The sequence below is a fragment of the Bufo gargarizans genome, chromosome 2 (genome assembly GCF_014858855.1).
Source record: "Bufo gargarizans isolate SCDJY-AF-19 chromosome 2, ASM1485885v1, whole genome shotgun sequence".
NCBI lineage: Eukaryota > Metazoa > Chordata > Amphibia > Anura > Bufonidae > Bufo > Bufo gargarizans.
In genome coordinates, this window is record NC_058081.1 from 621577859 (window position 1) to 621649947 (window position 72089).

At 44.8% G+C, this 72089-nt stretch overlaps 1 protein-coding gene and 1 non-coding gene across 2 annotated transcripts; both read right to left on the reverse strand.

Annotated features, from left to right (window-relative positions):
• Window positions 1–12643: 12643 nt before the first annotated feature.
• TRIM28 (tripartite motif containing 28) lies at window positions 12644–43278 on the reverse strand. The gene is made up of 17 exons (XM_044282112.1): window positions 42874–43278; window positions 27639–27748; window positions 26899–27031; window positions 23330–23462; window positions 23126–23242; window positions 22667–22781; window positions 22405–22551; window positions 20521–20635; window positions 20096–20268; window positions 19993–20017; window positions 19854–19896; window positions 19527–19722; window positions 18906–19195; window positions 18366–18465; window positions 18199–18273; window positions 17361–17495; window positions 12644–14457 (listed from the first exon to the last, which is right to left on the reverse strand). The coding sequence occupies exons 1-17, from the start codon at window positions 43121–43123 to the stop codon at window positions 14245–14247; spliced, it is 2370 nt and encodes a 789-aa protein (XP_044138047.1). The 5' UTR covers window positions 43124–43278; the 3' UTR covers window positions 12644–14244.
• Window positions 32396–32536, reverse strand: LOC122929876. Its single transcript, XR_006388090.1, has one exon. It is a non-coding gene; the product is annotated as a small nucleolar RNA SNORD94 (small nucleolar RNA).
• Window positions 43279–72089: the final 28811 nt, after the last annotated feature.

Here is a 72089-nt window from a genome sequence, read left to right on the forward strand (position 1 = left end):
AACTTTTCAGCGACTCACTAATTTTGATTAAAAAAACAAAACAAACATACAGGGCTAATAAATTCCCTGCTTAGTTTTTGAAATGAGATTTCCCAAACTAACATGTCAATGGCTTACGTCCAAGCCATCTAGGGAGGTGATAGAAGATTAGCGTAAACTCCCATTCATATGTATACAGTCAGGGGGCATCTTACCATGTGCCGCTAAGACCACAACTTACATGTTTTAGTCCCAATTTGGTGACTCCATTATTTAGCCACAGCTTATAGCAGTTACAAGTGGCTGCAGCGGACTCAGTCCATCTGTATGTTGAGTGTCAAGTTGGGTGATATTTTACTACATTTTTAAGAAAGAAACGCCAAGTCCAGATGTTGCATGTAAGTCAAAGTATGAGAAATATTGAACGCAGGACAAACAGACTTTTTTTTACCCATAAGATGTGCCTTTTGAGTCAGTGGAATTTTCTCTGCATCTGGCGTTAGTCATCCATTGACCTCGTATTGCCAATTTTACCAATGTTTTTCCCCCCATACAGCTCTACAGAGGAAGTGACATTTATTCACCTTAAGGACCAGGCCATTTTTAGCAAATCTGACATGTGTTACTTTATGTGGTAATAACTTTAAAGCACTTTTACTTATCCAGGCAATTCTGAGACTGTTTTCTCATCACATATTGTACTTCACGACAGTGGTAAAAAATACCTAATTTACCCAAATTTTTTATAATTGGCATGTTTCCAAATTTCAATTTCCCTACTTTTATAATAGATAGTAAATACCTTCACGAATAGTAATTACTTTACATTCCCCATATGTCTACTTCATGTTTGAATCATTTTGAAAATAACATTTTATTTTTTGTGGAAGTTAGAATGCTTAGAAGTTTAGAAGCAAATCTTAACATTTTTAAGAACAATTCCAAACCTCAATTTTTTCATGACCAGTTCAGTTATGAAGTCACTTTCTGGGGCTTGCATATTATAAACCACCCATAAATCACCCCATTTTAGAAACTACACCCCCCTCAAGCTATTCAAAACTGATTTTACAAACTTTTTTAACCCTTTAGGTGCCCCATGAGAATTAAATGAAAATGGGAATGAAATTTAAAAATTTTAAACAGCACCCTCGTATGAAAATTTTAAGTGGTGGAAAGGGTACTTTTTATCAAACAGGTGTCTCACAGAAGGCAGAAATACTAGAGAGAGCGTTTCAAAGCACACTTTAGTCAAAATGAAAAATTACTACCAGACCTCAATTTTTCACTTTCACAAGGCGTTAAAGGAGAAAATGCACCCCAGTATATGTTCCCCATTTTGCGAACACCCCATATGTGCTCGTAAGCCTGCTGTTTTGGCGCACAGCAGACCTCTACAGGCAAAGTGAAAAATATGTTTTTTGCCATATTCAGACCTTTTGAGAGCTTTTTTTTATTGGGGAATAGAATCCCGTTCCTTCTTCCCCCACTGGGACAGGAGCAATAGCTTCTTTTTGAAGTATAGTCAGTTAAATAGGGCTAACTGAACCTCTCCTTTCACCTCCCTGTTTATACAAAAACACTTGGTGGAGGGGAAGAGAATTCTAACTTTAGTCCCGACTATAACATCTATCACCCACGGGGCTCTAGAGATTTTCTCCTAGGAGGGAAGGAAATTTTTCAATCCATCTCCCACCAAACTTCTGGCATCATTATTTGTTTTTTGAGAGAAATTTCCCGGGTTAAAAAGGAACCTTTGCTCCTTCTGTCTGCAATCTTCCCGAAAACCTCTTTTTCTGATCCTGCCTTCCTCTTTTTTTGAGGAGCCAAAACTTTGTTTCTGATGAAAAAGATTTGATTCTGATGGAAATCCTTTTTTTATCAGAAGCCTTCTCCAAAATATTGTCAAGAACTGACCCAAAAAAAAGCCTATCCCCCCTCTCAGGGGATGCCGCACAACTTATTCTTTTAAGCTGTCACCCGACCGTGACCTTTACCATACCGCACTCCTAGTGGCAGTAGAGAGGGCTGCAGATCTTGCAGCTAATTTTACCGTGTCTGCCAGGAAGTTTGCTGCCTGTTTTAACATAGACAAGGATGCAATTATATCCTCTGAGTTCCTGCCCCTAGATGTTCTTCTGACTAATCCAGATGGACATAGATCCCACAGTATAAGTTGCCGATACACTTGGTCTACATATGGCGATTCTATCATAAGGAGGTGTGAAGTTTGAGGAAAATGGTTTTGTTAAATGTCTCCCTGGTGCTACCGCTAACAGGGATAGACGACATATCCTTAATATTGTTAGGCAAGAAAAGCAGGAAAGGGAGGTGGATGTCAAATGATGTCAAATGATCTGGCTTGCAAGGAAGCTTTTCACACACTTGGAAATGATATATGGGAGGTTGCATCAACTGTTTCATTCTCTGCCGTTTTGCCTGTGCATAACCTTTAGCATGACAGGAAGATGCGCATTAAGGAATTCAATATATGGCTTGGTGAATGGTGTCTGAACCAAGGGATTGGCTTTGTGTCTCAAGTTAGCTCTTGTTGGAATAAAAAAGAACTGTACAAGAAAGATGGTTTGTATCTTTCTCTAAAGGAAACAAATGTCCTCAGTGAACAGTTCAAAGTATTTGCTAAGGAGCATTTAAACTAGGAAAGGGAGGCAAAAGAGTGATAATCCAGCAGTTTGACTGCCCCCCGGAACAATGCCAGTAGCACATAGGTTAAGAAATGACAAGCTCAGAGTCTTGTCTACAAATGCTCGCAGTTTAGGGAATAAGAACAAAAGAACTTGAGGCTATAATGGCATCTGAGAATATAGATTAGTAGCTGTTACTGAGACATAGTTTAATGGGAGTAATGACTGGGATAGAACAATACCAGGGTTCTCTCTATATAGGAAAGACAGAGGAGGCAAGAAAGGGGGAGGGGTGGCCCTGTATGTGAAAGATAGCATAAAATCTAATTGAATACAAGTTAGCGAGACCAATTTAGAGTCAGTTTGCGTTACCTTGTAGCTTAATAATCAAAAGGTAACTCGTGTAGGTGTCATATATAGACCACCTAGCCAAATCAAAGAATTAGATGATCTACTAGTTGAGGAAATAGCTAAAATGACATTGAAAGGGGATGTTATCATTATGAGAGACTTTAATCTTCCTGATGTAAACTCGAAAACAAAAATAGCTAGTTCTGCCAAGAGTACAGATATTCTAAATTCCCTACTGGGATTATCTCTACAGCAAGTAGTTGAGAAGCCAACCCGGAAGGAGGCCATTTTAGATTTAGTATTCACAAAGGGGATTTTTGTATCTGATATTACTGTAGGGGAAAGCTTGGGATCTAGTGATCACCAGTCAGTGTGGTTTACTATAAGTACAGTGACTGAGTCACACCACACAAAAACAAAAGTTTTAGATTTTAGAAAAATTGACTTTTCTAAAATTAGAATAGTGGTATACGAGTCCCTATCAGACTGGAACAGTTTCAATGGAGTCCAGGAGAAACGGGACTACTTAAAAGTGGCACTATTGAAGGCAACAGATAATTGCATTATGCTTGTCAGTAAAAGCAAACAAAAGGAAGAGACCACTGTGGTAAAAAAAAAAAAAAGAGGATGACAGGCAAATTTATAAGATTAGGCAGAGAGAGGCCAAACAAGTTAGAGGAGCTTCTAAAGCACAGGCAGAAGAGAAATTAGCTCAGTCAGTGAAAAAAGGCGATAAGACATTCTTCAGATACATAAATGAAAAAAGGAAACTAAAACAAAGAATTACCAAATTAAAAACAAAAGAAGGAAGGTATATGGAAGAAGATAAAGAACTAGCTGACTGCCTCACTGTGAATACTTCTGTTCAGTTTTTACAAAGGAAAATGAAGGAAAAGGACCTTAGTTAGGAAGACTAATGAATCTTTTGATGCATGCATATTTACAGAGGAAGAGGTTCTAAGTCAGCTGTCTAAAATTAATTCAAATAAGTCACAGGAGCCTGATGGGATACACCTAAAGCTATTAAAAGAGCTTAGCGGTGAACAAGCAAAACCATTAACAGATTTATTTAACCAATCACGGGTAACAGGAATCGTCCCAGAAGATTAAAAATGAGCAAATGTGCCCATTCACAAGAGAGGTAGTAGGGAGAAATCGGGCAACTATAGGCCAGTAAGCCTGACATCAATAGTGGGCAAATTAATGGAAACCATACTTAAGGAGAGGATTGTGGAACATCTAAAATCCCATGGATTGAAAGATGAAAAACCGCATGGGTTTACTTCAGGGAGATCATGTCAAACTAATCTTATTGATTTTTTTTTGATTGGGTGACTAAAATAATAGATGGCGGAGGTGCAGTAGAAATCGCTTATCTAGACTTTAGTAAGGCTTTTGATACTGTCCCACATAGAAGGCTTATCAATAAATTGCAGTCTTTGTGCTTGGACTCCCATATTGTTGAATGGATTAGGCAGTGGCTGAGGGACAGACAACAGAGGGTTGTAGTCCATGGAGTATATTCAGACCATGGTCTTGTTACCCGTGGGGTACCTCAGAGATCTGTTCTGGGACCCATATTGTTAAATATCTTTATCAGCGAAATTGCTAATGACACAAAGATTTGTAACAGGGTTAATGTTCCTGGAGGGATACATAAAATGGAAAAGGATTTAGCAAAAATAGAGGAATGGTCAAAAATCTGGCAACTAAAATTTAATGTTGATAAGTGCAAGATAATGCACCTGTGGCGTAAAAACCCAAGAGCAGAATATAAAATCTGTGATACAGTCCTATCTTCAGTATCTGAGGAAAGGGATTTAGGGTTCATTATTTCAGAAGACTTAAAGGTAGGCAGACAATGTCATAGAGCAGCAGGAAATGCTAGCAGAATGCTTGGGTGTATAGGGAGAGGCATTACCAGTAGAAAGAGGGAGCTCATGCCACTCTACAGAGCACTAGTGAGACCTAATTTGGAGTATTGTGCGCAGTACTGGAGACCATATCTCTAGAAGGATATCGATACTTTGGAGAGAGTTCAGAGAAGAGCTACTAAACTAGTACATGGGTTGCAGCAGGCATGCTCAACCTGCGGCCTTCCAGCTGTTGTAAAACTACAACTCCCACAATGCCCTGCTGTAGGCTGTTCGGGCATGCTGGTAGTTATAGTTTTGCAACAGCTGGAGGGCCGTAGGTTGAGCATGCCTGGATGCAGGATAAAACTTACCAGGAAAGATTAAAAGGACCTTAACATGTATAGCTTGGAAGAAAGACGAGAGAGGGGATATGATAGAAACTTATATATAAATACATAAAGGTAATCAACAAGGTAAAAGAGGAGAGAATATTTAAAAGAAGAATAACTGCTACAAGAGGACATAGTATTAAATTAGAGGGGCAAAGTTTTAAAAGTAATATCAGGAAGTATTACTTTACTGAGAGAGTAGTGGATGCATGGAATAGCCTTCCTGCAGAAGTGGTAGCTGCAAATACAGTGAAGAAGTTTAAGCATGCATGGGATAGGGAAGGCCATCCTTCATACAAGATAGGGCCAAGGACTATTCATAGTATTCAGTATATTAGGCAGAATAGATGGGCCAAATGGTTTTATCTGCCGACACATTCTTTTTCTACATTTGTAAAAATGAAAAATTACTAGCAGACCCCAATTTTTCACTTTCACAAGGGGTTAAAGGAGAAAATGCACCCCAGTATATGTTCCCCATTTTGCGAACACCCCATATGTGCTTGTAGCCTGCTGTTTTGGCGCACAGCAGGCCTCTACAGACAAAGTGAAAAATATGTTTTTTGCAGGCTTGAATTGGCAAACATGGATTTTAGCTGCCAAGTCGCATAATTTTTTTTTCTGAGGTCCCCAGAAATGTAAAACTCCAAGAAGTAACCCCATTTCGGAAACAGTACCCCCGTACGAATATTTTAAATGGTGGAAAGGGTACTTTTTTACAAAACAGGTGTCTCACAGAAAAGAATATGTAGTGGTTGTTGGACAGTGGATATACAAGTGAGGTGGACTAAATCAGTGGAAATATTTCAGGGAGCATAAAAATAAATATTCCATGGAAGAATGGTAGATTCTGAAGCAGTCCTGCATGCACAGGCCAGGTTTCGCATTGGTAAATGGTGTCTTTCCTTATCCCTCTTTTGTGACACACCCTGCATCTTTTTTGGGTCCTTCCCTTCCTTGCTGTCTGGGGGACTTGACCTGGAAAATGTTGCTTTGGCACAACTTAGGCACCATGACTTCCTGAAGTACTGGGACCGTCCCCGGTCTGGGGTTTGAAAAATTAGGGCCTTGATTACCACATCTTGGAACTAAAGGCAAGTTCCTCTGTGGCTGAAGATTGAAATAAGATGTACGCATTGCACTTTGCCATCTGTATGGCCAGCTTTTTGTACCACACTTTTGTTTTTCGTGTGGCACTGTAGGGCTTCATAAGTTGATCTTCAAGATCCACTCCTCCCATTTGCTTGTTGTAATAAAGGATGCAGTCTGGTTTGGGGACAGTGGTAGTGGTGCCTCGTACAGCGGCAGGGGAGCTGGCATTAGTGTGAATGGTGGTCAGTACAAGGACGTCCCTCTTGTCCTTAACCAGCAGCATATTCTCATTGTGGAGAGCCCTACTTTCGCCCATTCTCAGTGGTTGCCCTCCCAGAGGCCTCTGATTTTTGCGTACTGTGCCGCAAGCCACAGGACCCCTGGCAGTTAGGGACCTGAATAGGGGGATACTGGTATAATAGTTATCCACATAGAGATGGTAACCCTTATCCAGCAGTGGGTGCAGTAATTCCCACACAATCTTCCCACTAACTCCTAGGACATAGGCATTCTGGGGGTTCTATTCTGGAATCTTTCCCTTCTTAAACGTAGAATTTGTGGGTGTACCCAGAACTACTCTTACAGTGTTTGTATATTTTTATGCCATACCTTGCCTGTTTGTTAGGCAAGTATTGGCGGAATCTAATCCTCCTTTTGAACAATAATAGAGACTCATCTACACTGGAATTTTTCTCTGGGTTGTACACCTCAGCAAACTTAACCTTCACACAGTTGGTAAAATGTTGGGTCGTTTTGAGGTGGGCACTGTGTATTGTCATTGTAGTGTAGGAATATTCGGATAGATTCAAATCGCTTCCGGGTCATGGAATGACTGTAAATTGGAGTCTGGTAGAACTCCAATATTGCCTAACGTTTGGCTTCTTTACTACGCCCATATGCAGCACGAGTACCCAAAACTTCTCTGCTGCATCTACAGGGGTCCAGCGTATGGCAAACTAGGGTTCTGAGCAATAAATTGTTGGGCGTACAAATTGGTTTGGGCCACCAAATCTTGCTCAGTGAAGTCCGCACAATGTATCAGAATTCCTGAGTTGCACAAAAACTCTGGAATTTGGGGCTGATAATCATTAGGGGGTGGGGTCCATGTGGGCTCACTCTGGGGGGGGGGGCTGCCTCCACTGCTACCCTGGGGCACCTTCTAGAGGGTCCCTCATCAGCGGATGATGATGAGGGGGTAGAGAAATAGAGTAAAGTGGCATCCTCTTCTCCCTCACTGGCTGACTCAGTATCAGAGGCAAGATTGGCATATGTCTCTTCAGCAGAGTACACTTGTTGGGATGGATGGGCCATTTTTATTTTATTGGGGTGTGATGTGTGAAACATGTAAACCTTTATTTTGTGTGGGATGTGTATGTAGTGCTTCTTACACGTGAAGGGGCTTGTAATAAATGTAAATTAACATTTAGAAGAAAAGTTGTAAAAAAAAAATCTGCAGAAAAAAAAAAGAAAAAAAACACTTTCAGCGCAAACTGAGCAGACACGATCAGTAATTGGACACTACTGATGCTGGTGCTCAGTGGTTGCAAAATGCACGTACGCTGATTGTACGTTTGTGCAAAAATCTAAACTGACACTAACTGAAATTATGTATATAGATCTATATATCTATCCATCTCTCTACCACTAACTGCAGTTATTTTTTCACACAAAAAAAACTCAAAAATTTGCAGATGCTACTGAGCACACTACTGATTGGTGATCTGCAGCATGCATGCACGCACGCACACACACAGATTGTGTGTGCGTGCAAAAACTCTAGCATAAAACTTACATACACATAGTGTGCCATTTATATGGCTACACCTTAATGGGAATGGTTGGTGATATTAACTTCCTGTTTGTGAGGGGGGGAAACTTTTCAAGATGGGTGCTGACCAATTTGAATCCAACTTTTGTTTTTCAATAGGAAGAGGGTCATGTGACACAACTCATTGGGAATTTCACAAGAAAAACAATGGTGTGCTTGGTTTTAACGTAACTTTATTCTTTTATGAGTTATTTACAAGTTTCTGACCACTTATAAAATGTGTTCAATGTGCTGCCCATTGTGTTGGATTGTCAATGCAACCCTCTTCTCCCACTGATAGCAACACTGCAGGAGAAATGCTAGCACAGGCTTCCAGTATTCGTAGTTTCAGGTGCTGCACATCTCGTATCTTCACAGCAGAAATATTTGATATACTAAGCCACAAACAGGAAGTTAATATCACCAACCATTCCCATTTTATTAAGGTGTATCCATATAAATGGCCCTATATATACATACATATACATATATACACACATCCCCAACTACCAGTTCTTTTTTTTAACCAAAAAAGAAATAAAAAAATTGGCAAAAAAAATAAAATCCGGCAAAATTATCCTGATCAGGCAGGTACGCACTGAAAAGCACTTGGCGGTCACAGCCTGCACACAAAAGGGATGCAAAGCTGGACAATGGTAAAAATAAAAATACTACCAAAAAAAGTGCACGGACCAAATGGCATCCGTTAAAAAAAAAGTATGGGGGGGTGGAAAGGGACAGAGGGATGTAGAACAGTGGCAAATGGAAAAAAATAAAATAATCTGTGCAGCTATTCAAATGTTGTTTTCTTCCAGTAGCAAAGGGGTTAAATTAGCAGTGTTGGTACACCACAAGTCCCAGCAAGCCACAGCAGCACAGAACCTCTCTGCAAGCAGTCACCAGCTAGAGCAGCCATGGTGCAGCGATTCCACCCCGATCTTCCCGCAGACCTCATGAAGTACATGTATGTCATGGGTCCTCAAGGGGTTAAGGTGTCAGTTTCCCCTAAAAGATGCTAGTTCATGGGAAGAAAATGACAAGAAAGATGACAATTACTTTTGATTTTCCTCTAGTCTCCACAGCAGCACGGTACTACCAGGAGGATTACCCCACCTCCATAGGAGCAGGAAACAATGCCCAGTGAAAGATTTTTCTTGAGACTTTCGCCAAGGATATGCTTCTTGTACCTCGTTTGTTTCAGTAGGTGACGTTAACAAGATCTTTACATCTTTTAGTTTTATTTCTGACTGTAGAGCATTCAATACTGCCGACAGCTCTTTTAGATTGGGAGGAGGCTTGACTTAATTCCTGACACCATCTTCCTTGTACAACTGAAAATCTGAATGAGCCCCCCAAAACCGTTTTATGGGGTTCTCTTGACGCCAAGAAACCTCTTTGGAAAGGTGTCTTGTACAGCCACCATATTAGTGGAAGTCTTACCTTCTCTAAAGAGAACTTGCTCTTGTCCCAAGCTCTGCAACATGAAGGCTTGTAGGACTCTGGAGTGTGCTTGGGCCCAATTTACTGCTAGGATTGCCAAGGACATGAGGCCCAGCACCCTCATTAGGACTCGAATAGACGCTCTTATTTTCCAAAGTACAGATACTTACTGGATAATTCTTACCCGTTTTCCTTCTGGAAGACAAGCTTTCATTATAAAGCATGTCTAGTAATACTCCTAGAAAGACTTTGCTTTTTTTGGGGGTCTTAAAATTAGAAATCATTTGGATCTTGAAAAAATTTGGATAGTTAATCTAGAAAAATCTAAGTGATCTTTCAATTTCCTCTGAGTCTGCAGCTATGAGAAAATTGTCCAGATAAGGGATAACCAATATCTCTTTTCGATGTAAATTTGCCATCACCTCTTTTCGTAAAAACTCTGGGCGTGGATGTTAGACCGAAAGGAAGGACCTGGAAGGAAGTTTTTTTTTTTAATCTTCCTCCCACTGAACTTCTGGCATCATTGATTTGGTTTTTGAGAGAAATTTCCCAGGTCAAAAAGGAAACCTTTCTGTCTGCCATCTCCCCGGAAACCTCTTTTTCTGATCCTGCCTTCCTCTTTAAGAGCCAAAACTTCATCTCTAATGGAAGAAAAAATAAATAAAAAATTGGGATTCTGATGGAAAAATCCTTTTTCCATCAGAAGCCTTCTCCATAATATTGTCAAGAACTGACCCAAAAAGCCTATCCCTCTCTCAGGGGATGCCGCACACTCTTTTTTTAACCTGTCACTTGACCTTAAAGGGAGTCTGTCACCTCCATATGGCCATATACAGTGCTTACATGGCTCTGTAGCACACCTATACAGGATTATAACGGTAACTTTGTTCTTTTCTTTAGACTTGCACAAGCAGGAAAAACGAAGTATAATTCATATGCAAATGAGCACTCGCAAGTGCCCAGGGGCGGCGTTCAGTATGTAAGTGCCCAGGCTGCTCTGCCTTCTTTTCACTTTACTCCTCCTCAGCCAGGTGTGCTACAGAGCCATGTAAGCACTGTATATGGCCATATGGAGGCGACAGACTCCCTTTAACCATACCGCTCTCCTAGTGGCATTAGAGTGGCTGCAGACTTTGCAGCTAATTTTACCGTGTCTGCCAGGAAGTTTGCTGCCTGTTTTAACATAGGCAAGGATGCAATTATATCCTCGGAGTTCCTGGCCCTAGATGTTCTTCCATCTGACTACTCTAGATGGACATAGATCCCACAGTATAAGTGGCCGCTACACTTGGTCTACATATGGCCGTAGAAGCTTCCCAGGATCTTTTTAGTAGGGCTTCAAGTTTTTTGTCCATTGGATCCTTGAAGGCCTACATCCTCAATAGGTGAGGGCAGATTTTTTTTTTTTTTGCCACAGGTGCATCCACCTTAGAGCATTTACTCCAGAGGATGGTATCCTCTTCAGAAAAAAAAGATATTTCCTCTTGAAAATTCTGGAGACCTTTTTTCCTCTGGGTCCACCTATTATTTTTTTATAAGTATTGTAATATTAGAATGGAGAATGAACACTTTCTTTTCAATCCTTTAAACATTAAATTTGAGTCAGAACCAGAGACTAATTCCCCTTCATCAAAATCCTGCTCCTGATCTATTTGTAGACATCACAGTAGTAGAGGTGGAAGGTTTCTGACACATGGACGCCATTTTACCATCCACTGCGCTGCTCACTTCTTCCTTGATTATAGTTCTGATATTGTCCAATAAAGTTTGACTCTTCAGATATTACTTTACCCAGACATTTAGTGCAAAAAGGTTTTTATGACCAGGAGGCAGGCCTTTCTTGCAAAAGGAACATTTCCTGATGTGCTGGCTGAGATCCTTCAGCTGTTTGAGCATCCCTGACCTAAAAGCATACCAAAAACAATCAGGAGGAAGCAAATACTAAGAGGAATCCCACTACCTCATGGTGTATTAAAATCTTTTTCACCTCCAGTAAGCTAGTACAAAGTCACAAAATACAGGGGAGAACTTACCAGGCTGAGGGCTTTTGCTGGGTCTGCAGACTTGTGCATGGTGTCTGAATCACTGGGTCCAGACATCCTGCTGCCTGAGGAGATGCTGCCAGGATTTCCCTATTTTAAACAGCTTGTTGCCTAGGGGAAATTAACTGATCTGGAAGCAGCCTCCCTGAGACCTCAAGCCCACCGAGAATCTCATCTGCCTCTGATCAAACCAGGGAGAAGAAGCCAGATAGGTACCTTGTACCTACAAGAGAACCTCCACGATATCCTAGAGTGACAGAAAACTGGAGCAGGTAAAGGGCTATTTAAAGATCTCCAAGTTGTTTCCTGTCCCTAGGGAGGCAGTACCATGCTGCTGTGGAGGAGTCTGTAAAATACGGATCAAGTCAGGCATTTTGATGTACAATTCTGTGGTCAAAAACTCACCACTAGCAGCTTAATGGGACATGTCCTTTTTGCTGCAGCTCTCTTCCTGAAACGGACAGCTCCTAACAGTAGATATGGCTGGTGACAGCTGATGGAACAGAATATGGGTGACCACCTCAATTATTTCAGTAGGAGAACATTACTATAAAGATTCAACACCACTGGGCACCCAAAAACTGGAGCATGTGTGTAATAGAAAATAAATTACAAAAGTCAAATGCATACTGCACTACCTAAACATTTAGGGTTACATTACCCCCTTGAGTAGCTGGAGCTTAGAGCCGTAGTTAAAAGGTCACTGTAGGACCAGGCCCATCTATAAATTACACATATGGGCCATTTCAATAAGAACTGTACAATACTTAATTTCTTCTGTTGCCAGGTTGATTTGGATATTACGATTGTGGGGGGTTCCAGCAGACGACATCATGAAAATGTGCCACCCGTCTGAATAGCAAGCCTATAAGAAATGAACAGATTTATAAAAGCTTACAGTTCACTTTATTCTTGTATTCTATTGCAATTGCTTTTTCCTCCAAGAAAGACCCGTTTCCTAGGACCACGGTAACCATTATGAACCAGGGTTGTCTTGTGTCGATTTACTTGAGGACAGAAGTAACAGAACAAGCATTTCCTTCAGGAAACCAATGCACCAAATGTTTATTTCACATGAAGCATTCTAAAATATACAGCCATATTTAGCTAGGTATTAGTAATAAATCAGAACTAGAATAAATGCCAAGTCTGTAGTACGAATACAAGCGTGTAAGTGTTTAAGCTTTATTTCATAAAAAATAAAACAAAAAGTCTTCTTAAAGGTTTACTGCTCTTACAAAATGTTCTCACCAGCATCTCCATTAATATCAAGGCAAACAGGACATCAGCTAATGAGTAGACAGGTGTTAAAAGGCTACAACAGTAATACTGGGGGAGGGGCAGATGTCAAACAGGGAATAACAGTATAATAGATCAGCTCAGATCTGTCCAACATGTCCTCAGTGGATTCTAATCCTGAAGTGTCCTGCGTTCATTGGAGAACTTGTTACGGGCATCAGGGCCATTCAGAATGGCCACAAAGAATCGACGGGTCAAATCGCTCTTCTAAAGACATTCAACATCACTAAGAGCAGTGTACAGCATCAAACTACATAATTAGTGAGTATTTTGTAAAATAAAAACTTTTGATTTTACATTCTGAAAGCAGTTTCTGAAAAGTTTAAAGAAAAAAAAAAAGAAAATATAACTCAAGAACCCAAGTATCCAGGTTTTCTTTCAGGAGTTAATGAAAAAAAAAAAAAGCATAAAACCATACGACTTCAATGCAGACTTTATTCTATTTAATCCAAGTGATTAAGGAAATATAGAAGGGGGACGGGGTTGGGATTCTATGACAATATAGATGGCACCAAGCTCTACACAGTACAACTTCCAAACTTGACACCTAGAGGGCAAGTAGACGTGGGAGTTTCCTTGTAATGAGTCCTACCAATACTTGGTAGCATTTTGTATTTGCATTCTGGTCGTGAGCCTGCAATACAGGATTCCATACTGGTTGTGTAACAGGTAACGTTCTGTAAACCCAAATAAAAACAGTGCCAGCAATATGATTGTATTGGTAAAAGGAGGCCTATCAGTGCTGTATTAACACAGGCAAACCTAAAGCCACTCTGCTTGGGGGAGCACAATATAGGGTTAAAGGCAGCAGAGAAACATTTGGTCCTGGACTAGGCTGCCATGTAAGGATGAAAATTCAGGTACTGGAAGAGCAGAGAACACAAACTAGTAGGACGTAGCAAGGCTCATCCTGGCCAACCCCACAGAATCTATACACTACACGGGAGGAAGAGTGTTACATGCCACTCCTGTTTACCAGCTAGGCATAGACCAATATCTTGGGGCCTCACCAACATTGACGTGATTTGTGACCTTTTCATGTGAGAACAATTGTTTGACAACTGGAAATGCATTAGGAGCAGTTATAGAAACAAAGACTCAGATTTGATACACGCTGTGTGAATGAGACAGATAAGAGCTTACTAACTCTACATTACAGGCCTGTCAGGGTCATCCACCGTTCCTTGCATCTAGGGTTCATCTATGGAAGAGAGGGGAAGGGCTATAGAATTTTCCAGTCATTTGCGCAGTTGTCACTTTCTTTGAAACTAGACATGCGCATGTCACATTGAAAAAAAAAAAAAAAAAAAAAGGGGCCAGAAGTGGATGTATCCAGACAGATTGTTAAATCTGTTCAGCACCATTTTTAACAGAAGATACGCTGTCGCTGGTTGTGCTCACAGGGGAACTTCTTTGAGTCGCACTTTCACTATGCGGTTCGTCATCTCGTCCGGCTTCTCCCAGGAGGCATGAAAATTTGCGATCACCAAACAGAAGACTGAGCCTTGCTTCAAAGAAAGCCTGAAGCTCAATGATCGACTGGACCACCGCTTTATCCTACAAGTATAAAAACAAAGTGTCATGCAGACGTCGCCCTTAGTCAGATTCAAAACTATGTTCTCCAGTTTCCTCCTACACTTCAGGTTAACTGGATTTGTGTAAAGCCTACCAATGTGTATATAAAAGTGGGTATTAGACAGCCCTACTGAGGGCAGATGTGAATGGTGACTTAAAGCACTACAGAAAACATCTGCACTATGTAAGCACCCCAAAGCTAGACACCAACAGTCATTTTAAAGGGAGCCTGATGGCAGTTTTGGACACTCTGCTGACTGCTAGGATATTGGAAATTTACAGCAATTAAAACATACCCAAGGGAATGTCCTAGCACAGTGATTGTGAACCTTTTAAAGACTGAGTGCCCAAACTGCAACTCAAAACCCACTTATTTATCGCAAAGTGCCAACACAGTAATTTACCCTGAACACTACAGTCCAATATAGTATATCTTCCATGTACTTTATCATTTGGCTACAATAGCCTGCCTACATTCAGTGTGCTGCCTGTGCTGGTGAATGGCAGGAACAGTCTAAGGCAGATTGGTACGCCATAGACTTTTTCCAGGGTGTGGGTGCCCACAGAGAGGGCTCTGAGTGCCACCTCTGGCACCCATGCCATAGGTTCGCCACCACTGTCCTAGCAGATGCACCGGCCACTAGAGGATGGCACCTTTTCCTATAGTGTGCAAGCATGTCCACTGCTGCTGGACTGCAGGGTGGTCATAACCCCTGGGTGTGAGTGGTGTATAATGTGATGGAAAAGTGAATCAAGCCAGCAAAGGAGGCCACATGGACAATCACAATACATTCTTAAAGAGGACCTTTCACCGATTATGACAATGTGAACTAACTATACAGACATGGAGAGCGGAACCCGGGGATCTCACTGCACTTATTATCCCTGGGCACCACTCAGTTCTCCCGCTATGCCCTCAGGTATCTCCGGCCACTAAGTTATAGTAGGCAGAGATTTCAGTTACTAAGTTATGGTAGGCGGAGTCTGCCCTGGTTCTGCTGTAGTGCTGGACAATCGCATTGCAGAGCTCACAGCCTGGGAGAAAATAACCTCCCAGGCTGTGAGCTCTGCGATTGGCCAGCACTACAGCAGAACCAGGGCAGACTCCACCTACCATAACTTAGTGATTGAAATCTCCGCCTACTATAACTTAGTGAGCGGAGATACCAGAGCGGCGCCCAGGGATGATAGTAAGTGCAGTGAGATCCCCGGGCGCCGCTCTCCATGTCTGTATTCTTAGTTCAGTGTCATAATCGGTGAAAGGTCCTCTTTAAGTGCCTTGTATTAACTTTGTCTACATGATAAAAGGTCATTAGTTGAAGTAAAACAACCCATTTAATTGAGAAATACTCTGGGCCTTCTGCAACCAAGGTTCTCCAACACATCCCACTCTGCCCTTGAGTGACTGCTCTACCGTTTTCCTGGATGGACATTATAGCAGTCACTTAAACAAAACAATGGGTTAGCTGCAAAAGGTCACAGAATACTTCAGGGGTGAGAACTGCCAGCCTTTTAACAACTTGTAGAAAACCATTTTCTATGTATGTCCAGGTGGCTCACACTCCCACTCTGCAAGGACATTCACCATAAAAAGACTTCAATCATTGTATCACTCTGCATCCTGAAAACAGATCAGAAAGCTTCAATGCCACTTCCTGCTCTGCTGCTAGTGATCATGGAAAATCTGCACGAGATGCTGGGTCTTAGAACAAAGATCTGCTTTAGGGCTCGTTCACACAAACGTGTGATGCCCATTACCGTATTGCGGACCGCATTTGCAGATCTGCAATACACGGGCACCGTTACGTGGCCATTCCGCATCACAGATGAGGACCCAATAATTTCAATGGGTCTTGCAAAACGGAAGGATCGGAGCCCATGCATTGCGGACCACGGCATGGGCTTCAGTGAGGCTCATAGCCTTGCTAAATATTTAGGGGTAGTTACAGTAAAAATCAGCAATGAAAAAGTGTAAATACCCCCCAAGATACCTTGTATGACCTTACAGTGGGCTGTATGTATACCACAGTTTTTCTGATGTACACTACTATATGCTTATAGAAAGCAGCCTGAAGTTTACATTGGAGACCATCCTGAAATGTCCATGGTCAAAACATGACCAGACTGCAGTGCATCAACTATTTGATAACCACCTGATGGTTTATTGGCTCCTGTCTGTAACTGGGCAATGTGATGGGAGGAATGTGTGATTTATAGTCTTCATATTGCCTGTCTTGACAGAGCCACATCTAACGCCAGTCACTAAATGAATTGGCTGGATGGTCGAAGAGATTGAAAAACACTATTGTAGTTGGTTAAAGGGGACACGGGAGTTTGAGTTTGTCCAGGGAAAAGGCTTTAGAGCCATGAGCAAGGGTATGCTTACTATATAAAGTCAGTTCAATTGATAAACAAAAAATACCAAGATTCACTAGCAGAAAAAGCCACTTAGGATTGGGAGTTTAGTTTTGCTTACATAATCTTTAAGTTCACCTTTTATCGCATTTTCCTTTTTAAACGCATTTACATGCACTGTTACGACATTTAATAGTTACTGTGCTGTCCTGTAGATGGATGCCAGTTATGGTCATTTCATTCTACTCTGTACATAGTAGGGTTGCATCTGGTATCAAATAGATAATCAATACTTTTGTACCGGTATCGATTTGATACCAGGATTTTCAGGTTACTGATACTAGGCGCAGCCTATATCACAGAACATGGTACAATCTGTTCTCAGCACGCACCATGTTCCCTCAGCAGCACTCCATTCTAACTTCTCCTCACCAAGCAGTTGGTGGAGGTCCCAGCAGTCAGACCATCACTAGTAACCATTACATTCGGGATATTTAACTGTTTGAAAACTTACAAAGAGCACATCTCACCTCTGCAAACTTGCTGACGTTCCTAAACATCATCCAGACGTCACACACAAAGTCATCAGGGGAGGCATAAAAAGGTGATAACTTCTGTTGTAGCTTGGCTCGGATGAGTGTCAAGTCGATCATTGGGTCTCCATCCTAAAGCAAAAGATTTAGCCTATAAAATCACAATTCCCATCTCCCTCTTAACCCCTGAAGAACTGTGCCAATTTTACTTTGTGTCTTTTTCTCTGCTCCCTTCCAAGACAACAATTTTCTGTTCACACAGCCTTACGGGGCCTTTATTTTGAAGGGCAAGTTGTATGTTTTAGTGCAGCTCACTACAGCAGGCCTGGAAGCCTTTACAAGAATGTCACAGCAGCTGATCAGAGCCCAGTGAAGTTGATACATATTCATCTTGTCTGGCCCCGTCAATCAAGGTGATGGGCTGGCAACGGAAGTAGGAAAAGTAATGATACAGAGTGGCTGTTGCCCCCCATATGCAGTGGAGTTGTATAGCCCATGTATCAGTCCTGTGTAACGTATCCATGTGATGCTCATCATAAAACCCCTGACATTCAGTTAGCTGAAAGCCAGGTCACATGACTGACACCATGTTTAGTCCCATCCAGCTCTCCTATGGATGCAATTTACAGGACTAAAATGGGCAGTACCATTTTTTCTTCTTTAGGGAGCGTATACAGTATGGACATAATCGCATGCTAGCAAAATTTTAAAAGTAGATGTATATTAGAAAGTTGTTCAACCTCTAAAGCTAAAGGAGCAGACCATTAACATAGCATGGTTTTTCTATTATACAAACTAGACACCTTCCTTCAAATAATTTAAGAACGACACTTACCCCACTAGCAGATAGTCTGTGGAAGGGCCGACAAGGTTCATGGCAAAGCAGTTCTAGCAACACACGCTCACATTTCTAGAAAAAACAGACAGATGTAATCTATAGTAATGAAGGCTCAGGCATGTGAAGCAGAGGTCACACAGTGAAAGCTAAATCATCTTCCAAACCTTCTGATCGATGGGGGAGAGGCTGGTGGCATCATCTGAAGCCGCTTCACCTTGCTCATCCTTGGATATTTCCAGGCATAGCATACACTTCCAATCTCCACTTAAAAATTAAAAGGGGTGTTAATATAGACAAACAGCTTGCACTTCATTTATTGCAGATAATCAACCATCTCTGACCAAGATATTAAAAACTATTAATGAACAGCTAGGTAACAAGGAAGATCACGGCACAAGTAGACGTCCACACTTTACGTTTAAGTGGCATTTGTGAACCAGCAAGTTTTACTGAAAAAATGCCAGCTTCAGATATTTGCTGGACGTTTATGGAAACTATGAAATGCAGAACAAGTATTTTTGGCTAGTGGCATTTATTTCTAATTAGCGATTTTCTTTTAATAAACTGGCATTTAAAAAAAAAATTATTTTGTTTTATCCCTTTCCCTATATGGGTGGGGGAGAATATCTGGGCAAATTTGTGTCTAGGAGCCCCTAGTCCGTCCTGAAAAATAATCTCCATAAGCATGTTCTGTATTTAAGTACCTTATATTTTCAATGATCGCTGGCAGATGGCAGTCACGGTGGAAAGTGCTCTTACACTGGTTGCATGAAAGCAGCGCTCCTTCCTTTTGGCACACCTTACAAGCACCAGTTACAGCATCTGAAACTGCAGCCGTACTGGAGCCTTGGAATTCAGCAGCAGCATCACTGGTGGTGCTTGGTGGGCGAACTGCAGGAGTCACATTTTCTGGCAAACCGTCAGGCCGCACGTAAGGTTTTTCCTCACCAGATTCAACTGTGGGAATACTGATGCCCGTTTCCATGGCTTCCTCCTGGAGTTAAGCCAACAATAAGATTTTTAGTGGTAATGAAAATGGCTAGAAAGCAAGACTCTGCACAAAACAGTGGATCCCAAGGAGTTAGCCATTTTGGGCAGCCACACTTTTGTTCACTTTAGTTAACCCCTTAGTGACCACTAACATGCCTTTTTACTGAACATGCCTATCTCTATCACCTCATACAAGTACATTGATAAAAAAAAAAAAAAAAATAGGGCCCGAATGTAAGGCAATACAATTTTTGACTTTTGAACCAAAGAACACAATGTACGTTCAGTTTATAAAATGTTACAGTGGAAGCGTTGTACTCAAAACAGGGACTTACTTTTACAACAGGCTCTCCACCATTATTTCCTCGCTCGATCACAATTAAATTATAGTCTTCATTGGTGTTTCCGGGGAAAACTTTAAAGACTGGCGGCTGAGTATCAGGGTTAAGATCCACATCCAAACGTTCTAAACTCACACGAGGAACCTTCTTCAATAATTCATTTACATCACCACCCTCTGAACTACGTCCCCTTCAAGGAAAGAAATATAAATTATATATGATAAACGAGAATAAAAAAAATGAATAGCAAATTATAATATATATATATATATATATATATATATACACACACACACACACACTTCACAACCGCATCCATACCTTTTCTGTCCGCCTAAGGCATCTAAACCAGATGATTCACCCTCTGAATGGGGAAAAAACAAACAAAACAGAAACAGTTATAAACATCCTCCCAAAGCAGATGTTTAAAACCTTACTGATGTATTTCAGAGATACATACCTGTTCCATCATAGTCATCCATAGACTGTAAAGAACACAGATGAGTTAGATTCTACAATAATTAACGTATGAACAGTCATTACAAGGTGAACCACAAACAGACCTGCATGAAGCTCCCAGGGCCACCTGCAGCAGCTCTGCCTTGAGAACCCCCAGGTCTTGCTCTATTCTGCACCATTGGATTAAAGTTGGTGAGTGGCGTCAGTACTTGAGACGAGTTCAATGACTGAGTTGCAGTTGATGAAACAACCCCAGTTTTATCAGAGACAATTTTACCTGATAGAGGAAAATGCTTTTACTAGAAATCACCATTTTACTACAATGAATGCACCAAAACAGGTTATGGCTGTGAGCACCCAGACAGAGGAGCTTCTATTACTAAAGTTTTTATCCAGTTAGACAAACAGTAGAGTTATGGTAGTGGAAACCTACTCAGTGTACAAAAAGTTTGGCACCTTTCTAACATACTTCTACTCCTTTACATCTGGAGGTAAACAAGAATGCTCCCATTAGCAGGAGGCAACTCACCAAAAAACTCTGCATGCTTTGTCCAGGTATCAGCATCCCACTGGAATCTTAAGTCTCCCAGTGGCTCTACAGCATCCACAACCACTTTCAAAGCACGGTGCAGCTGGAAATAAATCTAAGTGGGGAAAAAAGTAAAATTTTTGTATTTGTCTCCACACATTCCATCAGGTAGACTTTATTTTTGAGGCTATGTAGACACTGAAGGCATTTAGCTATCATTCTGTGTGATCCTGTCAAAAAACATCTAGAAATCTTGCATAGAATTAGGGATCGACGATTATCGGATTTACCGATATTATTGGCCGATAGAGGATTTTGAACGCTATCGGCATCTATTTTGCCGATATTCCGATAGCGTATGGGGAACACAGATCGCGCTGCTCTCCGTGTTCCCCTTAGCAGCACAGGGGAGAAGGAAGCAGTGTCTCCTCCCCCTGTGCTGCTGCTGCCAATGAGAGGAGGGAGGAGAAGAGAAGGGGCTGTGGCCACTGCGCCACCAATGCTTAATCTCTAATTTATTCATATACAGGAGGCGGGAGCTGCAGGATCACATAGCCGGCTCCCGACCTATGAGCAATAGCTGCGATCCGCGGTAGTTAACCCCTCAGGTGCCGCGGATCGCAGCTATTGCTCATAGAGGTCGGGAGCCGGCTATGTGATTCTGCAGCCAGCTCCCGCCTCCTGTATATGAATAAACGAGAGATTAAGCTTCATTGGTGGCGCAGTGTGCCCCCCCCTAGCCCAGTTTCAGACATTGGTGGTGCAGTCTCCCCCCCCCCCCCCAACCCCAGTATTAGACATTGGTGGCGCAGTGCGCGCCCCCTCCCCCAAGCCCCGGCAGTATTAAGCATTGGTGGCGCAGTGCTCCCCCCCCCCCCCCTAAGCCCCGCCAGTATTAAGCATTGGTGGCGCAGTGCGCCCCCCACCCCAGTATTAAAAAATTGGTGGCGCAGTGCGCGCCCCCACAGGATCCCCTCTCCCCTGCTCCTCTGATCGGAGCCCCAGCAGTGTAATGCTGGAGCTCCAATCGGTTACCATGGCAGCCAGGACGCTATTGAAGCCCTGGCTGTCATAGTAAGCTCCATGCTGCTGTGTGCACAGAGCAGCAGGGACAGTGTGAGCTCCTATTCAGGGTGAATAGGACAAGGGTTCTAGTCCCTAAGGGGGCTAAAAGTTAGTAAAAAAAAAAAAACACATTAACAATAAACATTAATTTTCAGCAGATGTGTAGGAATTTATTTATTTTTTCAAAAATGAAAATTCCCAGAATATCGGTATAAATTATCGGCTATCGACCTGAAAGTTCACAAATTACCGTATTGGCCCTAAAAAAAAAAAAAATCAATATCGGTCGATCCCTACATAGAATAAAGGAATTTGTCTCCCATCTGCTCCATCATCACCTGGAGAGTGAACAAGGGGTTGGGGGGGTGTTTGATCTTTGCCCTACTGGAGACTGGACATAGCAGGGAGGACCCTGCTCCAGCCTGTTGTCTTACAGCTTGCCACAGGACAGTGAGTAGAAGTGGGCATGGCCAAGCTAGCAGGACACAGATTTACATATTTCAGTGTTATATGTAATACGAGACAATAGGATCATGCGAACGATCAAGGTAGAAAGTGCTAGGATTTATTTTATTTTTGAGTACAGCTCTCTCTCTATGCACACATACAAACCCCTCTAATACAGATAGCTCTTGACAGGAGGTGGAAAAAGCAATAAAGACAGATTACAGAATCACTTTGCACAAATCTATATATCAATCTGAGCAGCTTCACCTGTTCTATAACATGCTGCTTACAGATCGCATTGCATTTTGTAGCGACACAAGGGTATAAGGACAGAAGTAACCAGAACAGTAAGCATTTTAAAGAAAACTGTACCAATTTCTTAGAAAGCAGCAAGGCTGTATTGTTATCACTCTCCAATGCCCAGGTGGCAAAACGGAGAATGTGTTCCTGGTGCTTCTGAAGTTTATTCATATTCCAGTGCTGTTTCTCCAATTTATCCTGCTGTCCTTCCGTGACTTTCTAATACAAAAAAAAAAAGTTTAGAACTAAAGAAAAAAAACTCTATGCAAAGCCAATCGAAGTTCCATTATCCACTTGAAATTGATTCAGATGTAAAAAGCATTAGTAAACAGACCTGCATATCATTTACAAGTAGTTTGCCACGTTTGTTAAGTTCCTTCATAATTTGCAAGATCGCCATCTTCACATCTACTTGTAATTTCTTCTGTACATCGATTACTTGGCGAATCCTGTACATCAAAGCAACATGTGAAAAGGCGTTAAATGACGGACACAACTGAAGCTGCCTATCCCATGTGGTTAGAGAGCACTAGTGAGCTGTAACAAGCAAGAACTACAAAAGCGGTACTGTAATACATGAGGGAGTAGATGCAAATTAAACATTGTGGAACTTCCTTATTTTGAATGCCCGGGTACAAAAAAAAGCTACCACAACTGTTACCGAGTCATCACCCGAGATTAATGGGATACCGATATATATAATAAAAAAAAAAAAAAAAGAAGATTGTATCTGTCATCTGTACTATTCTTTATTCTCTAGGTTTCTAGACCGCACTGGTACAACCCTACTTACGAAGAATGAACTTCCTTTGTGGACTTTTGCAGAAGAACATGCTTTTCTCCTAATCTCTTCACTAGAGCAGAAAGTATTTTCCGTTGGTTCTTGACAGCATCTTCCAAAAACTGATACCTGCAAGATAATCACACACAGGAGTATAGTTATACACATCAGATTAAGAAATCAATGGGTTGAATTGAAAACCTAGTCTTCACTTACTGATGATCCTTGTGTCCCTGCAGCTGGCAGTCACGGCAGGTCAATGTGTCACAGGTATCACAGAAGAGCAAAAGGGGTTCTTGCTTATGGACTGGGCAGTACACTGTATGTTCAGCTTCCTTCTTAGAGCCACCTGAATGAGGAAAAAATTTAATAAAATTATAGAAGTGGAGAGGATTCTTGGAGTTGGAGAACAGCTTGAGTGCCAGAGGTTGAGGATCCCTACACTAAAGGCTACAAAATTTAAAAAAGGATGAGGGCACACACACACACGTTTTGGCAAGAGATATCAAACCACAGAGGAAAGCACAAACAATTAATGACAGATAACATATCAGTCGGGCACACAAGCTGTATTAGACAGCTGGATTTAACAAGTGATTGTCGGGGAGTGAAGTGCTCCTTCACAGCAATCATCTGCCCACAAGCAGAGGAGCTAGCTTGTTTGCTCGTTCATCGGGCAATCAAAATCTTGACAGGTTAAAAAAAATATATATATATCTATTTGCAGGCGGAAAATCATGATTTCTTGTTCCTCAAGTAATAGGTGGCAGCATTAGGCCCCTTGCAGACGAGCATATGTCACGCTGCGAGTTCACAGCGCAGCGCCCGTGCTGAACTCCCAGCACTGCCAGGGTCACATGGCATTATATTGATTTATGATGCTATGTGTCCCCAAGCAGTGCTGGGAGTGCAGGACAGGAGCTGTGCTGCGGACTCGCAGTGCGACACTTGTCTGCAATGGGCCTTAGACTGCCAAATCACCACTACAACTGTTACTACAAATGCTTGTTAGCGATCTGCAAAAAAATAAAACACGCCAGCGATAATACAGGCTTAAGCTCCATCCATATGTGGCACAGCCAGGATCGGAGATCCTTTGATCCTGGTCACTTAACCCCTCAGACACTGTAATCCAGGGATGTCCAACCTGCGGCCCCCCAGCTGTTGCAACACTACAACTCCCAGTATGCCTGGACAGCCTACTATTAGGGCATGCTGGGAGTTGTAGTTTTGCAACAGCTAGAGGGCCACAGAGTGAACATCCCTGCTGTAGTCAATAGTGATAGCAACATCTCAGAGGTTAGTCAGAGACAGTCCTCCGATCAGAGCTGGGTTACAAGCGATTACTACGGTAGCCTGGGGCTTTGTAAAGACTGAGTGTTAAGACCTGCCTGCAGCAGTGCTTAAAAGGATTTCTACCATCAGAATTGTATTTTAGCAAAACTGCTGATGGGACAAATAAAAAAAACAAACACTTATATAGTGCTGAAATTAGCACATCGCTAATGTCAGCTACATAACAGTAATTCTGATTGTAGAACCCCTTTAATAGGTGGCCAGTGTAAAGCAGTTTAGTACTGCAGATCATGGAATAAGCAACCAGAGGATCCATATGTTAAAGTCCTCTAAGGCAGAGTTCCCCAACTCCAGTCCTCAGGGCCCACTTACCAGTCCAGATTTGAGAATATCCAACAGAATGAACACCTGTGGTAAGTCCTAAGGCATTGACACTAATTATATCACCTGCTCAATACTAAGGAAACCCTAAAAACCATGACCAGTAGGTGGGCCCTGAGGACTGGAGTTGAGGAACACTGCTCTAAGGGGATTAAAGCACAAGGAGGAAAAAAATAAAATAAAAATTGAAATTGTGCCCATCTAAATCTTACATATAAAAATAAAATAGCCATAATTTATATTGCGAAGACCATATGGTTAAAATATATTTATCACGCATGGTGAACGCCATGATACAAAAATGGCTGATACTGTTCTTGGTCACTTTCAATGCAAGATGTGGAAAGTGAAAGGGGTTGTCTGAGCCATTTATGTCCTTTATGTTCAAATGTAACAGCGTTACCATGCACTTACTGCATCTGGGTCACATGACCTGTGATTTCAGCTTCTCTCCCTGCTCTGATATCTTGTGCACCAGTGTCTGTACAGGACAGGTCACTGCTGGCCATGCCCCTCTGCACTGCCTCTTTCTTTCAGGAAAAACTTTAACTTCAGCTGCACAGACTCAGGACTTAAGGCTTTACTGCGTAGCTGCAGGCAGCGAGGAGACAAATGCTCGGCACAGAAGCTGTCAGAGGAGTTCTGCACAAGAACAGGTAGGGGGGAATATTCTGTGTGTATCAGCAGTGTCATTATACAGCTGGGACTTGTAGTCCTACACATACAACATGCTGCTGAGTATCCTAGAAGGCAGACATGTCACTCAGGGCAGCACTTGTATTCACACCCTTTGCAGAGCAGGGGGAGGGGCAGAGATTGTTGTTATTGCAGGTTAAAGGGCCAGAAGATAAACCGGGAAATAAGGGGGGGAAAAATAATTTTACTACATAAATTAAGACATCTGCCTATGTGAATGGAAATTTCAAAAAGTTATGGCTCTTAGAAGGCAGGAAGAGGGGGGAAAAAAAAAAGTGAAAACTGGCCTGGCCATTAAAGAGTTAAGCGAGAGTTTTCTGCTTAAAGAGGACCTTTCACCTAAAAAAAAAATGTAAACTAAGACCATAGCTTTACTTACATGCCCCCATGAAGTGTTGATCGTTTTTTCTTTTTTCAAACTGTGCCCCCGTTTGTCCGCTATGCCCCCCCGGAATAATTCCCGCCGTCTATGCTAATGAGCCAGCCTCAAATGGGCTGGCTTTAAAAGTTCTCCTCGGCGTGCCTTCTCTCTTCTCCCTGGCACGGAGCGCATCCAATCAGCGCGCTCCGCTCTTAGCCAGGGAGAAGACGCTCCAGTTCTCGCGAGACTTCAGAGAACTGGAGCGATTTCGTCTATCCGGCTAAGAGCGGAGCGCGCTGATTGGATGCGCTCCGTGCCAGGGAGAAGAGAGAAGGCACGCCGAGGAGAACTTTTAAAGCCAGCCCATTTGAGGCTGGCTCATTAGCATAGACGGCGGGAATTATTCCGGGGGGGCATAGCGGACAAACGGGGGCACAGTTTGAAAAAAGAAAAAACGATCAACACTTCATGGGGGCATGTAAGTAAAGCTATGGTCTTAGTTTACATTTTTTTTTTAGGTGAAAGGTCCTCTTTAAGGCTAGGTCTACAAGACGACATTTGTTGCGCGACAAAGTCGCACGACAGATAGGGCGCAACATTTTGTTGCACTAATGTCGCGCGACAATTTTTATACTGGCAGTCTATGGTGTCGCACTGCAACATGCTGCGACGCAACAGTCGCAGAAAAATCCATCTTGAATGGATTTTCTGCGACTGTTGCCTTGCAGTCGCAGCATGTTGCATGTTGCAGTGCGACACCATAGACTGCCAGTATAAAAATTGTCGCGCGACATTAGTGCAACAAAATGTTGCGCGACAAATGTCGTCGTGTAGACCTAGCCTTACTCAATATTTGCTCCAAGTTCTGACAAGATTTAACAGACCTGCAAACGAAAGGTGCATTTATAATTCAGTCAGGTCATTTTTTTGGCCCCGATTTATTTAATTTTTTTTATTTGCAGCAAAGAAAAAAAAAAGAAAAGAAAAATAATATAGTACTGCAACGTACTATACCGAAGCATCAATAGATATTTCATATATCCAAACTCACTTGTGACTTTGACAGTGTGATCTTTTGTGTACTTGACACGCTGGTGAGCCTCAACGCAGGTTTCGCAAAGCCACTCTGTGCACTCCACACAGTAACTATTAGCTATGGCGTTGTCCTCACAGCTGGTGCACCGCTGAAGTCAAGAAAAATGAGTTATGAAACATTCATCCAGCACACAACATAACAGATACACAGGAGTCTGGAGTAGTAGCATTCACTTAAAAGGGCTAATCCAATGAAGCATCCTCAGTTCGGCAGGGGTCAGACAACCAGGAATGCCATTCAACTGTCAGAGGCCGGGGGCTGAGTGAGCGTCGCAGCCTCTTCCTAGGCCAGGTGACTTCACCCCAACATTAGTCGCATGGCCTGAATAGGGCTGAGCTGCAATACCAAGCATAGCAGACATACTGGGGTCTAAAAGCCAGCACCCGAAAGCATTCTGGGGACTGTAGTGGCCTTACCTAGGCTATGATTCAAGAGAATGGGAGCAGAGTTGCACTATGCCGAATACATAGTCTATAGATGATTCCATCCACTATATAGTTTCCAGCACCGGTGGATGCCTGAAACAGCTTATCAGTGGGGTGCAGGGTGCCAGACCCCCACAGACTTGATATTGATAAGATATCCTTGATATAGGTCACTGATGCCCAAGTCCCAGAATACCCTTTTAATAAGGCAGAAGTATCCTATACATGGATAAAAGGTACAAGTAGGGGGGGGGTTATCCTCCATCTTACCTGAATGGTTTCAGCTACTTGGTCTGCAGAAGAATCCTCTCTAAGAAAATAGTTCTCGACAATGTCCCTCTGATAGCACTGATTCTTGCAGACAGGGCAGTTAATCGCAACTAGAAAGGTACAAAAGACCATAAAGTCAAAACACAATAGTACCAAGGTCAGTGGACAAATTATCAGATATATAACCTACACAACCAACCAAGAGCTGGATGTAGAAATCAATTTCTCTACTACATGCATCTCCATAGTGTCAGCTACAGCCAGAACATAAGCCAAGTATCAGGAACAGTGTTGGTGGCCGTACATATTAGACAGAAGATGGTTGAACAATCTAGTGAATGATCACTTCGTCATACATTTAATCCATATTGACGGTCACTTGTTCAAACTGGCCAGTAACATTCAATGTTAACAAGCGACAGATGAGATATTTCTATAGATGTTCTTTCAAAGAAAGAATTTCCGGCCGACTCCCAGTAATACATGCTGGACCAGTGTGACCAGGATGCTGCTGTCTTCCTTGTGTGCGTTTTACTGTCCATCGACCACCTGTGAGAGCTAACCTCTTTGGATGCACAAATGCTGTGTACAACCACTTGTTGCTTTCTAACAGAGCCAGCAGACAGTGCTGAGAGCTGGCAGATTCAGAAGCTCCAGCAGATAGGTAAAGGACCTACACACACTGCAGAAGAGAAAGGGTGGAAACCTTTAAAAAAAAAAAAAATTAAGAATGTTTAAAGGGGTTTTCCAAGAGTTTTTTTTTTTTTTTGATAGGTCATCAGTATCTGATCGGTAGAGTCCAATACCCGGGAACCCAATCAGCAGTTTGAGAAGGCGCCTGTGTTCACACTGACGCCGCAGCCTTCTCCAGCTTTAGGCTACTTTCACACTTGCGTTCGGAGCGGATCCGTCTGGTGTCTGTACAGACGGATCCGCTCCTACAATGCAAACACTTGCATCCGTTCAGAACGGATCCGTTTGCATAACTTTTTCAGATCTGATTTCAGTATATTCTAACACAGAGGCGTTCCCATGGTGATGGGGACGCTTCAAGTTAGAATATACTAAAAGAACTGTGTACATGACTGCTGCCTGGCAAACCACCCTCCCTCCCCCCGTTTTTAACTCATTGGTGGCCAGTGCGGGCGCCCCCCCCCCCCCCTCCTCCTCCTGTTTTTAACTCATTGGTGGCTAATGCGAGCCCCCCCTAATTAAAATGACCGACCCCCCATCATTGGTGGCAGCGGAGAGTTCCGATCGGAGTCCCAGTTTAATCGCTGGGACTCCGACCGGTAACCATGGCAACCAGGACATTTTAATTAGGGGGGGGCGGCCGCACTGGCCACCAATGAGTTAAAAACGGGGGGGGGGGGGGGGAACACGCCTCTGTTAGAATATACTGTCGGATCTGAGTTTCACGATCTAACTCAAATCCGATGGTATATTCTAACATAGAGGCGTTCCCATGGTGATGGGGACGCTTCAAGTTAAAATATACCATCGGATTGGAGAAAACTGATCTGATGGTATATTAATAGGGACTCCTGACTTTACATTGAAAGTCAATGGGGGACGGATCCGTTTGCAATTGCACCATATCGTGTCAACGTCAAACGGATCCGTCCCCATTGACTTGCATTGTAAGTCTGGACGGATCCGTTTGGCTGCGCACGGCAAGGCGGACACCAAAACGCTGCAAGCTGCGTTCAGGTGTCCGCCTGCTGAGTGGAACAGAGGCCAAACTGATGCATTCTGAGCGGATCCGCATCCACTCAGAATGCATTGGGCTAGTACGGATCCGTTCGGGGCCGCTTGTGAGCCTTCAAACGGAACACTCAAGCGGAGCCCCGAACGCAAGTGTGAAAGTAGCCTTACCTAGGCCATGTGACAGCTCATACATTGGTGACAAGGCCTAGGCGCAGCTTAGACTCATTGAAGCAAGTGGGGCTGAGCTGCCATACCAAGCACAGCTTCTATACAATGTACGGCACGGTGCTTCGTGAGCAGTGAGACGGCTGTGGTGATACTGAGCACTGATGCCTTCTCAAGCAGCTGATTGGCAGGGTCCAATAAATAAAAATAAATCAATCAGAAAATCCCTTTAATTTTGCATTTAAGAAGCAAATAGGCATCACTGCAAGCATGGCGACATCCTTTAGTCTGTCTTATTGATATCCACTTAAAGGCTATGGATGCCTTTCATATGGAAAAAATTTTTTTTTACGTATTACCCTGAGGAAAAAAACAAAAAACACTTTCACATGATTAGTATTTGACCAGTTTTTGCACCAAAAATTGCCAAAAATCAGGAGTGGAACCTACAAACAAAAATATAATGGACAATGTGTGCATCTTCTGTTTTTAAACCCCTCCTGTTTTTGGCTGGCAAACCTGGATGAAAAAAAATAAATGATACTGACCAAATACTGAAAGTATCAAAGTGGCCAAAATTCCAGCTAGCAATAGTCACGTGTTTATTCATTTTCAGACCACCTGATGTTCACTTCACAACCTGGTCCTAGTTACAGGCTTCTCTCGTGTGGTTATGTCCCTACAAGCAATACAGTGAGTACATGAGACTCCCCTGATAATGCTGTCTGCAGGAGCTGCTCGCCTTGGCTCCTCTCCCTCTCCTGTGCACAGCCTTTTGCCGCCATCTTTTACACAGAAGAGAAAAGCAGAGAGAAAATAAAGCAGAGCCAAGACAGGTGCTTCTGTGGTTGCCAGATCCTACAGCACCAGCCATAATTGCAGACTGCAGAAAAAAAAAAAAAGGGATTTTTTTTTAATAAGGACTATGTAGAAAATAGCCTACATAAAAAAAATAAATTACAGCAAAAAGCAAAAGTGCAAGGTGTTCACCACATTAAAAGAGAACCTGTCACCACAAAACGCAGAGCAACCTGCAGACGGAGCAGAGCAGATGCAGATGCAGACTGGGGAAAGTCACTAAAAGGTGTAATTTTTATGCATTTAAAATCTCAGTTTGAGCTCATGATGGTCCATTTGGCTATCAGTGATTGACATCATATAAAAACGTAGCTTTTACTATCAATTGTTAAAATAATACTCCAAATATATGAATAAGAGAACAATGTCAGATATTTTTGACAAAGCCTTATGACGTATCCAGGATAGTACAATCCGATAAAGCAAAAATACAGCAACTTACAGTTTGGAGACCATGGGACCTGGCCAGAGGATAAACGAGAGGTGACGTCAGGACAGGGGGAGGGATCCCTAATGTGTCCCCCAATGTTAGGCACCTTACCATACCAGGATGTCTAATGCAATTATCATAATTTTTGCCTAAGAACATCGGATATGCAACTATCTAAACTGATGCCTGTAAGGCCCCATGCACACGGCCGTTGTTAACGGCCGTGGAACCGCGGCCTGGATCCCTCCTGAGAGCAGGAGCGCACGGCGTCACTGGTTGCTATGATGCCGTCGCAATACAGTAACACACTGGTATGATCTATACCAGTGTATTACTGTACTGTGCCGGCAGCAGGGAGCGCACGGCGTCATAGCAACCAGTGACGCCGTGCGCTCCTGCTCTCAGGAGGGATCCAGGCCGCGGTTCCACGGCCCGCACACGGCCGTGAACAACGGCCGTGTGCATGGGGCCTAACATTGATCATTTATCGTGCAACTACCAGAATTGAAAATTTTAACATCTGATTATTCATCGTTGGTCCCCTGATGAACCAGTTTTTACAGACACTGGGTAAACGCGTTGGACAAGCACCTGAAATTCCATTGGCAGGGTTGAAGTAGGCGACTGAGGTGGGGGTCGCCCCTTTTGGGGGCGGTTGCTCTGCCTGTAGGCAGGAGTAATATTGAGGGACACATTAGGGATTCTCCACCCCCCCCCCCCCCCTCATCCTGACTTCACCTCTCGGTTATCCTCTGGCCAGGTTCATGATCTCCAAACTGTAAGTTGCTGTATTTTTACTTTACCTGTGATAGTATTTTAACATTTGATAGTAAAATACATTGTATATGAAAAGTCATTTTTCTGATATTCCGAATTGTTACTTTTCAAACCTTTTAATTACTGCAGTGATCGTATCAGTGACAGACAGCATACCCGGTGTAAGGGCCCATGCACATCAATGTATTACGTGAGCTTCAAGATGGCACAAATCGCACTAGTGTTCATGAGCTACAGCAGGCTGTTCCATGCTGGATCTCACAAATAGTATTATTTGCTAAACAGCTGGCTTTATTTTATTTTTTTTAACTGTTACAGCAATGCGTTTCGGGCCATACCAGCCCCTACATCAGGTATAATGAAGAAGGCCCCAGACTGGGAATTATAAAAAATGGCAGTAAAACAAGATCTTCTTTACCACGTTGCTTTAAGTGTTTAAAAATAAAACCAGCTGGTTGAAGAATAACTACTGCTAAGTACAGGCTTAGCAGAATCTGCTCAGCTCCTTCTGCTTTATACCATGTTGCATTACATGGAGACAGGTTCACACTAGGGAAACGCTAGTTTTCTAAGACAAGTGACAGCCCTGCCCCCACGAGTACCACTACAACCAAAAAACAGAAGTACAGATCCCATTTACCCTTCACTGACCATGGCTGTTCTGTAAAATATTCTGAGTGACCTTGGGTAACCACAAGAGCTTGATACAACCCCCCCCCCCAGGTGTAACCCTTGAATTACTTAATGAGCCATGGGAACACATATGGTCAAGGAAATCTGCTCCGCTTAAGACAATTTGGGGGCTACCAGGTACAGCAATGTGGCTCAGTTGGGCGACGAGTTCATACAGGCCAGTTCTAAGCAGCCAACCACACGTCAGCCATCTCAGAATACCCAGCACTGCATTCGGCTCCCATGATTCAGCCGAGGTCCGTACCCCTGCGCGATTCATCATTGCCACTGCTGTACGATAATTATATACCATCCCAAGCTATTGTGCTATTAACCAGTTCATGACCAGGAGCATTTTGCAGTACATGCATCTTTTCTGCTCCGTTACGCAAGTTTCTGTAGTTGCACGTGGGCCGTCATTTGTCATTGTAAGTTCGCCTTTTACTTATTTTTTTACAGAAAAAAATGAACACTTACCCCGTTTTATTTACTTCTTAACACAACGTGCAATTAAAATATAAATGTTTTATTCCTCCATTCTATGGCAGTCATTATGATATATGGGTTATGGTGAATGAGGTCATGGCTAAGGCTACTTTCACACTAGCGTTCGATCGGATCCGTTCTGAACGGATCCGATCATAATAATGCAGACGGAGGCTCCGTTCAGTACGGATCCGTCTGCATTATATTGGCATATAAAAGCTAAGTGTGAAAATAGCCTCGGACGGATTAGTCCAGACTTTCAATGTAAAGTCAATGGGGGACGGATCCGCTTGAAGATTGAGCCATATTGTGGCATCTTCAAACGGATCCGTCCCCATTGACTTACATTGTAAGTCTGGACGGATCCGCACGCCTCCGCACGGCCAGGCGGACACCCGAACGCTGCAAGCAGCGTTCAGCTGTCCGCCTGTCCGTGCGGAGGCGAGCGGAGCGGAGGCTGAACGCCGCCAGACTGATGCAGTCTGAGCGGATCCGCATCCATTCAGACTGCATCAGGGCTGGACGGAAGCGTTCGGGTCCGCTCGTGAGCCCCTTCAAACGGAGCTCACGAGCGGACAGCCGAACGCTAGTGTGAAAGTAGCCTAAAAGCTGCAGTTTTTTTTTTCATTTTATTTAGGGACAAGCGAATCGACTTCGGATGAAACGGTCAAAGTCAATTCGCATAAAGCTTCGGTCCAATACCGTACAGAGCAAGTGCTCCGTATAGTATTAGAATGCATTGGCTCAGATGAGCCGAAGTTATTACTTCACAGAGTCTTGCGCGTCTTTGCGTGATAACTTCAGGACTGATGGCATACAGGGGCACCTGTTCAGAGTTTCATTGTGTGTATATAAAAAAAAAAAAAAAAAAAGTATACTCTACTAAACTGTAGGATACAAGAATGTGGTGTGCTGTGTTTAAGGGCTCTTTCACACCTGCGTTCTTATCTTCCGGCATAGAGTTCCGTCGTCGGGGCTCTATGCCGGAAGAATCCTGATCAGGATTATCCCCATGCATTCTGAATGGCGTGAAATCCGTTCAGGATGCATCAGGATGTCTTCAGTTCCGGGACGGAACGTTTTTTGGCCTGAGAAAATACCGCAGCATGCTGCGCTTTTTGCTCCGGCCAAAAATCCTGAAGACTTGCCACAAGGCCGGATCCGGAATGAATGCCCATTGAAAGACATTGATCCGGACTTAAGCTAAACGTCGTTTCGGCGCATTGCCGGATCGGACGTTTAGCTTTTTCTGAATGGTTACCATGGCTGCCGGGACGCTAAAGTCCTGGCAGCCATGGTAAAGTGTAGTGGGGAGCAGCATACTTACCGTCCGTGCGGCTCCGGGGGCGCTCCAGAGTGACGTCAGGGCGCCCCAAGCGCATGGATCACGTTTAAAGGAAGTGCGTCACCAAAAAAAATGCTGCCAGTTAAAAATCAGATCGTAACAGATCTGTTTTTTCTAATTGGATTTTATTTTCCGGATTAGATTTTATTTTTTTATTCTCTTCCCTGAACATTATGGGGGCAGCCATCTTGCCTTAGGCTACTTTCACACTTGCATTTGGTGCGGATCAGTCTTGCTTCTGCACAGACGGATCCGCACCAATAATGCAAACGCGTGTATCCGTTCATAACGGATCCGTCTGCATTATTCAAAAAAAACAAACAAAAAAAAAAAAAACACGGATCTGTCTTGACTTACATTAACAAAGTCAATGGGGGATGGATCAGTTTTCAATTGCACCATATTGTGTCAGTGAAAAACAGATCCGTCCCCATTGTGAGTCAGGACAGATCCGTTTGGCTCTGCATCGTCAGACAGTCTAAAAAACGCAACTGAGACCAAACGAAGCCAAATTGATGCATTCTGAACAGATCCTTATCCATTCAGAATGCATTGGGAGTGAACCGTTCCGTTTTGGGCCGCTTGTGAGAGCCCTGAAACGGATCTCACAAGCGGACCCAGAAACGCCAGTGTGCAAGTAGCCCAAGCTGTTAACAGCATTTACACAGCATTGTAAAAAAAAAAAAAAAAATGCTTTACGGCAGCCCCATGGGCCACAAACAACAGTCAGGAGGGGACCTCTGACTTCTATGGGAGTTTTCTAGGCATGCTCGGTGCAGAGGTCATTGTACAAGAAAAGACTAGATAAGCTCTAACAATCACCTTTTGTGAATGGTGGATCCTGTCTTATCTGTCATTCTAATCCTGCCTGTAATGATATCTCCTCTGTGTATAGATAGATAACTGCAGTAAAGCGATCTGTCCAGACCAAGAAGTAGCACCTATTAGGTTAAGTGGCCAGTGCAAAAACATTCCATTTAAATGGAGCAGCGGTCGAGCTCCACTCAAACTATGCTAATGTAGGCTCCCTGTCTTGTGGGGCAGTCGCAGACAGCCACCTATCTTTTGGTTATGTGATAACGTGTCATTCTGAGACTACCCCTTTAAAGTGTACCTCCGATGTAGCAATGTTACATAAGGGAAAGTCATGTGCATGAGGCCTTAGAAATGACGCCCCTTTCTCCACTGATCAAGCTCTTCTCCGATTTCACTTATCATATAGTCTCCAGAGAGAAAGCTGCTTTTCAGCTTCCATGCTGCCCATAAACCTCTATGGAGAGGAGAAGCAGCTCTACAGGCACAGAGTGCTGCTGTTCCAGTCATTTCTCATTCACCGCTGGATTCACAGCACTGCTGTATATTGCGTTTTACACCCCAGAAATAGGGATCCAGCGACTCTTCCTTTGTGCTGCCTATGTGACAACATAGCAGCTAGTCCCCCAATACTGCATGGTCCCTTTCTAGAGGTTACTATAGACAGGGAACATGACCTCAGTGATGCTGAAAAGTAGTCTTAAGTAAACTGATTTGGTCAATAAATCCACCATCAGCCAGAACGCTGATGCTGTTTACCAGCCTCCCCTCCCAAATACAGCAAATAAATTTGCCTAATTCTTGTGATCGGCTATCAGAAACGAACCTGACCTACCTCACCCTTACTCTGCCTAGCAGTTGAGTTATGCCATAACTGCTGTAGTAGTAGGGCAACCTAAAGGGGCCAAAAAAAGATCAGACCGTAGGTATAGTAACATTTCTACAATAATTACATGACCAGTTTCTGAAAAGCAAGAGACCTTTCATGATATGGATCTGAAGTATACCATAGATAACAGGACAGTTTTTTTATTTGCTAGTTTATTAGAGCTAGGCATGTATTCCTGAGTTAGTCTCAACGATTGTCAAAAGATCTGTAATTACCTTATAATAGCTTTTATTAATGTCCCCTGTCCCTTAAAGAGGACCTTTCACTCGTATACAAACTAAAAACTAACTATACCTGTGGGCAGAGCGGCGCCCAGGGGTCCCCCTGCACTTACTAGTATGCCTGGGCGCCGCTCCGTTCGCCCGGTACAGGCTCCGGTGTCTCAGCTCCGTCTGTTGTATTGGACTGATTTTTTTGTAGGAGGCGTGTCCCTTGCTGCAGTGCTGGCCAATTGCAGCACACAGCTCAGACTGGCTATAAGCTGTGTGCTGCGATTGGCCAGCGCTGCAGCAAGGGACACGCCTCCTACAAAAAAAAAATCAGTCCAGTACAACAGACGGAGCTGAGACACCGGAGCCTACACTGGGCGAACGGAGCGGCGCCCAGGCATACTAGTAAGTGCAGGGGGACCCCTGGGCGCCGCTCTGCCCACAGATAGAGTTAGTTTTTAGTTTGTATACGAGTGAAAGGTCCTCTTTAAGACAGTTGCTATGACTTGTCAGTCTCCGGAAGACGGAGGGGCGGTTCTTCACACTGCATGCCTGCATTAGGCTTCAGAGTGAGGAGGTGTGTCTCAGTAATCCAATCTGATTGGCTGGCAGGAAGCTGCTGGCTACAGCAAGTGTGTATGGGAAATGAGGGAAAGCAGTTTTGGCCTCAGAACTGGCAGAGTAGCCATCTTGAGAAGGTTCTCATATTGTAAGTGTTTAAACAGCCGTAACTCAGAAAAAACAGTGGTATGTGAAGAAACTAAATGTTGCTTTATGCATAATGCTGCTGCAGCAACATATGCAAAAATTTATTTTTTTGATGAACACATGACAGTAAGGGTCCATTCACACATCCATAGTGTACTGTGGATATGCAATACACCTGGCCGGCACCCCCATAGAACTGCCTATTCTTGGCCGCAATTGCGGACAAGAATAGGACTTTTTTTTTTAAGGGGCCGTGGAAGAGAATGAATGGGTCTGCACACATACTGCAATTTGCGGAACAGATACAGCCCCCATTCTGCAGACATGTGAATGGACCCTTACACTTTAAAGGGAACCTGTCACCCAAAAATCGCCTATTAAGCTGTTTACAGTACCTTATAGTGCTGTATAGTCGTTTCCTGATGCACTTTTTGTTAGTTTTGCAGCATGTATGCTCAGTCAGAAATCGATGTTATATTCAGCTGCTGCCCCGTGCTTCAAGTCAGGCTTGAAGTCACGGGGGCAGCGGCCTCGGCGTCTTACATGGCCCTCTCCCCGCCCCCTGCCTCTGTGACTGACAGCCGAAATCCGATTCCGGGACCGCGCTCAACGGCCGCATGCGCAGTAAAGGGCGGCAGGAGCGCGGTCCCGGCTGCCGCGCGTACTACGCGCCGTCTTACTTTCGCCGCACTGCGCATGCGCCCGACATCCTGTATCAAACGCGCCCGCGCCCGGCATCTGGGCGCGGGCGCGTTTGATACAGGATGTCGGGCGCATGCGCAGTGCGGCGAAAGTAAGACGGCGCGTAGTACGCGCGGCAGCCGGGACCGCGCTCCTGCCGCCCTTTACTGCGCATGCGGCCGTTGAGCGCGGTCCCGGAATCGGATTTCGGCTGTCAGTCACAGAGGCAGGGGGCGGGGAGAGGGCCATGTAAGACGCCGAGGCCGCTGCCCCCGTGACTTCAAGCCTGACTTGAAGCACGGGGCAGCAGCTGAATATAACATCGATTTCTGACTGAGCATACATGCTGCAAAACTAACAAAAAGTGCATCAGGAAACGACTATACAGCACTATAAGGTACTGTAAACAGCTTAATAGGCGATTTTTGGGTGACAGGTTCCCTTTAAGAGGCAGGGAGTGGATTTTTTCTGATATACACAATTGTCTTACCTTTGCTTGCATGACTTATGGAATGTTGTTCATAATCAGATTCACACTGAAGCATGAGGCAGTACTACCACAAAGGAGAAACTAAAAGCTGGTCACTAAGGCCACGTTCAAGTCACTGTTATTTTTCCATTCTTCTGATCCAGAGAGAAAAAAATTAAATCCTGTATTTTAAGCACCTTTTACACTCATTTCCATCTAAGATCCATTATTTTAGACGTGGATCACAGGTGGAAATAGCCAAAACAGATGCCAAAAAGTGAATAAATTAGAACGGACACTTAAAATACGGGATCTGTTTTTTTTTTTATTACTCTTCTAATGGATCAAAAGAATGTAAAAAAAAAGTGGTGATGTGAACTCTGCCTAATAGTAAACGACAAAAATAGAGCGTTCAGCGATGCTGACAATAGTAGAGCTGCCGAGTGTTACAAGACCTTGTTGTTTAGCCGATTAAATTAATTTTATAGCAGTCATCAATTATAGGTCCAGAATATTGTTACTGTAGTCAAAGACTGCTAGACAACTTCCTGCAGCAGTCACACCCAGATGGACAGCATACCTGCAGGACCACCGATGCAGCACTTCCCAGGTCAGTAATGGCCATTCGTCACAGCATTTACTGTACAAGTCAACTTTCTGGGATGCAACACAGGTTAGTCAGTTTTGGGAGGAATCAGTTTGTAGAAGTGCACCAACCTCCAAGTATTAAAGGGGTTGCCTAACCTTTTTTTGGGGAACACTCACCTGCTCCTCAGCCTCTGACTCTAGTCCACCATCAACATCCACCAGCCAATTACTGGCCACAGCGGTGACCTTGCCCCCTTGTGTCATGTGACCAGTTCACATGATGCAAGGGAAGCAGGTCATCACGGCAGCAACCGATTGGCTGCAGTGTCAGAGTTGATGCTGACATCAGAGGACCGAGCCCTTTCCTTTTATTCCCCTCCCCACCTGTTTGTTTTTTCATTTTTGGATATTAGTAGGTGGCTATATACCTTAATTCTAATGCCTCCCCTGATGAGTTATCAGACGAAACGTGGCACGTCAGGACTACTGCATTAGGGTTTACACAAAGGATACTGCCCGGGTTTAGGGTCAGGTATCCGAACGGGGTCACCCCTTTTGAGGAGAGTGCTCTGTATAGACATGTAGGGCATTCCTAGCCCCTGCACTGAGGGACTTCATAGGGATAGTTCTTTCCCTTTGCCTGTCTAATACAGCAGCTGACAAGATACCAGGACTCATCCACTTGGGACCATTCCCCTGCCTATTGTACCTACCTTGCAGATGCACTATAGGACTGGTAAGAACGTTCCATAGTATCTTGGGCTCTTACCTTGTTTGGTGGCTTGGTTTCACTAAAAATTGATCTTTTAAAATATGCAAATTACTTCACTACCAGCAAGTAGGGAGTCTACTTGCTGGTAGCCGCCGATTCATCAAACGCCACCCCCCCCCCCCCTGCTGATTGACAGGGCCAGGGAGCGCTCTCCTCCTCCGGCTGGCCGTGTCTGCAATTCAAATCCTGCACCTCATTCTGCGCAAGCGCTCTGAGAGAAGGATGCTCGCTTCCTCAGTGTGTCGATGACGTCACCCGAAAGAGAAGACGTCATCGGCGCAGGATTTGAATTGCAGACAGGGCCAGCCTGAGGAGGAGAGCACTCGCTGGCCCTGTCAATCAGCAGGAGGAAGGCGCTTTTTTTGAAAGGAGGATGTGGCAGCTACCAGCAAGTAGACGCCCTACTTGCTGTTAGTGAAGTCATTTGCATATTTTAAAAGATCGATTTTAGTGAAACCAATCCACAGAACAAGGTAAGAGCCATATATAGGGAATAGTCGTCCAATAAGGATTTTAATATCCCCAAAAATGAAAAATGAGTTTTGGGGGTGACCGAAGCCCTTTAAGCTTCATTCACACGTCCGTGAGATACCGGACTGGCATCCTGCTTAGTGCAGGAGCGCAGTCATTGATTGCTATGACATCATGCACTTTGTGCCGCCACAGCAGTACAGTAACACTAGTATGATCTATAGGAGTGTATTACTGTACTGTGGCGGCACAAAGAGCATGGCGTCATCGCTATTTGTGCGCTCCTGCACTAAGCAGGATGCCCGTCCAGTATCTCAAGGACGTGTGAATGAAGCCTTAAAGGGGTTGTCCGCTTTTTACTATTGATGACCTATCCTTAGGATAGGTCAATATCAGGCTACTTTCACATCTGCATTTTTGCCCAATCAGTCATGGATAAGCAAAAACTCTTCCGCTATGATAATACAATCGGCTACACCTGTTAATGAACGGATCCAGTTGTATTCTCTATAAAATAGCCATGATGGACCAGGCATTAATACCATTGTAAATTCATGAGCAACTGAGCAGTTTTCTTTCGTGTCCGAGAATATGGACCCGGCACCATCGACTTGCATTGTGTTTCATGCCAGATCCGGCTTGCTGCACATCCCATTGACACTCAAAAATGCTGCGGTTTGCTCTACGGCACAGGAATACAACCAAGCGGAATGCATTCTGGTGCACTCTGTTCAGTTTAGTCCCTATTGACAATGAATGAATTGAAAACTGAAGCGTTTGGCTCCGGTATTAAGATCCTCTGCCAGCTCTCAATACTGGAAAGCATAACGCTGATATTAAAGTAGCCTTCGTCCGGCAGGGGTTCCGACACCTGGCACCACCACCAATCAGCTGGTTGAAGAGAAAGCAGCGCTCCCATGCAAGAACAGACTTTCCTTCATTGTTTACCTGCTTGCCGCAGAAACTATAGTGGTGGGCAGTGTAGTTACAGGTATGGCATCTCCATTTACTTCTATGGGAAGCAGTTCCATAGAAGTGAATAGGGGGCGCCATACTTGTAATTACACTGCTTACCACTGCAATTACTGCAGCGAGCAGGTAAACAGAGCAGTGAAGGCAGCGATCATACAAGTCCTGCCTTCTCTCCAACCAGCTGACCGGTGGGGGTGCCAGGACTCTTACCCCCCAAGGACCAGGTATTGATGACCCAATCAATAGTAAAAAGCAGGCAACCCCTTTAAACTATTTACTATAGATACACCACTGCCTCCACAGTATAATGGAGGGCAGGGGTTGTCCCAAGAAAGGTCCTTTCATGGGACCAGACTTTATAAACTAAGTATCAGGGTACGTAGGGGATACAGCAGGGATCTAACTGCACTTACTATTTTTCTGGGCGTCGTTCTGTTCGCCACATTGTATTCTCCCTCCTGGTATGCTAATTTTAGCATCAGAGCAATGAGGAGGAGACTGAGTCTTTCTCCATGGGCGTCTCCTCCTTGGCTGTAGCGCTGTCCAATCGCAGCAGAGAGTCACAGCCAGGGAGGAAAAAAATAAAAAATAAAAAAAAACACTCACCTCCCTGGCTGTGACGCTCTCTCCGCTGCGATTGGACAACGTTACAGCCAGGGGGGGGTGAGGTTTTTTTCTTCTCCCACAGAGAAAGACTCAGTCTCCTCCTCATTGCTCCGATGTTAAAATTAGCATACCAGGCAGGCGAATACAACGGGGCCCACAGCGGGCGAATATAGCAGCGCCCAGAGAAAAAAACTAAGCGCTATTAGATCCCCGCTGTATGCCCTACATACCCTGATCGTTTATAAAGTCTGGACCAATGAAGGGTCGTCTTTAAGACAACTTATCAAATATCCACAGAATAGAGGGAATGGCGCCCGATATCTGCTCTGACCGCTGGGGCCCGCCGATCAAGAGAACAGGGGCCCAAGCTCCCTGTGCGAATGAAAAATACAAAGACATCTTTTGCGCAATGTGTGAATTTGGTGCCCGTGAAATCTGGCGTATACGGCTTCTAAACCCCCCGCATTGCATTTTCCCTGCTCACATAAGGTTTTTAGTCAGATATTGTATTGTAATATATTGTACGTTCCACCAGTTCCTGCTGTTATTTCACTACAGTAAAGTTATTGCAGAAGGCATTTATGGTGGAAAGTGGACCACCCTGGGGTGACCGTGCCCCCCACAGCAATCTCACAGTGGCCACCAGTTGATCATTCTCATCCCACCATCTGTGTGGTGATCTTCCAAGACACTGTTCACACCTATGTATAATGGTGTCTGAGGGGGGGCAGGGAGTCCTCCTCACTTCCTATCACATGGAGACACCACATCTGGCTGATAAGGAACAATAGAGCAGTGAATGGAGGGAAACCTATAGTGGCCTACAACTACAACTCTCAGCATGCCCCAAAAGCCACAGCTTATGCATTTACAGCACCCTCAACCCTACGCATGCAGAGACTTTCTTCATAGGTCAGACCATGCTGGTATTTGTGGTTCAAAACAAGAGACCTATAGATAGCATTACTGATGATCACTGGGCTAGGGGCATCCTGGTACTTGTGGTCCTACAGCTGCTCCCCATTACAACATTTAATGCTAGGTTCTTACAAGTTGTACTACAGGGAAGTTTACACCTGCTGGGATTTGTAGTTCCACAGAAACTACACTAAATGAAGCATGTAACTCCCATCAAGTTTATTAATACCGCATGCTGGTACTTGTAGTTCCACCAAGATGCTTGGTTTTGGCCAATATGCTAGCCCCAGATACAGCCATGTATGAAGCTGCACCCCACACATGCTAGGAGTTGTAGTACTAAAAGTTTGGGATGGTTTAACTCTGCGCAGACAGAATCTCTGCAGGGAGGGCGCCTGCTGGTACTTGTAGTTCCACCGGCCGCACTGGGGAGGAGCGCCTGCAGGCCGGGGCACTGCAGGGGAGAACAGGAGGCCAGGCATAGCCCGAGATCCGGGGGCCAAATAAGCTAGACTGGCCCCCAGGAGGCAGCCCAGGCCTGCAGGGCGGGCAGCCCTTTGTTCTGCTGGACGGGCCTCATGGGCCTGGCATGGGGAGGCGGCCTGCAACGACCCCGTGCCGCTGTCGGGACGGAGGCCGCACGGGACGGGGTGGGTCACCCCGATGCAGGACACAAGCAGTGGCGGGAAAGTATCTTACCGGATCCGGGGTCAGGGCTGGCCTCGGCGGGCTCGGCGCTCAGGCACGTCTTACACATAGTGTGCAGGCAGGGCAGCAGCTGAGGCTCCCGCTCTGCCCTCAGCCGGCTCTTACACACCCCGCAGTTCTCCAGCAGCTCGGGCCCATCGGTAGCAGGCTCCTCGTTGCCGTTATCTCCGTTGTTATTAGTGGCTGCGGCGGCGGCGGAGGTGACCGTGCTCCTCTTTTCGCGCGTCGCGGTGGCCGACATGTTTTTCTGGCAGCAGGCGGCTTTTCTGTCTCACGATCAACGAGTCAGTGTTCACTCGGTGCTTTCTCTGCAGCGATGTAGCTTATGGCGGATGGATACACACGCGGTTGCTAAAAGCGCGGCACAGAAACCCCCCGCACTCCAGCAGCAGCGGCGGAACAATCAAATAAAATAGTGCGTGCCCTAAACGCGGTGACGTCTAGCACGGGGCGGGGCCTGAAGCCGATGGCGCCATGTGGTGCTTGACTAACTGACTTCAGGGTTTGATTGTCCGGACCTTTTTTTTTCGTCGTCGAATCCCTCCGCACCTCAGAGTGGGCGCATAGCGTGGCGCCAATGTCCTTCTGCTCAAACCAAAATCCTCGAACTATTTATCAGTACGAGTTACCACCATAACTTATTTCAACTTATTATATTACCACTATTATCAGTATTACTGTGTATTCATGGCTTCTAGAAAAGATGGACACAGTTTTTCTCCAGATTCACATTTTGTGGGACATATGGTAGAGTTGCTGACTTTTGGGAAGATACCCAGATAGAATGCACAACCTAATGTGCTGTCTTCAGTCAGAAATACTGTGCATGAGACCCTTCAGAGACTCAGGGTGACCACATTTCCTAACTGCCATTCAGGAACACTTACTGCTACTAGGGGGTCATACCATGGGGGAGTAATAAAGCCCACCTTAATGCCCCCCCCCCCCAGTAGAAATAATTCTCCTTATAAAGTGACAGTGCAAAAAATACCCCCTTGTAATGCCCCCAGTTGAGCTAATGTCCCCATAGCGCCCCCATAATGTGCCAGTATAAAATACCCCTATATTGTGCCCCCAGTAAATGCCCCCATAGTGCTCCTCTCCCCCCTCCAGCCTAGTGCCTCCCCATAATGTACCAGTATAAAATGTCCCATATATAGTGCCCCAGTAGATTACCTCAGTGTCCCCCATAATTTGTAAGTATAAAATACCCCTTTTCAGTGCCCCTGTAGATGACCCCATAGTACTCCTCTCCCACTTTCCCCATAGTACCCACCATAATGTGTCCCAGTATAAAATGCCCCTATACAGAGTCCCCATATAAAATAACCGTTCTTTGTGGCCTCAGTAGATGCCCCTATAGTGCCCACCAATAATGTGCCAATAAGAAGTGCCCCAATGTGCCAGTAATAAGTGTCCCCTAATAATGTGCCAGTAGCCAGAGCCCCCCACCATCATGTGCCAGTAGCCACAGCCCCCCTATATCATGTGCCAGTAGCCAGAGCCCACCCTATATCATGTGCCAGTAGCCAGAGCCCCCCCCCCAATTATCATGTGCCAGTAGCCAAAGCCCACCTATCATGTGCCAGTAGCCAGAGCCCCCTCATTATCATGTGCCGGTAGCCAGAGCCCCCCTATCATGTGCCAGTAGCCAGAGCCCCCCTATCATGTGCCAGTAGCCTGAGCCCCGCCATCATGTGCCAGTAGCCAGAGCCTCCCATCATGTGCCAGTAGCCATAGGCCCCCCTATCATGTGCCAGTAGCCATAGGCCCCCCTATCATGTGCCAGTAGCCATAGGCCCCCCTATCATGTGCCAGTAGCCTGAGCCCCCCATCAACATGTGCCAGTAGCCTGAGCCCCCCCATCATGTGCCAGTAGCCAGAGCCCCCCATCAACATTTGCCACTAGCCATAGGCCCCCCTATCATGTGCCAGTAGCCAGAGCCCCCCTTATCATGTGCCAGTAGCCATAGCCCCCCCATCAACATGTGCCAGTAGCCATAGCCCCCCTATAATGTGCCAGTAGCCAGAGCCCCCCTTATCATGTGCCAGTAGCCATAGCCCCCCCATCAACATGTGCCAGTAGCCATAGCCCCCTATAATGTGCCAGCCAGTAGCCATAGCCCCCCCCATCATGTCCCAGTAGCCATAGCCCCCCCCCCATCATGTGCCAGTAGCCACCAGTATTGACCCAAAAAAAAAACAACACTTAGGGCTGTTTCACACGAGCGGATGCCGTGCGTGACATTCGCTGCGTGAATGACAGCCAAGACCCGATGCGGACAGCAGAAGCATGGAGCATTAACATGATTGATAATGCTCCGTGCCTCTCTGTGATCTCTTTACTACACAATCACAGTGAGATAAAGTTGTCACTGTGATTTCGTAGTAAAGAGATCATAGAGAGGCACAGAGCATTATAAATCATGTTAATGCTCCGTGCTTCTGCTGTCCCCATCGGGTCTTGGCTGTCATTCACGCAGCGGATGTCACGCACGGCATCCGCTCATGTGAAACAGCCCTTATACTTACCTCCTTGGCAGCGATGTGATGCAGGCCTCTTCCGGCCTGTGTCCCACGCTGTACGACTGAGGCGACGCAATGACGGCCTAGTGCCTGCAGCCTATCAGAGGAAGGGGAAGGGACACACCTCTCCCTCCCCTGCCCTGCTGCACAGCCATCTGTATCGCTGTCCTGAGGACGGTGATACAGATGGCTTGAGATGAGCGATTCCACAATGGAAGCGCTCATCTCCAGCCCCTTGCCTCTATGGAAGCGACGGCCCTGACTGTCACAACAGCAGCGGTCGGCGGCTCAGGTCATTCCGGGCCCCACATGCTAGGGATCCTGTGGCCCACCCTAGTACGAGCCGCCCTGGGGCTCGTACTGGTTTCCCGGCCCACCAAGTAAGCCCACCGGAGCCCCCTGCCGATGAACTTAGCTGGTGTATCCCAGTGGATTTTGAGCCCGAGATTCCGGATTTTGTTGGCAATCCAGGAATCCAGATTCCCACAGTGGGGTTTACTGAAATGGACTTTTTTAGTTTTTTTTTCAGTAACCCATTTGTGAATCTGATGGTGCAGCAGACGAACCTGTATGCCCAACAGTTCGTTGCTCAGCACCCGGGCTCCTTTTTGGCTAGACCCGGTGGCTGGACGCCGGTCAGTGCAGCCGAGATGAGGACATTTTGGGGCCTCGTACTGCACATAGGTCTAGTGCAAAAACCCAGTGTCAGGCAATACTGGAGTGGGGACGTCCTCTACCAGACCCCACTCTACAGTATGGTCATGACACGTCCCCGGTTTGAGGCCATCCGGAAATGTCTGCATTATTCAGATAATGCAGCATGTCCCCCCCGAGGTGATCCTGCCCATGACTGTCTGTATAAGATACGGCCGGTGAGTCTCTCGTTGCGTTCAAGGGGAGACTCAGTTTCCGCCAATACATTCCCACTAAGCGGGCGAGGTATTGCGTGAAGCTGTACAAAATTTGTGAGAGTACCTCAGGGTACACTTACAAATTTTGTGTGTACGAGGGGCGTGATTCCCGTATTCAACCCCCAGTATGTCCCCCCACTCTGGGTGTTAGCGGGAAACTCGTGTGGGACCTTATGTACCCACTGCTAGATAAGGGTTACCACTTGTACGTGGATAACTTTTATACTAGCATTCCCTTGTTCAGGTCCCTTGCCGCCAGATCCACGTTCGCTTGTGAGACCATGCGGAAAAATCAGCGCGGCCTCCCTGCCCACCCCCTCCAGGTACCTATCCCCAGGGGTGAGACCCGTGCCCTTACTAGTGGAAACCTGTTGCTGGTCAGATATAACAGTCCCCTAGAGAACATAAAAAACTATGGCTCTCAGACTTTGGAGACACGTAAACAATTTTTTCCCCAAAAAAATATTCGTTTTAGTGCAGGCATCCTCAAACTGCGGCCCTCCAGATGTTGTAAAACTATAACTCCCAGCATGCCCAGACAACCCACAGCCATCAGCAGGGCATGGTGGGAATTGTAGTTTTACAACATCTGGAGGGCTGCAGTTTAAGGATACCTGCTTAGTGTCTCCAAAGTCTTAGAGCCATACATATTGGGCATCGCCGCGTTCGTAAAAATCTTCTCTATAAAAATAACATTTAACCCAACCCCCCCAGATGAACAGCGTTAAAAAAAACGTGTAAAAAAAAGCAATTTTTTGTCACCTAACGTCACAAAAAGTGTAATAGCGAGCGATAAAAATGTCATATGCACCCCCAATTAGTGCCAATAAAACCGGCATCTCATCCCGCAAAAAATAAGCCCCTACATTAGATAGTCGCCCAACTAAAAAAAAAAAAACGGTAGCTCCCAGGCTATAGAGATACTAAAATAATTTTTTTGGGGTTCCTAAAATGATAATATAGTGTAAAATCTAAATACATTTTAAAATGTAGACATATTGGGTATCGCCGCATCCGTAAGAATCTGCCCTATAAAAATAACATTTGAAAAAACCCCTCGGATGAACAGCGTTAAAAATATAAAATAAAAACGGTGCCAAAACACCAATTTTTTGGAGAAATTTCCATTTGAATCCTTTTTTTCCAGTAATAAAGCAAGGGTTAACAGCCAAACAAAACTACACCCCTCAAGGTATTCAAAAGTTACTTTACAAACTTTGTTAACCCTTTAGGTGTTCCACAAAACTAAATAGTGAATGTAGAAACAATTTTAGAATTTAAATTTTTTGTTACCTTGCCTCAAAAAAGTATAATATAGAGCAACCAAAAATCATATTTACCCCTAAAATAGTCCCAAAACAACAACCACTTTATCCCGTTTCCTAGATGGGGTCACTTTTATGGAGTTTCTAGTCTAGGGGTGCATTAGGGGGCTTGAAAGGGTACATGGTGTAAATAAACCAGTCCAGCAAAATCTGCCTTCCAAAAACCATATGGCGTTCCCCTTCTTCTATGTCCTGCCGTTTAGCCAAATAGTAGTTTACAACCACATATGGGGTGTTTCTGCAAACTACAGAATCGGGGCAACCCATATTGAGTTTTGTTTGTCTGTTAACCCATTTTTTCCCAGTAATAAAGTTAGGGCTGTTTCACACGAGCGGATGCCGTGCGTGACATCCGCTCCGTGAAAGAGTGCCAAGACCCGATGCAGACTGCAGAGGCACGGAGCATTAACATGACTGATAATGCTCCGTGCCTCTCTGTGATCTCTTGTCACTGTGATTTCGTAGTAAAGAGATCACAGAGAGGCACGGAGCATTATCAGTCATGTTAATGCTCCGTGCCCCTGCAGTCTGCATCGGGTCTTGGCACTCTTTCACGGAGCGGATGTCACGCACGGCATCCGCTCGTGTGAAACAGCCCTAAGGGTTAAAATGGAAAATTTTCCAAAAAATAGAAATTCCAAAATTGTTTCTCCATCTGCCATTAACTCATGTGGAACGCATAAAGGGTTAACAAAGTTTGTAAACCCAGTTTTGAATACCTTGAGGGGTGTACTTTCTTAGATGGAGTCACTTTTTGGAATTTCTATTCTAGGGGTGCAACAGGGGGGCTTGAAATGGGACATGGTATAAACAAAACCAGTCCTACAAAATCTGCCTTCCAAAACCCATATGGCGTTCCCCTCTTTCTATGTCCTCCCGTTTGGCCAAACAGTAGTTTAGGACCACATATGGGGTGTTTTTGCAAACTACAGAATCAGGGCAACCCATATTGAGTTTTGTTTGGCAGTTAACCCTTACTTTATTACTGGAAAAAATTGGTTAAAATGGAAAAATTTCCAAAAAATAGAAATTTCTAAATTGTTTCTCTATCTGCCATTAACTCTTGTGGAACACCTAAAGGGTTAACAAAGTTTGTAAACCCAGTTTTGAATACCTTGAGGGGTGTACTTTCTTAGGTGGAGTCCCTTTTATGAAATGTCTATTCTAGGGGTGCAAGGGGGGGGGCTTGAAATGGGACATGGTATAAACAAAACCAGTCCTGCAAAATCTGCCTTGCAAAAACCACATGGCGTTCCCCTCCTTCTATGTCCTCCTGTTTGGCCAAACAGTAGTTTACGACCACATATGGGGTGTTTCTGCAAACTACAGAATCAGGGCAACCCATATTGAGTTTTGTTTGGCAGTTAACCCTTGCTTTTTTCCTGGAAAAAATGTATTATATTGGAAAATTTTCCCAAAAATCTAAATTCTTAACATTTTTGTCCATTTGCCATGAAGTCTTGTGGAAGACCTAAAGGGTTAACAAGGTTAGTAAAAATCAGTTTCGAATACCTTGAGGGGTGTAGTTTCTAGAATGGGGTCATTTTTGGATGGTTTCTATTACGTAAGCCTCACAAAGTGACTTCAGACCTGAACTGGTCCATAAAAAGTGGGATTTGGAAAATGTCTGAGAAATTTCGAAATTTGCTTCTAAACTTCTAAGCTATGTAACATCCCCAAAAAATAAAATATCATTCCCAAAATGATCCAAACATGAAGTAGACATATGGGGAATGTAAAGTCATCACAATTTTGGGGGGTATTACTATGTAGTAGAGAAAATGAAATTTTGAAATTTGCAAATTTGCAATTTTCTTTGTAAATTTGGTATTTTTTTATGCAACAAAATTAACTTTTTTGACCAAATTTTACCAGTGTCATGAAGTACAATATGTGACAAAAAAAAAACAATCTCAGAACGGCCTGGGTAAATCAAAGCGTTTTAAAGTTATAAGCACTGGTCAGATTTGCAAAAAATGGCCAAGTCCTTAAGGTGAAATAGGGCTGAGTCCTTAAGGGGTTAAAGGGGTATTTCATTTGTGTTAAGTTATCCCCTATCCACAGGATTGGGAAGAGCTATTGGATCAGTGGAGATCCCATCTCTGGGACCACCACCAATCAAGAGAATGGGGACCCTATGCTCCTTGGGCCCCCCAAAATGAACAAAGTGGCAGGTTGTGCTGCTCTATTAAATCTATATGTTGTACTGAGCTGTAGCGATGAATGGAGTGGCAGGGTGCATGCCTGACCTTCTGCTCCGTTCATTTCGGGAGGGTCACATGGTCCCCATTCTCATGATCGGTAAGAGTCTCAGTGGTAGGACCACCACCATTCTAATAGCTATCCCCTATGTCTAACCCCTTTGACCTCCCAACAGACACATTAAAATTGGAAGAAAAAAAAGTTCCCAAAAACTTCTGTTATGTCCCAAATACAGCTGATGCACAAATGACTGCATTGTAACTAATTTTAGCCTTAAAGTGTCACTGAACTTTTAAAAAGCTTTTGATATGTCATAGAGACATTTCAAAAGTTTTGATCGATGGGAGTTCTAAGTGCTGAGAAACCACTAGAACCAGTAGACAGAGGAGCTCTCACATAGTGTTTTGCCACTTAAAAAATTAATGGTCCAGTCTCGATTCTGTGCACTGCAGTAAGAAGAGTCTGTGTGCTATGTGAGTGCTTCTCTCTCCTTGTTCTGGCGATCGGTGGGGGTCTCAGCATTTAGATCCAACAGATCAAAACCTTTGATATGACATATCCACATTTTTTTACAAATTCAGTGGCTCTTTAAAGTTGCACTGTATTTTCAGTAAACATATCAAAAGTTAGATCGGTGGGGGGCTGAGTGCTGAGACACTACTGATCGCTAGAACGAAGGGAGAGAAACGCTCCTAAGCGAGTTCTCTCTCCTCACTGCATGAGACTGGAGCGAGACGGGCCGCAAGACTTGCTATTGAATTCATCTCACATCCTGTCCTGCAGCAAGGAGAGAGAACGCTGCTACATAAGGACTTCTCTTCCCTCGTTCTAGAGACTGACCCCCACCAATCTAAACTTTTGATATGTCTCTATACAGCATTAAAATGTATGGGCTCCAGTGAGTTTTCACCTTGAAAACACATTTTAAAACTTAGTTCCAAAGTTGGCTTCAATACCATGTTACCAGCCCTGTGCCAAAGCCAACTGTCACGGTCTCTCCTGTGACAGGGGTCAGAAGATCTAAGACACTGGCTGCACGTGATGTGATCTGACAGCCTCTCTGGTTTCACTTTTCTGTGTTGTTGCTGGGTATGACCACGCCTCTGGTCTCAGATGTAGCTTAAGTGGTCATTTTAACGCCTCTATTTAGTCTGGCCTCAGCCATCATGCCATCATCCTATGCGGTTGATAGCTCCTTTCAGGTTGTGAAGAGCTGGTGTCTGGTTCTCCTTTGAGCTCCTGCTCGTCTGCATACTTTGGAGTTAAGTGTCTTTTTCCTTATTTCTTGTTCGTAGTTTTCCCCTACCTTGAGGGAGTCTCCTGGAAGGAACTGGTCATCTCTTGTCCTGACACTATTTTCAGGGCCCCTTTAGGGTCATATAGGGCCCTAGGTTCCAGCGTATAAACATTCCTACCATCAAGGTCGGTTCATACTTATAGCAGTCAGGGCTCGGTTTAGGGATTCACTAGGTGGTGACCTTTTCCCCTTTTTCTAGTTTCCAGGCCTAGTAACTTTTCCCTCCCCTCTTGTGGTCAATGTGGCGTTATCCACCCACACTATGCTGTGACACCAACTTCAGATACCTGTTTTAAAATGGTTTTCAGGTTAAATATTCAAATGCTGAAGTTATTCACCGAAGTCTCGCAAGGTAACTCACTTCGCCTCGCCGGAGTCCATACATTTTAATGCTGTACGGAGACGGATCTCTTTACAGCATTAAAACAAAGTTTTGAACCAAGCGACTTGAGATATAGGATCTGAAGCTGGCTTCGCTCAGCCCTATCTCTGACATATCAAAAGTTTACTCAGGGTACAGTGCCACTTTAACCTCTTAGTGCTATTTGACGTGTATATCCATCATGGAGCAGTGTTAATTACTGCTCTATGACGAGTATACACGTCATGGCTAGAAACTGTCACCGTGTCATGGACAGCTGATTCTGTAACGGAGAACAGCCACGCTACTACTACAGATAGCCACGCTACTACTACAGATACTCTGATGGCCCCTCCAATGGACCGATCAGAGCAGGAAGGCATCAGGGATCGCTGCTGTCACGGCGCTCTGACAGCCATCCCAGACGCCGATGTGAATGCAAACCTGTCACCGTGTAGGTGGTGACAGAGCTGTGATTAGCAGCTGTCACAGACAGCTACCAATCACAGTTTGCCAACCCAGGGCCAATCAAGATGGTCCTAGGTTGGCCACTCAGGGGACAGGAGTCTGGGTAGGTGACTTCACCCCTCTGATCACCTCAGTTCTGTCAGAGAGGTGATCAGAGAGGGTTATTGTCACTCAGAGCTCCTGCCACAGTTGCACCAATCACTATGCACACTCCATCCACCTCCCATTACTTTCCAGTGAACCCCGTCCCGCTCCCATATTATTTATTTTTCAGAGCAAATATTTTTTCCCCCCATTTTAAATATAAATATTTAGAGCAGTTTAGTTTTATAATTTTGTTAGAGGCCCTTTATTCCCCCATTATCATCCTCACTGGCTAGCATCCACCAGTCCCTGACCCAGTGAACCCGAGTACACCCAGTGCTCCTGCCAGTCTCACAAAGCAGTACATATTCCCCCCCTCCCAATCGACCCCCCCCTCCCAATCGACATCCATTTTAGTAGGTACGCCCAGCATGTCTATCAGAGTCGCATCAAGAACTACATATTCTATTCCCCTACTTAATTTTTTTCTAAGCAATTTTATTTTCTATACAGAAAAATATTTTGGTTCATACTGTTTTACCGTTATTTTAGTAGGTATGCCCAGCACCCCTATCAGAGTCGCACCAAGAACTACATATTTTCTAGAGGGCCTCCCCCATCATCCCTCTTCCTATTGACATCCACATTGGATAACGGCCATCAGTCACTGACCCAGTGAACCCTTACCCACTCCTATATAAAAATCTTTTTTAGTTACAGTTTTTCTGTTATTTTCTTGGGTACGCACAGACCTATTGCCAGAGTTGCACCAAGCAATACATATTCTTAGTGGGCTTTTTTCTGACATCGACACCAACCACCACCACCAGTCACTGACCCAGTGAGCCCAATCCCGCTCCTATTTTTATTTTGGAGCAAATTTGCTTTATATATTAAAAATATTTCAGTTAGTACCTTTTGAAAAAAAAAATACTATTTCATCTTCTACAGTTACTGGACTGTAACGTAGTTTACTAAAATTCAAATATGGTGCATGGCAGGCAGTTTACTGCAGAGCAGGTGTACGCCATGATTTGTTCAGGCACTGAGTCTGCAAGTGGAGGTGAAATTAATTGTATTGCATCATCTTCAACTGAATCCAATGAACTCCCAAGAATGCGCGAAAGGGTTGATGATCAGTCATTAACCCAATCAAGTGCACCTATTTGGGCACCCCCAGATAACTATGTGGCCCAGGTACCCGACTGTACTCCTGATGCAGGTATACACAGTGGCGGATTACAATAGGGACGTTTGGGTCGGCAGCCCCGGGCCCAGCACCGCTGGGCGGCCCAACGTCGACCCGAACGCCCACATACTGTGGGGGCAGTGTGGGGGAAACTATTGTGTGGGGGGCAATTGCTATGTGGGGGCAGTGTGGTGGAAATTTCTATGTGGGGGCAGTGTGGTGGAATTTTCTATGTGGGGGCAGTGTGGTGGAATTTTCTATGTGGGGGCAGTGTGGTGGAAATTACTATATGGGGAAGTGTGGGGGCAAATTACTATGTGGGGGCAGTGTGGGGGAAATTGCTATGTGGGGCAGTGTGGGGTAATTTCTATGTGGGGACAGTGTGGGGGAAATTACTATGTAGTGGCAGTGTGGGGCAAATTACTATGTAGGGAAAATTACTGTGTAGGTGTAAACTACTATATGGGGGCAGTTTGGGGGAAATTACTGTGTGGGGGCAAATTACTATGGGGGGATTACTATGTGGGGGCAGTGTGGTGGAAATTACTATATGGGGGTGTTGCTATTGGGGAGGCACTGTAGGGGCAATTCTATTATTTTTGGGGACACTATACAGGGATTATTGCCCCGAGCACAATAGAGGGTGGTAATATTACTGGGGGCACTCTAGGGGACATTATAGCTGCGATGGACACTATAGGAACATTTGGGGTAATTTATCAAACTGGTTAGAACTGGCTTAGTTGCCCATAGCAGCCAATCAGATTCCACCTTTCATATATGACAGCTCTTTTGGAAATCCAGTTCTACTTTACACCAGTTTGATAAATGACTCCAATTATGTCTATTAGGGTCACAATTTTTTCAGCATTATAGTACCTTGAACATTGGGGAGCAAAACTGGCAAAGTATTGGGAGTGGCAGCATGATGACACTGTGGGGACACCAGGATGAGGAGGTTGATGGAAAAATTTAGAAATCTAACGTGTCTGTGTTACAAACTGTAGAGACGAGATGCGCCTGAAAGAATTTGCCATAGCAGTCTGGGTCAAATGGAGGAGAAGAGGAAAGAGAAGGTCTACATGACAGGAGATGTCACTGGATGTAAGAGGTATGTGGTGCTGTATTCTCCTCCATGTCTTTTTTATTATAATTATATGTATTTTTAATTTGGCGACCAAACTTTTTAGTTTAGGACCCAATTTGGGGTATTTTTTTTGGTCTGAAGATGTCATATGGCCTAAGAAGAGACTGTGGCGCTCATGAAGCACCGCAGCCTCTTCATACAAAAAAGAACTAAACTAAAATGGAGGGGCCCAAGGTTAGAGAGCCCCGGGCCTATCATGCACTTAATCCGCCCCTGGGTATACATGTTAATATGACTGGGTTTAGAGAAATAGATTTTTGACTGAGGGAAGAGCGAGCATCGGACGTCACTGGGCTCGGCGCATGCCCAGTGACGAGGATGAAGCTCCTGCCCTCAGTCTCCTGCTGATCGCACAGGCGCAGCCCTCAGTGGGTACTGCGCCTGTGCGAGAGTTCGTTCGGCGTGAAGGAGGGGGAGGAGAGGGAGGAGAGGCTGTGGCAGGTTGGGGGCGGTTAGACAGTGCAAGGAAGGCGGGCTGGGCACTGTAAGAGGGGCGGTACTGGGCTCTCTAAGAGGAACAAAACGCCCCTCTGGGCACATTCAGGACTCATTTGCATATCAATAAAAGTCGTTTTTTGCAGAAACTGCTGGACGGATTACAAGATAAAAGGGCACAGCCTAATCAAGGTAAGCTGTGCTTCATGGCTGCTTTAAAATCGTTTTTTGGGTTAGGGGAGGTGACAGAATCCCTTTAAGTAAGGGCCTGGTAAAAAAACAAACATCTATAAGAGCATACTGGAGTACAAACGTAATGTACTACACCCCAATGTACCATGCAGCCATGTCTAGAATGAGATTTGAAGCCATCATGAAATTTATACACTACAATGATAATACCAGATGCCCACCCCAAGATAATCCAATTTTGACAGATTGTATAAATTAAGGCCCATAATCACCCATTTCATATCTATGTTTTCAGAAATATAAACCCATGAAAAACATATTGTTGTCGACGAATCCCTAGTGAACGTCAAAGGAAGGCTGCATTTTTCGACAGTACTTACCTAACAAGAGGGCAAGATATGGCATCACACTGTATAAATTGTGTGAAAGTGAAACTGGCTACACACATCATTTTAAAATATACGAGTAGAAGGATTCTAAAAGAGAATCCCCATAATGTCGCCCCACGCTTGGAATAAGAGGAAAAATTTTATGGGATTTAGTTCAACAACCTGTACCTTGACAACTTTCATTCGAATATATCACTTTTTAGATGCCTTGCTAACAGAAGTACGGTGGCATGTGGCACAATAAGAAAGAACCAAAAAGGCCTCCCAAAAACGCTGCTGGGGCAAAAGCTTAGGGTGGGAGAGAGCAGAGCACTTTGTAGCGAAAAATGTATTGTGCGTTAAATATAAAGACAAAAGAGATGTACTTATGTTAACCACAATACATTGTGACATCAGCACCCTTGTGCATTGAAGAATATAATACATTTATGGGTGGGGTAGACCTGTCAGACCAGGTATTCAAACCCTACAGCGCCATTCGAAAATCCAGTATATGGTATAAAAAACTTGTGGTGCACCTTACACAGGTTGCATTATATAATGCATTTGTGCTTTACGGAAATGCGGGCCAAGAGGGAACTTTTCTTGAATTTTAAGAAGATGTAATAAAGGCCTCTTATATAGGGGCCGGTTGGAGGCAGGGCCCCAGTACCACTTCTACATGTGAGGCAACAAGGATAGTGCCTAAACAACTTTTTAGCACTTTTAACCCCCTTCTCCGTCCCCCAGCGCCCCCACCCTCTCCTCTCTTCTCAGCTGAGGACTTTGCCAAATATTTCAAACAAAAGATAGTCCACATCAGAGAAAGCTTTACTACACACTCCCCACAGACCCTCTACACAACTGCTCAGGCCTCTTCTCCCAAAACCCGCTTCTCCACCATTACAGAAGAAAAACTCTCCACTCTACTCTCCAAATCTTATCTGACCACTTGTGCACTTGACCCAATCCCATCCCACCTCATCCCTAATCTTACCACAGTGTTTATTCCAGCCCTAACTCATCTCTTAAACCTATCACTAAACTCTGGTGTTTTCCCCTCTGCTTTTAAACATGCTACCATTACAACCATCCTCAAAAAGCCTTCACTTGACCCATCTTCCTTGTCCAGTTATCGCCCCATATCACTTATTCCGTATGCCTCAAAGCTACTTGAACAGCATGTCCATTCAGAACTGTCCTCCCACCTCTCCTCCTGCTCCCTCTTACAATCTGGCTTCCGACCCCACCACTCGACCGAGACTGCCCTTACCAAAGTCACCAATGACCTACTGACAGCCAAAACCAAGAAACAATACTCTGTCCTCCTTCTCCTTGACCTGTCCTCTGCCTTCGACACTGGTGACCACTCCCTTCTGTTGCAAACTCTCTCTGTTGCAAACTCTCTCTGTTGCAAACTCTCTCATCTCTTGGCATCACTGACCTGGCCCTCTCCTGGATCACATGATACCTCACAGACCAGATGTTTAGCGTCTCCCACTCCCGCACCACCTCCTCGTCTCATTCACTCTCATTCACTCTCTGTTGGTGTCCCACAAGGCTCTGTCCTAGGACCCCTGCTCTTCTCTATCTACACTTTTGGCCTGGGACAGCTCATAGAGTCCCATGGCTTTCAGTATCACTCCTACGCTGACGACACACAAATCTACCTCTCTGGTCCAGACATCACCACCTTACTATCAAGAATCCCACAATGTCTATCTTCTTTATCATCCTTCTTCACCTCTCGCTTTCTAAAACTTAACATGGATAAGACAGAATTCATAATCTTTACCCCATCTTGTTCAACCCCCCCAACAGACCTATCTATCATGATCAATGGCTGCACACTCTTCCCAGTCAACAAACCCTGCTGCCTTGGAGTGACCTTGGATTCTGCCCTTTCCTTCCGACCGCAAATTCAAGCCCTTTCCATCACCTGCCGCCTCCAACTCAAAAACATCTCCCGCATCCATGCTTTCCTTAACTTTGAATCTGCAAAAATGCTTGTACATGCCCTCATTATCTCCCGCCTAGACTACTGCAACATTCTCCTCTGTGGCCTTCCATCTAGCACTCTCGCACCCCTCCAATCTATCCTCAACTCTGCTGCCCGACTAATTTACCTCTCACCCTATTACTCCTCTGCCTCTCCCCTCTGCCAATCCCTTCACTGGCTCCCCATTGCCCAACAAATTCACTTCAAAGTACTAACAAATACATACAAGGCCGTCCATAACCTGTCCCCTCCCTACATCTCTGAGCTACTTTCCCGATACATCTCCACACGGACTCTCCGATCCTCACAAGACCTCCTTCTCTCCTCTCCTCTTATTGCCTCTTCCTACAATCGACTCCAAGATTTCTCCCGTGCATCCCCCATACTCTGGAACTCGCTACCCCAACATATCAGACTCTCACCTACAGTGGAATCCTTCAAAAGAAACCTGAAAACCCACCTCTTCAGACAAGCCTACAACCAGTGACCCTGCTGCCTCTATACCGCCATGACCAACTTAACCCGCACCTACTGTGTCCTTCTCCCATACCATGTAGATTGTAAGCCCTCACGGGCAGGGCCCTCTCTCCTTCTGTAACAGTTTGTAACTCATCTTGTTTATGATTAGTGCAATTGTCTGTATTATGAGCTATGGAATGAATGGCGCTTTAATAATAATAATAATAATAATAATAATAATCAAAATAACTCCCTGGATCAACGACCCCTTCTCTAGTAGTTATAGCCTGTAATATTATTACGCTCCAGAAATACATCCAGGCCCCTCTTGAATTCCTTTATTGTACTCACCATCACCACCTCCTCAGGCAGAGAGTTCCATAGTCTCACTGCTCTTACCGTAAATAATTATTTTCTATGTTTGTGTACAAACCTTCTTTCCTCCAGACGCAGAGGATGTCCCCTCGTCACAGTCACAGTCCTGGGGATAAATAGATGATGGGATAGATCTCTGTACTGACCCCTGATATATTTATACATATTAATTAGATCTCCCCTCAGTCGTCTTTTTTTTATAAAGTGAATAACCCTAATTTTGATAATCTTTCAGGGTACTGTAGTTGCCCCATTCCAGTTATTACTTTAGTTGCCCTCCTCTGGACCTTCTCCAGCTCTGCTACAGGAGCCCAGAACCTTGACACATAAAGAGTAATAGTGAATGATCCAAAAAATCATATGTACTCAAAAATGGTACCAATAAAAACATCAACTCTTTCCGCAAAAAATTACCCTGTGCACAAGATGATTGGCAGAAAAAAAATAAAAAGTCTAGGTTTCAGAAAATGGTGACACAAAAAAAATATGTATTTTTACTTTCACTTTGAAGCTGCTCCACCCACACAGCCTCTCACCAATGGGAGCATGCTGAACACATTAGAAAAATTATATGTACACAGTATATCTCTCATGAGTAGTGTTGAGCGCGAATATTCAAATAGCAAATTTTTATCTTGAATATCGCAACTTCGAGAATTTGCGAATATTTCTAATATAGTGCTATATATTCGTTATAGAGAATATTTGTAATTTTTTCCCATCTGAACACATGATTCCTCCCTGCTTCTTGCTTGTGGGCCAATGAGTCATTGGCGCACAAGCAACTTAAGCAGGGAGGAATCATGACTTTAGATGGAAAAAATAACGAATATTCAAAAAAACGAATATATAGCACTATATTGAATATATTAGTTTTTTAGAATATTCGTCAGTTTTTTTCAATCTGTACAGTTGTTCCAGTTGTACCGTCACCATGGGAACGCGTATGCCGAAGTGAAACAACTGTACAGATTGAAAAAAAAAATATCAATATTCCAAAAAATTTATATATTTGATATAGTGCTATATATTTGTTTTTTAGATTATTCGCTATATTGGTATATATCCTTTTTATAAAATATTAGGAATATATACTAATATGAAAAAGAATATATACTAATATAGCAAATATTCAAAAAAAACGAGTATATAGAGCAATATAGCTAATATAGTGCTATATTCGTTTTTCAGAATATTCGTTATATTCTAAAACAAGAATGGCCAACCCCTTTAAATAGCCAGTCTTGAGGGCAGCTCAGTCCTTTGAATCCAAAGCTGTCTGGTTTGAGAGCTGCACGTATACAAGCAGACAAAAAAAGCGAGTTTATGAGCGTTCACGTGTTTGTATTAAGTGTGTGACTTTAGATTACGTGACTTGAGATTCAGGGAATTTTGGATGGGGCTACAGTAAGTTAGAGTCTTATCACTGCACCATATGGTATTTTTTCTCTTTTCTTGCACAATCCCCATTTAGAATGTGTTCCATTATTGAAAGCGCAGTCCAGTGCACATCTTGTCTAATGTATGCAGTACTGGAACAGCCGTTTGAGGGTGCATATTTTTGTTCAAAATGTGAGCAAATTGCCAGTTTGGAATCGCACATCGTGTATCTAAACGGGCGAGTTTCAACACTGAGAAGCGTTGACAATTTAGAAAAGAGTTTGCTGCTCACTGAGCAAGCAGTCTATGGGGTAGATGAGGGGGAGGGTGGTAGCGAGGAGGCTCAAGAAAGTGAGGTAGCTAGCTGGATAACAGAAAGCGGGGTAGAGGGAAGAGTGCCAGGGAGGCTAGTCCTGATCTGACACACCCCAACAAGTTTGCAAGGTTGGCAGATAAGGGGGATCTCAGTTCAGGGAGAGCACTGCTGCGGCCGGACACTTCCTCTGCCAGTCAGGGGAATGTCAGCTCCAGTAAGCAGGGGACTAGGAGAGCAGGGCAGGCCAAACAGGTGCTGGTAGTGGAAGACTCAATTATTAGGGGTACAGATAGGGCAATCTGTAACAAAGACCGGGATCGTCGAACGGTGTGTTGCCTTCCTGTCGCTCGAGTTCGACACATCGCGGATCGGGTTGACAGATTACTTGGAGGGGCTGGAGAAGATCCAGCAGTCATGGTCCATATCGGAACCAATGACAAAGTTAGAGGTAGGTGGAGCGTCCTAAAAAATGATTTTAGGGATTTAGGTCACAAGCTTGGGGCAAGGACCACAAAGGTAGTGTTTTCTGAAATACTACCGTACCATGAGCCACACAAAAAAAGGCATTAGGGAGGTTAACAAGTGGCTCAAGAACTGGTGTAGGAAGGAGGGGTTGGGTTCCTGGAGAACTGGGCCGACTTCTCTGTAGGCTACAGGCTCTATCGTAAGGATGGGCTGCACCTCAATGGGGAAGGGGCAGCTGTGTTGGGGGAGAAGATGGCTAGAAGGTTGGAGGAGTGTTCCTAGGGACTAGGGGAGAGGGTAATTACGTTATAGTAAGGAAGGACTAGAACAGTTCAGAAGGAAAGGTCTAGGGTAATAATTATACATAAACCTCTTAATTGTATGTATACTAATGCCAGAAGCCTGACTACTAAAACTGGTGAACTGGAATTAGTCATGTGTGAGGAGGACTATGATATAGTGGGAATAACTGAGACATGGCTGGATGATAGCTATGACTGGGCAGTTAATGTACAGGGTTACAGTCTGTTTAGAAAGGATCGCAAAAACCGGAGAGGGGTCTGCCTTTATGTAAAGTCCTGTCTAAAGCCCACAGTCCGAGAAGATATAAGTTAGGGACATGAACATGTGGAGTCACTGTGGGTAGAAATACATGGAGGCAAAAACAATAATAAAATATGTGACGGACTGAACCGTCACTGGGGCTGCTGGAGAAGTCCGAGGGCTAGCCTGCTTCCTACAGACTATGGACCCAGAATTATGGAGACCTCCCTCAGACCCCTTGGGGCTACAAGGAACTATTAACCTTAATTTATGTGTGGAGCTATAGGCCACATCTTTCCTATTGCCCATTAAAGGTGCAGGGTGTGAATCTCGCAACACAAAAGACTCCCAATGAATGTGTTAGTTTATTTGTCCCTTTGTTCTATTGTGTTAGTGATGGGATTAAGATAGCTGACTCTAGGAGTGGCCGCCTCCGGTGTAGAGGAGTAGATCACCCTATGATACACTCAGGAGATAATTCCATCACGTGTTTCCTCCCTCCCTATTCTTTCATTAAGACACTGCGGAGGGGATGTCTGTTTGCATGCTGTTCATGTTAGATTGAGTTATGTTGTTTGACTTCTTGGACTGTATATATATTGAGTTGGTCTTCAATAAAGTCAGTTCTTGATTTATTCTTCAACATTGGTGTTGCCTGATGATTGAGGAGTTTAGCGTTCTGTCCTCATATATTGGCTCTGTCCAATTATTAGGCAGGTTTGGCTGAGGACACTGGAATTCGGGTTCTAGCGGAGGGGAAGCTGTTTTCTGACGGAGGTACCCAGTCGGGGTACCAGGCGTTCCGTCACAAAATACTAATAGGAGTTTATTATAAACCACCTAATATACCAGAGTCCACATAAAATCTGCTACTAAACGAGATAGACGGGGCGACAGATCATAATGAGGTTGTTATTATGGGGGACTTTAACTACCCAGATATAGACTGGGAAACTGAAACCTGTATATCTCAACAAGGAACAAGGAAACAGGTTCTTGGCAATAACTAAAGACAATTACATTTCCCAACTGGTTCAGGACCCGATTAGAGGGACAGCAATACTGGACTTAGTATTAACCAATAGACCTGACAGAACAACAGATGTGCAGGTTGGGGAACACCTGGGAAATAGTGACCATAAAGTAACCTCCATAACCTTCCAATTGTCATTAAAAAAAAGTGTTTCTTCAGGGAGGAACACAAATAAACTTCAAAAAAGCTAAATTTAGCCAACTAAGAGAGGCCATAGGCCTAACTAACTGGGACAAAGTCCTCAAAAATAAAAATATAGTCACAAAATGAGATATTTTTAAAAGCTTCCTAAAATTTAATTGTGACAGGTGCATACTTTATGGCAATAAAAGGTTAAGGAACAAGAAAAAAACAATGTGAATAAATAGAACTGTAAAGAAAGCAATAAATGACAAAAAAAAAGCATTTACATCACTAAAACAGGACGGTAGCAAGGATGCACTGAAAATCTATAAGGAAAAAAATAAACTATGTAAAAAACAAATAAAAGCAGCCAAACTAGAGACTGACAGATTAACCACTTCACATCCGGGCCATTTCGCCCCTTCCTGACAGAGCCATTTTTTGCAAATCTGACGTGTCACTTTATGTGGTAATAACTTTAAAACACTTTTACTTATCCAGGCCATTCTGAGATTGTTTTCTCGTCACATATTGTACTTCATGACAATAGTAAAATTGAGTAAAAAAAATTTCATTTTTAATTATTAAAAAATACAAAATTTACCCAAAAATGAAAAAAATTAGCAAATTTCCAAATTTAAATTTCTCAACTTTTATAATAGATAGTAATACCTCCAAAAATAGTTATTATTTTACATTCCCTATATGTCTACTTCATGTTTGGATTATTTTGTGAATGTCATTTTATTTTTTGGGGACGTTAGAAAGCTTAGAAGTTTAGAAGCAAATCTTTAAATTTTTCAGAAAATTTCCAAAACCCACTTTTTAAGGACCAGTTCAGGTCTGAAGTCACTTTGTGAGGCTTACATAATAGAAACTGTGAGGAAAAGGGATTATTATTTACTGGCAGCCCTGATTGTCATTTGATTCACCTTTTGGCATGTACATCAGTGTACAGTCGTGGCCAAAAGTTTTGAGAATGACACAAATATTAGTTTTCACAAAGTTTGCTGCTAAACTGCTTTTAGATCTTTCGCACTCTGCAAACCAACACTCTGCCCTGCCTTTATGCTGGATGTTGAATAAGGCATTGGTGTACATTTTGGCCAAAGCATAATAAGCCACTCACCACGTCAAGGTCGCCTTCATGAGTGGTCCCTAACACTAGTTCCTACCGGTTATGGGCCATGACAGCCACACAAAGTCCAGGGAGCGCAGGTACAGCATGCACGCCAAGCACACTCTGCTTTTAACCCTGTCCGGTGCCATTATAGCTTTCATCGGATCCAAGGATGCAAGTACCAACATGAATGCTGAGCCCACTATATACAAACCGGATTCCCAAAAAGTTGGGACACTAAACAAATTGTGAATAAAAACGATGTGTCAATATTTTATTTGTAATAGAACGTAGATGACAGATCAAATGTTTAATCCGAGTAAAGTATCATTTTAAAGGAAAAATACGTTGATTCAAATTTTCACGGTGTCAACAAACCCCCAAAAAGTTGGGACAAGTAGCAATAAGAGGCTGGAAAAAGTAAATTTGAGCATAACGAAGAGCTGGAAGACCAATTAACACTAATTAGGTCAATTGGCAACATGATTGGGTATAAAAAAAGCTTCTCAGAGTGGCAGTGTCTCTCAGAAGCCAAGATGGGTAGAGGATCACCAATTCCCACAATGTTGCGCAGAAAGATAGTGGAGCAATATCAGAAAGGTGTTACCCAGCGAAAAATTGCAAAGACTTTGCATCTATCATCATCAACTGTGCATAACATCATCCGAAGATTCAGAGAATCTGGAACAATCTCTGTGCGTAAGGGTCAAGGCCGTAAAACCATACTGGATGCCCGTGATCTCCAGGCCCTTAAACGACACTGCACCACAAACAGGAATGCTACTGTAAAGGAAATCATAGAATGGGCTCAGGAATACTTCCAGAAACCATTGTCAGTGAACACAATCCACCGTGCCATCCGCCATTGCCAGCTGAAACTCTACAGTGCAAAGAAGAAGCCATTTCTAAGCAAGATCCACAAGCTCAGGCGTTTTCACTGGGCCAGGGATCATTTAAAATGGAGTATGGCAAAATGGAAAACTGTTCTGTGGTCAGACGAGTCACGATTCGAAGTTCTTTTTGGAAATCTGGGACGCCATGTCATCCGGACCAAAGAGGACAAGGACAACCCAAGTTGTTATCAACGCTCAGTTCAGAAGCCTGCATCTCTGATGGTATGGGGTTGCATGAGTGCGTGTGGCATGGGCAGCTTGCATGTCTGGAAAGGCACCATCAATGCAGAAAAATATATTCAGGTTCTAGAACAACATATGCTCCCATCCAGACGTCATCTCTTTCAGGGAAGACCCTGCATTTTTCAACAAGATAATGCCAGACCACATTCTGCATCAATCACAACATCATGGCTGTGTAGGAGAAGGATCCGGGTACTGAAATGGCCAGTCTGCAGTCCAGATCTTTCACCTATAGAGAACATTTGGCGCATCATAAAGAGGAAGGTGCAACAAAGAAGGCCCAAGACGATTGAACAGTTAGAGGCCTGTATTAGACAAGAATGGGAGAGCATTCCTATTTCTAAACTTGAGAAACTGGTCTCCTCGGTCCCCAGACGTCTGTTGAGTGTTGTTTTAAAGTCAGTATAAAACTGAGTCTGCTTATATAGCACCTACCAGTAGCCATTTGGCTCCAGGAGAAGTATATAGTGGGCTCAGCATGCATGTTGGTACTTGCATCCCTGGATCCGATGAAAGCTGTAATGGCACGGGACGGGGTTAAAAGCAGAGCGTGCTTGGCGTGCATGCTGTACCTGCGCTCCCTGGACTTTGTGTGGCTGTCATGGCCCATAACAGGTAGGAACTAGTGTTAGGGACCACTCATGAAGGCGACCTTGACGTGGTGAGTGGCTTATTACGCTTTGGCCAAAATGTACACCAATGCCTTATTCAACATCCAGCATAAAGGCAGGGCAGAGTGTTGGTTTGCAGAGTGCGATTGCATTTGTGTTTTTACGTTTGTATCTGTATTTCGCCATAGCAATGTGCACCTGCATACTGGGTTGTGCGGGCTGAACCCCCCACATTTTTTCTTTGTAGTATATATTGGACGCGTGGCGATCTCCAAGCAGTCATGCACACCTGACCAGTTAATCTGCCCTGGAGGCTGGTTTTAAAGTCAGTATAAAACTGAGTCTGCTTATATAGCACCTACCAGTAGCCATTTGGCTCCAGGAGAAGTATATAGTGGGCTCAGCATGCATGTTGGTACTTGCATCCCTGGATCCGATGAAAGCTGTAATGGCACCGGACGGGGTTAAAAGCAGAGTGTGCTTGGCGTGCATGCTGTACCTGCGCTCCCTGGACTTTGTGTGGCTGTCATGGCCCATAACAGGTAGGAACTAGTGTTAGGGACCACTCATGAAGGCGACCTTGACGTAGTGAGTGGCTTATTACGCTTTGGCCAAAATGTACACCAATGCCTTATTCAACATCCAGCATAAAGGCAGGGCAGAGTGTTGGTTTGCAGAGTGCGATTGCATTTGTGCTTTTACGTTTGTATCTGTATTTCGCCATAGCAATGTGCACCTGCATACTGGGTTGTGCGGGCTGAACCCCCCACATTTTTGCTTTTAGATCTTTGTTTCAGTTGTTTCTGTGATGTAGTGAAATATAATTACACGCACTTCATATGTTTCAAAGGCTTTTATCGACAATTACATGACATTTATGCAAAGAGTCAGTATTTGCAGTGTTGGCCCTTCTTTTTCAGGACCTCTGCAATTCGACTGGGCATGCTCTCAATCAACTTCTGGGCCAATTCCTGACTGATAGCAACCCATTCTTTCATAATCACTTCTTGGAGTCTGTCAGAATTAGTGGGTTTTTGTTTGTCCACCCGCCTCTTGAGGATTGACCACAAGGTCTCAATGGGATTAAGATCTGGGGAGTTTCCAGGCCATGGCCCCAAAATGTCAACGTTTTGGTCCCCGAGCCACTTAGTTATCACTTTTGCCTTATGGCACGGTGCTCCATCATGCTGGAAAATGCATTGTTCTTCACCAAACTGTTGTTGGATTGTTGGAAGAAGTTGCTGTTGGAGGGTGTTTTGGTACCATTCTTTATTCATGGCTGTGTTTTTGGGCAAAATTGTGAGTGAGCCCACTCCCTTGGATGAGAAGCAACCCCACACATGAATGGTCTCAGGATGCTTTACTGTTGGCATGACACAGGACTGATGGTAGCGCTCACCTTTTCTTCTCCGGACAAGCCTTTTTCCTGATGCCCCAAACAATCGGAAAGAGGCTTCATCGGAGAATATGACTTTGCCCCAGTCCTCAGCAGTCCATTCACCATATTTTCTGCAGAAGATCAATCTGTCCCTGGTGTTTTTTTTGGAGAGAAGTGGCTTCTTTGCTGCCCTTCTTGACACCAGGCCATCTTCCAAAAGTCTTCGTCTCACTGTGCGTGCAGATGCGCTCACACCTGCCTGCTGCCATTCCTGAGCAAGCTCTGCACTAGTGGCACTCCGATCCCGCAGCTGAATACTCTTTAGGAGATGATCCTGGTGCTTGCTGGACTTTCTTGGACGCCCTGAAGCCTTCTTAACAAGAATTTAACCTCTTTCCTTGAAGTTCTTGATGATCCTATAAATTGTTGATTGAGGTGCAATCTTAGTAGCCACAATATCCTTGCCTATGAAGCTATTTTTATGCAACGCAATGATGGCTGCACGCGTTTCTTTGCAGGTCACCATGGTTAACAATGGAAGAACAATGATTTCAAGCATCACCCTCCTTATAACAGGTCAAGTCTGTGCCATTTTAACCCAATCAGCCTGACATAATGATCTCCAGCCTTGTGCTCGTCAACATTCTCACCTGAGTTAACAAGACGATTACTGAAATGATCTCAGCAGGTCCTTTAATGACAGCAATGAAATGCAGTGGAAAGGTTTTTTGGGGATTAAGTTAATTTTCATGGCAAAGAAGGATTATGCAATTCATCTGATCACTCTTCATAACATTCTGGAGTATATGCAAATTGCTATTATAAAAACTTGAGCAGCAACTTTTCCAATTTTCTATATTTATGTAATTCTCAAAACTTTTGGCTATGACTGTACATGCAAAATAAGTTTCCACCCCCCAGCCATCTTATTGCCAGCTAGCAAGGAAGAAAGCCCCAGGGGTCCAGGCTACAAGGAGGCCCCAGGTGGAGAATGTCACACCTCAATCAGCCAGTTTGGAGGCAAGCTAAATCCTGCAGGAAAACCCCCCAGCAGGAGGTATCAGCCCTTGCCAGGATCAATGATACCTTCCAGACATGTTGGCACCTACATTTCATAAGGAATTATGAATCGCCCGGCCATCGCAGGCACAAACCGGATACCACAATGTACGTGTCCATGGTCTTTGTTTGATGGGGGGATGCCAGGGAAAAGAGATATCCATATCTCCCCACAGAAACCAAATACCGGTACCATGTTTGGACTCTAGTTGTAGCCGTAACCCAAGCGGATCAATTGGGCCCAGAACTATCTTCCTGCGACATTCTGGTCTGGGGCTATGAGCCCTAAGGGGTTTTATGGGTCATTTACTCCCAGCACCAGAGAAGGAGGGGTGGACCCTACCCATAGGCGGAGAGGGGAGCGGCCGACTACAGGTCATAAGCCCATGCAAGCCAGAGGGCAGTGTCTTTCTCTGAAGAAGGGTCACATCATGTAATGTGTTTAGAGGGACCCAGGAACTAGCAGAGATCACGGCCCTTCATGTGGACTGCAGCAAAGAAAACCTCACAACCAAAAGTGACCATCCGTGGCAATGATGGACAGTTACCCAAGAAGCAAGGCTAAAGAGATGGCCAAGGCTATAAATGATGGCGGGGAGGACGTAGTCCAGATAGGGGGCAGAGATGAGGTGGAAGGTGATTTTCTTCAAGGCGAGGGGGAGCACAGCCAAAGCTCCCCAAGGAGCCAGTTGCCAGAGGTGACGTCTGTGGTGGGCTTCACTCCACCCACCCATCCCTCCAGCCAAGCCAGCTCAGCTGCTCTCCTACAAGCTGCCATGGACCGTCTCCAGGCCAGAGACCAGGCAACCTTTGAGCTCCTCCTGGTGGCTGCAGAGGATCGCGAGTAAGCAGAAGCTGCAGAGCGTCGTGAGCGAGCAGAGGCTGCAGAGTGTCATGAGCGAGCAAAGGCTGCAGAGAGTTGCGAGCGAGCAGAGGCTGCAGAGCGTCGCGAGCGAGCAGAGGCTGCAGAACGTCATGAGCACGCCGAGCGGGAGCACCAGCTACAAATGCTCCAGCAGAAGCTCCAATTCCAGCAGCCCTCCCCAGCCCGATGTGAGTCTCCAGAGGTCCGGATTCCCAAACTGCGGGCAGAGAATTTTCCCCTACTGGACAAAGATGGGGACCTGGACAACGTTTTGTTGGCATTTGAGACGGCCTGCCATCAGTACCAGCTGCCAGAGGACCAGTGGGTTCAGATTCCTCACACCATGGCTGAGGGGAAAAGCCCTTAAAATCTTCAGGTACCTGCCCATTGAGACCATCCTGAGCTATAAGGACATCAAACAGGCTCTGGTCAGGCAGTATAAAACTTAACCCCTGAGTTGTACCAGAAAAAGCTCAGGAATTTGCACCGGGGTTCTACCCAGAGCTGGGCCGATCACATGCGGGCCTTGCTGAGAGCGGTTGACCAATGGACCACCGGATTGGAGCTCAACACCGTCCAGCAGCTGAAGGAGCTCATCGCCACAGAACAGTTCTTGTGGAATTGCCCGGAGGGCCTAGAGCAGTACCTCCGAGACCGGAAGCCAAAAGGGGAGGAGGATGCAAATGAGGTCAGGACTGTCCCAGGAGAGGTAGGCCTGCCAGGTGAACCCTCAGTGCAGGGTTCCTCCACAACTGGGATGTTTGAGGACCAGGTTAGTCCGTTTGGACTGGCTACTTGGTTGGGAGCTGAGGGGAAGCAGGCACTACCAGCGGTGGCGGCGGCTGTCACGCGCAGTGGGAGTGCTGGGGCCCCTCAGGGGTCTGATGGCTTTCCCCCTTCCGACCAAGTGGCTGCCGAGTCAGATGGAGGCCCGGAGAAAGGTCCCAGGGACCTGACAGAGGATGTGGTAGTCTCGTCTATTCTGACCACGTCCAGTCAGGGGGTTTCAGGTGGCATTAGTGGCTGACGCCAGCCTGAACGCTGTCAGGGAGCAAGCAGTGCTGCCTCCCTCGGACTTAGACCTCGAGCAGGTGGTCTGGGACCAAGGACGGCTGTGCCGGGTCACGGTCTAGCAAGGCTCACCGGAGGAGTGGCCCAGGGACCGGCAGTTTGTAGAACCGACAGGGGACGTGGCAGTCTCATCTATTCTGACCACGTACCACCAGGGGTTTCAGGTGGTGTTAGGGGCTAGTGCCAGCTTGAAAGCTCTCACAGAGCATGTGGCATGGCCTCCCTTGGATTCAGACCTTCAGAGGGTGGTCTGGGACCAAGGACGGTTGTGCCAGGAAACAACAGGGCTCACCAGAAGTGTGGCCTAGGGACCAACAATTTGTGGTATCCTATTCACTCAGGGAGGGATTTCTGTGGACTGCGCATGAGATTCTGGTGGCCAGATACCCAGGGGGCTGCTAAGACAGAGGCCTGGAGGGGAGACGTAGCTACCCCTGGGTCATCGAGTGTGTCGTGTGCTTCCAGAAAAAAGCGCATGCCTTGTCGCAGTTGGTGCATAGCAGTATGGGGCAGGCCCAGACCGACTAGAAGCGGAGGTACAGCCAGGAGGCTTGTGAGAGGACCCACCACGTGGGTCAGCAAGTGTGGATCCTGGTCCGAGTACTTCAGGACAAGCTTCAGGTGGAATGGGAGGGCCCGTACCTCGCGCACCAAAGGCTCAATGCCAGGATGTACCTGGTCACCTTGGATCACGCCCGAGGAAAGCAGAAGGCGCGGGAGGCAGGTTCCCTCCCAGAAGACCGCCCCTTCCGGGAAATGTTAGCCAAAAAGCCCGGAAGGACAGAGTCCACCAAGATGCCCTTGGGCATGGAGTATGCCCCTGCCACTTCTAAGCGGATGGTCAAGCTGCTTAAGGGACTTGAAGGGTACGCGGCCACGTACCTGGAGGTCATTGCCGTCTTCGGTCCTACGGGAAGGATCCCCGAGAGCATCTGCTGCAGATGCTCGGGCAGATCTGCCAGGCAGGCTTGATCCTTACGCCAGGAAAGTGTCAGCTGGGCATAAGCGAGGGGCCCCAGGCAGGCAAGAGGGCTCCGGGACAAGCAGCAGGTGATGTCCTTCCTGGGCACCGCCGGGTACTATAGGGAGTTCGCACACCACTATAGTAGCCTGGCGAGGCCCCTGACGGACCGCACCAGGAAGAAGCTGCCCTCCGCAGTCGATTGGACAAACGACTGCGAGACGGCCTTCCAGGCGCTGAAGGACGCCCTTTACAGCTTCCCGGTACTACAAGCAGCCGACGCGGCCGTTTATAGTACCGACTGATGCCAACCATTGTGGCCTCAGGGTCAGGCTCAGTCCGGGTGACTCCATGGGTCAGGAACGAATGGGAGGTGGGTACGCGGGAGCCTGGCGCTCCAGCTGTACCACTTTGCCAGTCACCACCAGGGAGGGTGAGGAAAATTTATTATTATTTACTGGCAGCCCTGATTGTCATTTGATTCACCTTTTGGCATGTACATCAGTGTACATACAAAATAAGTTCTCACCCCCCATCAATCTGATTGTCAGCTAGCAAGGAAGAAAGCCCCAGGGGTCCAGGCTTCAAGGAGGTCCCAGGTGGAGAATGTCACACCTCAATCAGCCAGTTTGGAGGCAAGCTAAATCCTGCAGGAACCCCCCCCCCCCCAGCAGGAGGTATCAGCCCTTGCCAGGATCAATGATACCTTCCAGACATGTTGGCACCTACATTTCATAAGGAATTATGAATTGCCCGGTCATCACAGGCGCAAACAGGATACATATTTGTGTCCCTGTGGCCACAATGTACGTGTCCATGGTCTTTGTTTGATGGGGGGATGCCAGGGAAAAGAAATCTCCATATCTCCCCACAGAAACCAAATACCGGTACCATGTATGGACTCTAGTTGTAGCCGGCACCCAGGCGGATCAATTGGGCCCAGAACCATCTTCCTGCGACATTCTGGTCTGGGGCTATGAGCCCTAAGGGGTTTTATGGGTCATTTGCTCCCAGCACCAGAGAAGGAGAGGTGGACCCTACCCATAGACGGGGAGGGGAGCGGCCAGGTACAGGTCATAAGCCCATGCAAGCCAGAGGGCGGTGTCTTTCTCTGAAGAAGGGTCACATCGTGTAATGTGTTTAGAGGGACCCAGGAACTAGCTGAGATCACGGCCCTTCATGTGGACTGCAGCAAAGAACACCTCACAACCAAAAAGAACTTTCATCTTACCCGGTAACTGACTTTTACTCTTCCTAACCCTGTTGTACCAATATAACCTGTATCTGTAACCTCAGATCACTGTATATATACTCTGTGTATATTGTGTTATATCTTGTGTGCCCTTATGGCGATTAAATATATAATTTAATCTTGTGGTGTCTTGTATCTCGATCATAAATCCCCACGTCCGTGTTTTGGCCTAGTTATAAGCTACCGCAGGTTGGTTTCTCACCCTATATAATCCCGTCAGCGGACCGGGCTTATATCAAACGAGAGCTGGTGGCAGATACCCGGGCTGAGACAGCGCTGTTTTTATTGCGGATTACCCCACTTTAGAAACTACACCCCTCAAAGTATTAAAAACTGATTTTACAAACGTTGTTAACCCTTTAGGTGTTCCACAAGAATTAATGGAAAATGGAGATGAAATTTCAGAATTTCACTTTTTCTGCAAATTTTCCATTTTAATCATTTTCTTTCCTCTAACAAAGCAAGGGTTAACAGCCAAACAAAACTTAATATTTATTGCCCTGATTCTGTAGTTTACAGAAACACACCATATGTAGAGTTGAGCGAACACCTGGAT

Bases quoted from the DNA above. Each gene is read 5' to 3' on its own strand.
- TRIM28 (XM_044282112.1), bottom strand. From the start codon at position 43,123: ATGTCGGCCACCGCGACGCGCGAAAAGAGGAGCACGGTCACCTCCGCC. The intron at 22,782-23,125 runs GTAAGTAGGGTT...TTTGATGTACAG, and splicing joins ACAAAGGAAGTTCATTCTTC to GATTCGCCAAGTAATCGATG. The intron at 17,496-18,198 runs GTAAGTGTCGTT...CTTTTGCTTTAG, and splicing joins ACAGACTATCTGCTAGTGGG to GATGGAGACCCAATGATCGA.